Source organism: Callospermophilus lateralis, chromosome 4, assembly GCF_048772815.1.
Source record: "Callospermophilus lateralis isolate mCalLat2 chromosome 4, mCalLat2.hap1, whole genome shotgun sequence".
NCBI lineage: Eukaryota > Metazoa > Chordata > Mammalia > Rodentia > Sciuridae > Callospermophilus > Callospermophilus lateralis.
In genome coordinates, this window is record NC_135308.1 from 44,574,528 (window position 1) to 44,646,616 (window position 72,089).

Consider the following 72,089-nt stretch of genomic DNA (forward strand, 5'->3'; position numbering starts at 1 on the left):
CCAAATGAGCCTTTTTTCTTCATAAGTTGATTATCACAAGTATTTGTTATAGTGATGGAAATCTGACTAACACATGTTCTCCTCTATCATCTGAAGTCATCTTATAGCAGTGAACTGGTGGACCCAGATCATTTGGGATAACCCAGTCACAGGTATCTTCCTACTTGACATGTTTGACCTTCTCATTCCCTAAACTCTCTCCCCACCCAACTAACCTACTCTAGTCTTTCAGACAAAACTACAGAAATAGTCACCTTTTCCATGTCACTCATTTTATGAATTGCAATCCCAAATCCTTTATGATTTACCTAATAACTCAGATTTTTAAAATATCATACAGGAACTGAAAATATGGCAGGTAAAATTGCTCTGTGTGCCTTTATCCTCTACACTAGGAGACAGCTTAACTAAGTTCCATAACCTTGGGGATGTATACACAAAACAAAGTCACATGGGAGGAAGACAGTGGTAGGGGATTCTCTATATTGAGAGGCATGAGAGAATTTACCAGATTTCTAGAACATTCAGGAAATTTTTGAAGGTTTACTTGGTGTTGGTCATTAGTACTAGGGATTCCTTTTCAAAAAGGCTGATATTACAACTTTATTTCTACTTATTTGTCTTAGATATAATTTTATCATGTAAGTTTCTGTCCTAGCAAACTGTGTTATATTTTCCATTTCACATATTTAATTCTATAGGCTTTACTTTGCCCTCTCATGGCACAAGTGACCATAGGAGCAGTCGAGCATCCAGGCAAATGTGTTTCTGTGTGTAGCACCAGAGTCCTTTCTTGATCTTTTATTCAACAGTTTTTTATTGACAACTTGTTATGTGTTCTAGGCACCAAATATATAGAAGTGAGTAAAGTAAATACAATCCCTTGTGGCATTTATATTCTTTGGAGGAGACAAAAAGTAAATAAGATAGATAAAACAGAGAGAATTACTTCAGAGAGAATTACTAAAGGTTGAAGAAGTAGGACTGAAGGTGATAAACAGACATGGCAAGTCACCACAAAAGAGGTCATATTTGCACAAAAGCCTATGAAAAGAGAGAAGGGTAGCCCTGAGAATGTCTATAGGAAGAGCACCCCAGGGAAGAGAAATGGAAAGGACAAAGGCCCTGACTGCTCAGGGCCAGTGTGACTGGAGAGGAGACACACACACAAAGAACAGGGAGACCAGCAGGAGATGAGGTCAGAGATTGGGGAACAGATCAAGCCCTGACGTGAGTCAGGATCAGGATTTAGGATTGTCTTCAGAGTGGGTAGGAAGCAAATGCTGGGCTTGGAGGAGCTTGAAGTTTATGTTTTCAGATGGTGCCCTTGATTGCTGTGTTGATAACAGAAGGAAGGGGTCTGATGACAGAGGCTGGGTAAAAGGCTGTGGTAGTCATTCAAGTGAGAGATGCTGGTGACTGGAGCCAGGTAGTGGGAGGCAGTGGATGAGAAGGGATCCAGTTCCAGATGTATTTTGAAGGTAGAACCAAAAGGATTTTAGGAAGAACAGATGGGAGATGAAGGGAAGAGAGGAGTTGAGGATGACTCCAAGATTTTTTGACTTACATGAGCACCCCATCAAATCTTGATATTTCCAATCGTTTAGGAAATATTTTAAAACAATCATGTTGATAACAATACCCAAGTCTCTGCTCAAATTGTTATGCTTTGTTTTCTTAATTCATATGTATATATATGCATATATATTTTTTTCACTGAATATGACTTTATATCTGTTTCTACTTGCAAAATTCTTTAACTAAATAATACCAAACTGATTGTCTTAATTTCAAGACATCAGATGTTATGGCTTAGGCTAAGGTGGCAGTGGGGGCTGTTGGGTAGGAGGACAGTGAAAAGAATCAATTCAGGATCTAAGCTGAAGGTAGATACAAAAGGATTGTCTGACAGACCAGATTGAAAGCATTAGAGAGAAAGAAATGTCTTAGTCACTTGGGCTCCTATAACCATGGATTAGGTAGCTTATCATCAACAAGAATTTATTCCTCACATTTCTGGATGCTGGATGTCTGAGATCAGGGTACTTACATGGTCAGGTTCTAGTGAAGGCTCCCTACTCACTTGCATACTGACAACTTCTAGTATACTCACCTGATGATAAGAAACTGGGCTAGCTTTCTGGCTTCCTCTTATAAAAGTACTAATCCTTTTCATGAGGGCTCCTCCCTCATGGCCTAATTACCTCCTACAAACTCCACCTCCTACTAACATCACATGGAGATTAGATTTCTACATATGAATCTGGGGACAACACATTGAGTCCATAACAGAAAAGAAAGGAAGGAAATAAATTGTTCTAGTGTATTAATGGTGAGTGAGTTTGGTCACTTGTTGAGAGCCACAGCCGAAGGGGCTCCAGCAAACTTTCAGACTGCCAGCTGATGATTGGCTCACAGCGGCCCCAGCAACACCTAGCTGATTGGCTCCTCTGTGGAGATGCTCATTGAGCTGTTTCCCTGCCCTTTCAGACTACCAGCTGATGATTGGCTCACAGCAGCCCCAGCAACATCTAGCAACATCTAGCTGATTGGCTCCTCTGCGGTGATGCTCATTGGGCTGTTTCCCTGCCCTTTCAGACCACGAAGCTGCTCATTGGGGGACTTTTTTGGCTCCGCCCATGCGACCCAGCCAATCGGCCTCAAGAGCAGGAGGATTGTGGGAGGAAGAGGTTGTTGGGTGTGTGGCTTGTGGGAAGCCGGTGGTGGCAGTTGGGCTCTGAGGGTTTTTTCCTGAGGAGCTGTTTTGTTTATCTTGTGTGGTTCTAAAAATAAAGTTAGTTTCTTTTGACAAGTGGCTCCTGAATTGTGCCCAGCCAGACTGCGGCAGTCACTAAAGAACCAAAGAATAGCCAATGATATCTTTGATTACTGGGTGGGCTCATTCAACAAAGATTATCTAGTGTCTTCTCAATGCCTTGGAGCGAGAGACACATCAATGAACAAGATGAATGAGAGCCCAGCTCCCAAGGAGCTTACATTCTAGAGGGTGGAGTAAATTTGATATCTATATCGATAAAGATAACAGTAAATGCTAAAGGGGAGCAAGGAAGGAGGATGGAGATTATAAGGGGAATACATGTGGGTTAATTCTTAGAATATGTTAACTAATGTATGAGGTCTATTTCTTTTTAATAGCTTGGTACTGGAAAATGCATTGATTTTTATTAATTTGTCTACTAAGAAAACAGAACATGGTGTACACACTTAAGATTTCTAGATTCTTCAGGGTATTATAAAAGAGGCTCTTGAGCACTTGGACAATGTTCCTCATAGGGATAACAGGATATTTTAGTGACAATCGTAAACTGTACTTGGTTAGACAGTAGTCATTGCAGACAATTGGGTTTAGACATCTACTTAGGATCACCTCTATTTAACCTACTCAGGTTGTCCTCATTAGGGCTTTTTACTTAGAACACTATTATAGCAATCATATACTGTATTTTTAGCATCTTATATAAACTTCCCCACAAATGCCCAAGTTATATAACCAGTCCCCCTCCCCCCACAGGCTTTTCTCCAGTTTCTCAGATTTATGGTAGGGGCAAAGGATGTGTGTGGGGTAGGGGATCCCTATCCATGAAAAATGTTCATGTCACAGGGTTGGTTCCCCCTCCTCTGAACAGGGCTAAGTGTGCACCATCAAATGTGTTTTTTGATACCCTCTTCTTCTATTCTCAGCCTTCACCTTCTGCTGTTACATTTTCATCAGGTGTCACATTGCTGTGTTCCTGAGCCTGGGAGACTCCTTGCCTCCTATTATTGTGTTCAAATAAACCCCTAGGGCTTGGCTATAAGAGGCAGAAGGCACTTTAGAGCTAATTCCAGTTCCCTTTTTACAGAGGCCCAGGGAAGCCAGAAGACTTCTTTCCAGGCACAGAGGCATGGATACTGTCAGTATCAGTCTCTGGATTCCCTTCTCCAGTATGACTTCTATTAAACCAGCAGCTTCTGGGATCTTTATTAAAAAAAAGATTAATAAAGTTAGAAATATGAGAAGTAGTCTCTAAATCCTCTTCCATCTGTTTACCATGTATAGAAACATTATGGAGTATGTGCTGCTTATGTGGAATTTTATGTTTGACTATTTTCAATACAGTGACTAGAAGAACATTATCAACTAAAATCAGGAAGAGGTTATAATTTTGCTGGGTTTTTATTTTGCTACTTGGATTGAACCTATGGCTTTCTTAAGCATAAACTCCATCAGTGAGCTTCACTCGCATCCCCTGCTTAGTTCTTCAAAGTTTATATTCAGTCTCTGTCTCTTTTAGTATTAAGAATGTGAAGAAACAAATGGCAAACTCACTCAGAGGAAAAAAAAGAAAAAAAGAAAAAAAGGTTCAAATACACATCTTCAGCTGACTTGTATACAATAAAAGCACAGTGTTATGTGATTCTTAAACAGGAGTTTACCTAACTATATCAGGAAAAGTCTTCTGGTGTGGCAGTGGGTGGGAGGGATAAGCAGGGAATGATGGTGATAAGCATTTTCCAAATTAGGAAACAGATACGCTTTTCTTCTTACTCTCTTACATAACAGATCTATTTTAGAAGACAACTAAAAAACTGAAATGAAATACAAATCTCATGATTTTACTACTTTGCTAGCAAAGAATGACACAAGCAAGTAATGCTTGAAGGAAAAAAGAAAAGGAATCATCATATTCCTCCTGGTTGCAGGGGCTGTCTGCAGGATTCCCTCTTTTTTCCTCACAGCCTACTGGGTGAGTCAGAGACCAAAGTCTGAATTTTAGAAAATGAATGAAGATACTAATTTCTCTCTCTTTTGAATTTAAAAAGTAGTTGCATCAAAGTGTATGTCCCTTTTTGGTGGCATGGAATGATAGAAGAGTGACCTGTTACAGTACTGGTGATTGCTATGCCTAGACTTCCTGATTCACAGGGAAGTTGTGCAGCATACAAAGGCCACAGTGGCAGTACAGCCTCTTACATAAATAAGTTACATAAATGAGAACAAGTTATGTAAATGTATAAACCAGCAAACATGAATTATAACCATTCACAAATGCCAAGGAGAACAGGGCAAGATTCCTCCTACAGTTTCATTTTCCCCCTCACATTATCATAATTGTGTCATTTTATTTCACATCATAAGCAGATTTTTTTTACTTATTAGGGATAGGAACTTCATAGTATTTTCTGAACCATATACTTTTTTTGGGGGAAATTCCATAATAAAAATCTGATTTGAACTATATTTGAAAAGAAATCTATGAATGCTTGTGGACTTCTTCTACTCCCTGGATAATCATGAACAGATTTATGAAATATTTACTGTAGCTGCTAAGGACAAGACTGCATCTCAAAAGTTAATGTGCATGTGCATATGGATATTTGTTATACTAGTTGTCAGGTCTCAAGTACATGGGCATCTAACTGAAGTCATGGTTCTGTTTGAGGGAGAGTGTAATTTAGGTAGTTAGGATTCGACTTAAGGTTATGTCCCTGAATTAATCCCAATGTTCCCCAGCCCAAATGATTAGGAAGTGCTCCTCCTCAGATCGCCCTGCAATTTGCTTCAGGTGCAAAGCGAATAATAATGAACTTGTCTCTGCATCCTATTAGAACACATGAGCCTGGGATTTTCTCAGTCAACTCTTTTTTCCCCCAATTCCTTAGGGGTAATATGTATCTTTTCTGAAGTTACACAATTTGTTCATTGTGTGGTAAAACCACATGTAACTCAAAATATTTTTGAGCCTTAATTGCCTGTTCTGTATAAACAGGGATATTAATGAAATGTTAGCCAATTTCACACAGAACATGATGGTTAATATTCCATTTAACAACTTCCTTTACTTCGAAAATCTTTTAAAGAATAATATTGAAATAAATATTATGTTATTAAACCTTACATATCATTACAATCACAGTAACATTATAGTAGAAGGTAAGATGAGATTAAAATCTCTTACATAATATTGGCTGGGTGATTTTGGACAAATAGCTTTCTCTCGCTGTTTCCAAACATTTGAAAAAGAACCAAAAGTTCTCTTCCTACATCGACAATCTAATACCCTATAATCAAATCTATAAATATTTTCAACGGAGAGCTTTAAACTCGCTGCTGACAAGTTTAAAGGAAATGTAACCCCGTTGTATGTAAGTCAGATATATGTTTTTTTTCCTCCCGTAGGCAAAACTGAAGACCCGCTTGAGTTGTGGTGATCTGGTGACAGCCATTGAAAAAACCTTGATCCTCGTGTTCTTTTAAAATATCAAATGCAGCACCCTGTGTTGTGCCTGCAGTTTGGAGAGTATCTGAGGAACTCGGGGGCTTCCTCACTCGAAAGCGGGGCGGGGGGTGAGTTTCTGAGTTTCAAACAGGAAAGACGGCACTAACTTGGCACCAAAAAACCCCTCTTGCCCTCTAGAGGAAATAGGCACAGAAACACGGGTTTTTTGGTTTGTGCCTGAAGTTGCCCGATTACAGACTTGAGGCGTCTCAAAGTCATCGGTTTGCGCATTCTTAGTCCCGGTGCCTCTACGTGTCCAACTGTAACCTGGTGCACCCAGAACCCACTTCACACCCAAGACTACGCCCGGAGGATCCCGCTCGCCGAGAGGAGGGTGGAGGTAGGGGCCGTTCCCACCCTGGTGGGCGGGTACGTCAGGAGTGGGTTGACTATAAGAGTCTCGCTTCCGCCGGGCGGGCCTCGGGGCAGAAGAACGCCCACCTTGCAGGGGCTGGGGAAAAGGCATAGCGTGGTGGGCGGGGCCCGGCGGCAGGCGACCCGCTGATGGAGGTTCAGGGTTCCTCCGGGCTTTGTTCAGTTGCAAGCCATGCCCTCCTTTCTCGAGAAGCCAATTAGATCCCTGCTGGGGGATCATCTGACCTTGCGTCCCCGGCCAGGAGGGGCTCGAAAAGGGCGGGGCCGGGCGGTCGGCTCTTCGGGAACTAGGCCGCGGGTGGTGTAGGGGAGTCCGGGGCGCGGTAGGCAAGCCGGGCCCCGCCCCGGGCCCGCCAGGCTCCGCCCCCGACCCCGCCCCGGGGGCTTCCCGGGCGCGCGCCGCCCCGCCATGTCCGCGCGCCACGCCCCCCTCCTCGCGGGCCGCGTGCGGAGCCGCGCGCCCGGGAGGCTCCGGGACTGTGGCGGCGGGCGGCGGCGACGGCGGCGGAGCAGCCCTCCGCCGGCCATGTCTTCTCCCGTCGTGGCGAGGGGATCCCCGGGAGGGAGTCAGGAGATGGCCCCCAGGCCGCGGAGTCCAGGCCGATTTTGGGAAGTGGGCGGCGGCAGTGGCGACCGGTTGGAGCGCGTGGCCGCGGAGTCTGAGCCCTGGGAGTTGCTGCTCCGCCGCGGAGAGCTGCTGGCTCTGGGCGGCCACCTGAAGGGAGCGCTGGAGGCGTACGCGGCGGCGTTGCGCCGCGGGGCCCCGGTCAGGCCCGAGTGCCTCGGCACCCTGGTGGACTGCCTGGTGTTCAACTACCGGCTCCGCCACGGGCTGGGCTGGAGTGCGACTCCGGCTGCAGGGGCCGGCGGGCTCCTCAGCTGCCTGGGCTGCCGGGGCTTCCTGAGCGAGCCGGTGACGGTGCCCTGTGGCCACAGCTACTGCCGTCGCTGCCTGCGGAGAGAGCTCCGCGCCCGCTGCCGCCTCTGCAGGGACCGGCTTCCGCCCGCCGCCGCTAGTGCCACTGATGCTGAGGGGACCAGCCCGCGGCCGCCGCCTCTGACCGCCGCCATCGCCGTCTCGGACTTCCGAACCAGCGTCGTCCTCAATCACCTGGCTGAGAAGTGGTTCCCCGGCCAGCGTGAGCGGGCCCGAGCGGCCGGCCGTCTTGGGGAGCTGCTGCACCAGGGGCGCTACCGGGAGGCCCTGGCCGCCGCCTGCGAGGCGCTGCGAGCAGGTGACCGCGCGGGGATGCGACGCGGGCCGGGCGACTCCACCCTCATCTCCCGGACGGGCCGGGTACCCAGAGCTCCTCTGCGCCCCGAGAGGCACTTCTCCTTCCCGGGGAGCCAGTTGGCCCCCGATGTGTAGGATCTCGGGGTGCTCGAGGGTGTGGGAGGGGGCGGCGCCCCGGGGTGCTTCGGTCACAATGGGGATCGCCCTGGGAGCTGACTGTGACGCGGCGCGGGGAGGGGCGCACGGAAGCGGGGTTCCCTCGGCCACGGCTAGCGGGGGGTGCGTGCGTCCGGCGCGGAGCGGGTGACCCCCACCGAGGCCGCCTGGGCGCCGGACGAGTGGGAGAGGGGCTAGCCCGAGTGACTGCTGGCTTCCTGCCTCGATCTTTCCGGTAATTGGCCTGGTCGCCGCGGGGAACCACAGTCAGGTCGGGGAGAGGATCCCCAGTCGAAGCTAGGTGGGCAACATTTACCTTCCTCTCGCATAAAAGTCACCGGGGCAATTGGAAGCCGCGGGAGGGCAGAATTGCATAAGCTGGGGTGGGGGGAGCGTTGTGTAACGGGTGACGTCCGGTGGGCGTGTCAGGAGCTCGGCGCGGGCACCCAGCACCGGGAGGCCCAGCCGGCCGCCGCGCTTCCAGCGGGTGTCAGGGCGCCCACGGGTGGTCACCTCTTACCAGACACTGCCTGTAGAATTGGTTCTTGTCAGTGTCAGCCTATTTCAAGTCATACTTCACATATACCTATGTGCTTAGTTTCAGATGCACCTAGGTTTTGTAAAGGTACAGAGAGTCTCTTTTTTGCGCTTCTTTTTTGTTTCAACATTTCTGATCTAGCTATAAGGGAAAGGCTTTGTAGGCTTTATAAGTCTTTTGTCTGTTTCTTCGTGTCGAAGAAGCAGCAGCTTTGGCTTCCTAACCTTGGTTAGAACTTTTCTTAGTTTAACTATGAAAGAGGGTAATGTCAAACTTAAGTAAAATGAAGACTTGTTCTTTAAATCCCCACCAATGGGGGAGTGGATTTTACCTTCCCGTTCTCAGGGACGTTATATAGAGACATTTTGCGTTGCCACCTCTTGTGGGAGTGTTGCTGATACCAACATTTAGTGACTGGTCCAGGGGTCCTGCTAAACTTCTCACAACGCTTAGGAAAGCCTCCTACGTAAATAAATATCAGGCCACAAATGTCAATAATGTCACTATTGGTAAACCTTATATTAAGCATATTTCAAGATTTTATTATCTGTATTGTCAGTAATCTTCAAGAAAATAGACATCTAAAATATAAACTGACTATAAGTATTAAGTATGTTTTTGAACTGTATAACTTAAAATATCATCCTGTGGGTCTTTTATTCTGAGTGCTTAGTCATATTGAAGTAGTCACAATATCTTAGAAAAATACCTTTAGGGTTCAAAGCACAAACCCTGGCATATTTTCATATTCTTTATGAGGAGGAGTAGGCAGTTTAGAATAAAATGATAGACCCAGAGCAAAAGAAAACTGGAGTCCAGAATTCTGGTACAGATGACTCTAGCTCTCTGGGTGAGTTAAGTGGTGTGAAGAAGCTGGACTTGGTGATAAACCACCCAGTAACTGACCAGAGTCTCATCTTAATGAGGAAGCAGAGCCAGGATAGCAAAATGACTTGTTCCCAGTCATCCAGCTGGCTGTTTATACAGACAACTCTACATCCTCCACTTCTATATGTTGATCTAGAGTCATTCTACCTTTATAGCTTATCTAAGAGGATTGTTTAGGGAAGTTTGTTCTTGTTTATTATTATTATTTTTTGGTCTAAAGTATAGAATTATGACAGCACTATCAGTGTTAGCTTTACCAATATAATTATTTGACCTTCTCTTAAATTAGGTGATTCATAAAATTTAGGTCCTAATTCATGGAAGAACATTGAGCACATTAACTAATTAAGATCTAACATAACATTCTATGATCACAATTTTAATTGAGGAAATTCTAGGTCTTGGATTGGAGATGATTATTTTTAACAGAAAAAAGGCTCTGAAAGATTGACTCTTCTTTTTATAAGTTGCATAGACTGCACATGGGGATTTTATACCCCAGTAAGCCACTTAACTCTACTTTTGCAGGACTAGAACTCAAGTCTTTTTGACTTTTACCTCATTAGCTTATGTTTTCCTCTTTGTCTTTTAAGAAACATAAATTCTGTGCTTGAAAATAAATGTGTCTCAATGGCACTAAGATATGGTGTTTTGTTAAGGTGTTTTGTTTTAATGTGAAGTAGAGAAGAAATTTTAAACCAAATTTTAGTGGATAAAGGATGAATTTGTTTCATAATTTTTAGTGGATAAAGGATGGATTTATGTTTCATAATTTATGAGCATAAATAAGAGGTTAGTGGTATAGTTTAGTTGTAGAGCACTTTCTGAGCAAGGACCTGGGTTGGATCCCCAGCACTGCAAACAAAACCCCAAATAAACAAATATTAGTTAAATAACACAAAAATATTAACTAATAGAGCCATAAATCTCTTTGTACTGTTGTCAGGTTTTAACTTGGGAGCTGGCAAGTTAGCTATGGAGCAATCTGAAATGTATTTAAATAATTATACAGTTGTAATTTTTTAAAATATTTTTTAATTGTAGTTGGATACAATATCTTCATTTTGTTTATTTTTATGTGGTGCTGAGGTTCGAACCCAGCACCTCACCCACATTAGGCTAGCGCTCTACCACTGAGCCACAACCCTAGCCCCAGTTTTAATTATTAATGATACTGTCATGTTGATAATGAAAGCAATCTTCACTATGATTTCTTCATGTATTTCTCATAATGAAACAAATACTATTAAATAGAAAAAAATAATCTAGTCTACAGTTAGCCCACACACATCTAAACTTATCCTTGTCAACAGAAAAGGAAAGCTTGAAAACCTTTGCCAAAATCAGAAGTTTCCCATTGAGATTACATAAGTTTCTGTTGCATTGAATATATTTAGATAACATTTAATCCATTGATCTTTTGGTATTAACTCTCAGATGTTTCATAACTTTCCTTTTAGTATTCAAGGATATTATGTAAAAGTCTTTTCTGCTGGAGTCTTTATACTCAAGTCTGTTGAAATGATCTCACTATATAACGCTGTCTTTTGTTCTTAACAGAGTTTTACACTGACTTGCCTATTTCCTGTGTTCATCCGTCTCCCTCAAAGGAGACAACAGAACAGAATAATTTACAGTTTGAACTGGTTTTAAAATATAAAGGTCACAGGGGGCATTAAAGTATTTGGGGAAGGAAAATTTTGTCTTTAATATTAATTCTGTAGCCCTTGACTGTTACCAAGTACTTTTTTATCCTATATATCATTTGATCCTGACAGAATCCTTGGAGTACTATTATCCTCAGAAGAAAATTGAGGCAGCTAGAGAGAGATGCAGTATAACCCTAGGATGAAAGCTATGTGTGCTGGAAGCAGATTACCTGAGTGCAGCGCTCCCCTTACTTTTTGACCTTGGGCATGTTGCCTGACCACTCTGTTTGGTTCTCATATCTGAGAAGTGAGCATAATCTCTGCCTCATAGGGTTATTTTGAGAATTAAATGAGAGAAAATGTAGGGTTTCAAAAAGTGCTTCACACAGAGTGAGTTCCCAGAAAACAATAAAGTATTTTAAAATTTAAAAGTTGTATTATGGTTAGGTGATACAGTGGAAATTGAAATCAAAACCTTGTGATTTTTGGTCTTATTCTGTTCTGTCTACTAAATTAATTTTACCAGAATCAAGGTTAAATTCTCATTCCAGTTTGCACATGTTAATCAGTGCTAACACTTTAAATATATGTTGATCAAGTCATAGATAAATACTGAATTTTTAACAATTCAACTAGGTTAAAATGAAGATATTTGAATTTAATTAATGACTTATTTATATCCTTACTATACAAAGGACTTGGAACATTGATATTTGTTTGGTGCTTTATACTTTACAAAATATTATTGCTTCCATTATCTTAGTTAATCCTTACAAAAGACTGAGATAAAAGGGCAGATAACTAGTATTGGTAATTCACAGATTAAGGGAAAAAAGCCCCAGGAATTTCAGATGACTTTCTTATGTAAGTAACCAAATTAGAGCTAAAAGTGATATATGACTATTACTCTGAGCATAAACTGGATATAAAAATTAGCATACATGAAACAAATCTTTAAGTACTCTTACTATTCATTCAGCAAATACTGAGTACCTACTATATGCCAGATATTGATTCATGTTCTAGAAATATAGACATGAACAAAATAAAGTCCTTCTCCCTATACAGTTCGTATTTTTTTTATGATCATAGCAAATTGATACTTAATGAAAATCTCCAGAAAATGAGATTTATTGACTTCTATTTAACTGAGCCTATATACAGAATATTTTTGGTTTGTTTCATTTGTTCTTTGCCGTACCTCAGAGTTACTAAAAAGATCAGTTATAATGGTATATTCCTTTTTTTTCCTCTTTTTTAATTTTTTTTTTAGTTGTTGATAGAACTTTATTTGTATTTATTTTATATGTGGTACTGAAAATCGAACTCAGTGCCTCACACATGATAAGCAAGTGCACTACCACTGAGCTACAACCCCAGCTCAGTGGCTTATTCTTATTGATGTAAAAGATGAAAAAACTAGTTACATAAATGACTGTGAAGTGACCTGTTTTAAATGAATAATTTCCATGTTTTACCTATTTTTTAATCAATTTATCAAAATATACCCAAACTTATTTTAGATTTCTAGTTACTTGTCTGTTGACTTTTGTTTATTCAGAATCTTTATTCTTTTTAAATTATTTTATTCTTTTTAATTCTATCTAACATTAGGATTCATTTTGACATAATTATAAAAGCATGGAATACAATTTGCTCTAATTTCAGTCCCCAGTACTTCCTATATATTTCCTTGTAAATATACATAGTGGTGAAATGTGGAATATTCAAATAGGTACACAGAAAAGTTAGGTCAGATTCATTTTACTGTTTTTTCCCTTATCCCATTCTTTCTTCCTTTCAGTCCCCCTTATTCTACTCCACTGATTTTTCTTCTATTTTGATGGAATTCAGAATCATTTTTCTAAGTGTCTTAGAAATAATTCAAGTAAAATTTGAGATTAATTTGTATAGTAATTTACTTCTTTCATTGCAAAGGTATTTTTAAAAATTGGAATTGTTTATTATAGAAGATGAATGATTTCAGAGTATTCTTAAATGTAAGGAAAAAGCTTCTGTTCAGTTTTTTTTTTTCTTTAGTAAGATAGCATTGTCTCTTGCTTCCCCTCTATGGCCTACTCTAGTCCTACAGATCCCTAAGGATGGTTCTCCTCTAGTCTAAGGTTTATGTGGTTAAATGACAAGGTAAAACATACTCTTGTATACCTTGTCTCAAGAGGTAATTATTTTTTTTAATTGATGTGTTCTAAAATATTTTGTAATGTTTTTAGCTACAGTTACTATTACAAATTGAGCCCTGTGTGTCAGGCAGTGTATTAACTGTTTATGTGCATTATTTATTCGGTCTTTACAGAAGTCTTAAGATGTATTTTTTTAGGTGAGGAGACTGATATTCTAAGAGTTATATAAACTACTCAAAGGGAATCTGAACCCAGATTTTTAATCTAGTGCTTATGATCTTAGTTTTATATTAAACTGCTGTTCTTGTACATGATTTATAAATCATTAATAACATCAGTTGGCATCTTTCAATTTAATTATGATAACCAAGTTTTACCCTACTGAACTTTTTTGGAGGGGGGTACTGGATATTGAACCCAGGGATATTTTACCACTGAGCTGCATCTCCGTCCCTTTTTTTATTTTGAGACAGGCTTTCACTAAGTTGCCAAGATGAGCTTTGAACTTGAGATCCTGCTGCCTCAGCATCTTGAGTAGCTGATTGATTACAGGGGTGTACCACCACACTTGGATCTCAGCTCTTTTCTATTAAGCCAAATTCTGCCCACCCCATCAGAACACTCATTCTAAATTAGGTACTACCTGATTCTAGAATTATAAATAAAAGCCAATTAGCTCTTTAAACTAATTGTGATAATCTTGCCTTTCGATAATACCAGTGCTGGGAAAAAAAATACTTTTTAATTCTTAATTTCTTATATCTTTAAATTTTGTGAATAAATATTTTAGAACTTTTGCAATATGAAAAACATTCTTAAAAGATAGGCCAAAGAGAGAACTTTAAGGCTCCTATTACTTTGGTCATGGATTCCTAAGGATGTCACAAAGATGGGTGTCTCTAGAAACTTTCTTCAGCCCATGAAGAACTCTGGACAACTCAAGACTAATTTTCTTCAGATGTGTGACATAGGTTTTTTTGCCTAATGACTTACAACTAATAAAACTGGTTCTAAGAGAAGAGAAAATGAGAGTATGACTTGAGGAGCTTAACTGAGTCAGATTTTAATATGTTTCCCCTACTTTACGATACATTATCAGAGCCATGGCCTGAGGATACAAAGGTGGGAAATAATGGAGGGAGCTCAAAACTAGATATTCAAATTAAACTACTCAAAAATGCTGTGCATATGCAGTGAAGAAGCATAATCATAATAGCAAACAAATAGTACTTTCCACATACAAAGCCCTGTATTAAGTACCTTACACATATGGATTTGCTCTTGAGAGTAACTTCATGAGGTAAATATTATAATTAACATAGCATAGAAATAAACAGAGAACTGTGGAGTTTGAATCCATTACCAGCTGATCCCAGGCAAGCTACTTGAACTCAGTGCTCAATTTTCTTACCCTTTAAAAATGTCTACAATGCTGGATCCACATAGGATTGTTTTGAAGATTATAAGTCATTTAGAACAGTGCTTGGTTAGTGGTATTTTTTAAAAATAAGTTTTTCCTTTTTTGGTACCTGGGATTGAACTCAGGGTCACTCAATCACTGAGCCACATCCCTAGCCCATTTTTGTATTTTATTTAGACACAGGCTGTCACCAAGTTGCTTAGCGCCTTGCCATTGCTGAGGCTGGCTTTGAATTCACAATCCTCCTAAATCAGCCTCCTGAGCTTTGGGATTATAGGCATGAGCTACTATGCTCAGTTAAAAAAAAAAAAAAAAAAATGTTTTCCTTACACAGTTTCCTTAGCTATAAAATTGAATGTATAAGTTGATTTGTAATTTGCCTCTGCTCATGATCAGTGGCAGGGAGGAGCAGAAATTGAAGCCACGAAGTGTGATTTCAGGGCTCAGACTCTTGATATTTAGGATCAAGATGCTTTCCTTTAACACAGATATCCTAAAGATCAAGAGTCTTGTTGGATAGAAAAGTTATCCAAAGAGGAAAGGAGGTCTGGGTTAGGAATGATATGACTAACTACAGAGATCTATGAGCAAAGGAAGGAGGCATGAAATAGGGCATACCTGGAGCGGGATGAGTGGTAAAGTATTATTGAGACTTGAAGTGGGAGGTTGATAATGATAGAAAGTAAGGCTGGAGAAAGAGGCAGGAAGCAGACGTGAAACAACTTGTATGTTGAACTAAATAAGACCTATTTTATCTTGTGGGTGGTGAGGACCTAGGTAAAACTGGAGGCAGGAGATAGTTAGAAAGCTATCACTGTAGTAGTAAAGAGAGATTTGGGAGCCTAGTGTCAGGTAAGTTTCTATCAGGACGACTGAAAAGGCAAGTTTGAGAAGTATAGGAGGTGAGACAAAATTGAGGATGATTTTGGTTTAGGGAGTCAGTGATGTCATGAAAAGATTATTGTGAAAAATGTTTGAGACCATGCTGAGTTTGAGGAAAAGTATAGCAGAACAGAAATTTGAGGACACTGGAGTTAGGGTGAAAAATCAAGACTGAAAATGAAGGTCTGAGAGGCAAGTCATTACTCAGAACTAGAACATCTGTCCTTAGTCCTGGTAGACAGGAAACAAACCTAGAACTATTGAGTGATTTGGAATAAGATCACAGGGTTAAGACCTGTAATCATCATGTTCAGTACAATTAGCTCAAACCATGTCATCTTTATATTTTCACTTTTTCAGCAAATTCAAAGTATGTAATATGCCAGACATTTGTTGGTACCATAGATACTTATAATAGTGGATTGGAAGAATCTTCCCAAATGACATGGGCAAGTGAAGTAACTGGTTAACTGTCCTCAAGCTCAGGTGAAGAGCAGAGTCTAAATAATTATTGACTTCTTCAAACTTGAGATAATGACAAAGTCAGGGTTGATTGCTTTTTTTGTCTTTCTTGAGAAGTTTTTACATGGAAGACAGCATTCTGTATGCTTTGATTATTTAAAGGGGCTCAATTAGTGAATTTGGCTCTTTTTTAGAATTAAGGATTTTAAATAAGTGAGGTGAATATATCTGTCAGCTGTGACCAAAATACATAACGTAAACAATTTAAAGGAGGAAAAGTTCATTTGGGCTCATGGTTTCAGTCCATGGTTGGCTGGCTCCATTGCTCTTGGCCTGAAGTGAGGCAGAACATCATGGCTAAAGAGCATGGTGGAGGAAAGCTATTCAGCTCATAACAGCTGGAAGCAGAAAGAGAAAGAGTTGGGGACAAGAAACCTAGGGCGTGACCACAGTGACCTACTTTTTCCAATTGGGCCCCTCCTCCTGACAGCTTCTTCCACCTCCTAGTAGTTCATTCAGCTGCCAATGAATTAATCCACTAATGAGGTCAAAGGCTTCATGATCCAGTCACTTCCGAAAAGCCCCACCTCTAAACGCCACTTCAGTGGCAAGCCTTCAACACAGTTGTTAGGGGTCACTTATGAAACATAAGCACCATAACAGTGGTTCTGATCTCCTAAAAAAGTACTGGAGCCAGGTGTGGTGGCACATGTGTGTAATCCCAGCTACTCAGGAGGTGGAGGAGGCAGGAGGATAGGAAGTTAAGGCAAGCCTGGGCAACAGCAAGACACTGTCTCAAAATGAAAAAAAGGACTGAGAATGTAGCTCAGTGGTAGAGTACTCCAGGGTTCCATTCTCAGTAATGCAAAAATAAAACATTAAAAACTTTGGGAAATTTGAACTCATTTAATGGACTTTCCTCTTTTTTTTTTTTTTCTAATAGAGTTATCTAGGATAATTATTCAATTAACATTTGAAATTATCAATGAAAACATTCCCTACAAGGAGTTTTAAAGTATGGGTCTTTTCAGAGTACATCTTTTCATCCTAATATACACTAATTTCTTAGGACTCTTTTTAGAGGGGGCGTTTCATCCTGAATGTTTGGGTAGAGTGTAGATTTGTTTTGCCTTGTATTTTTTTTTTTTTTTTGAAGGGGGATACTGGGGATTGAATTCAGGGGCACTTGACCATTGAGCCAGTTTTGTATTTTATTTAGAGACAGGGTCTTACTGAGTTGCTTAGCACCTCAACTTTGCTGAGGCTGGCTTTGAACTCATGGTCCTCCTGCCTGAGCCTCCTGAGCTGCTGGGATTACAGGCGTGTAACACTGTACCTGGCTTGCCATGTATTTTTTAATTAACACAATAATTGTACTTGTTTATAGAGCATTGTGAATTTTTTGATACATATATACGTTGTATAATGATCGGAGTAATTAACATATCCATCAGCTTTATAGATGGATTTAACTGGGTTTTTTCAAAGATGGGTCTTCTCAGTCACTTCTTTCAGTACTGCCCTAGAGAAGTTATATAAAGGTGAGGGGCAGATGTTCCACAGTTCTGATTGTGCATTGCCCTAAGTACCAGCGAGAACTTGCTGTACAAGGAAAAAATTGCAATGAAAAGCCCACAAGGGGTATAAGCATGGAATGAGCTGCTTGTTTCTGTGGTGAACTCCCTCTTGGTGAAGTCTGTCTCAAGGGTATCATTGGAAGCCCTGGAGCTGTGGGTGGAAAACTGCACTTCTTGCACTGAGTTTTTTTTTTTTTTTTTTTATTTCTTTAGTTGTTGATAGACCTTTATTTTATTTATTTATATGCAGTGCTGAGAATTGAATCCAGTGCCTCACACATGCCAGGCAAGTGTGCTACTGCTGAACCCCAGCCCCAGCCTTTTGCATTGAGTTTTTGATGAAGTTTTACTATTCATTCTTAGACAGTATTGGCATACACCTCTCTGTTTTCTCATCTCCAGTTGTGCTCGTCACATCTTTTAAATGATGCCCTTTCAAAATTCTCTAACTAGATTGTAAGCTCTGTAAAAACAGGAATAATAAAAATAGTTTTGAGCCACCTACAAGGTCTTGCTTTGTGCTGGAAACTCTTAATTCTTGGATTGATTAAAAATGAGGAGCTTTTGATTTCTGTGCATTTTTGTTCACAGAGGATGATTTTCTAAATATTGCTTTAAGGAGCAAAAACCAAACATTTCTTCCTAAATAAAGAAAATATGCCTCAAAAAACTTTAAAAATTTTTATTGATATTAAATTGAGGGAAGATTATAATTCCAGTTTTCAAGCACCAACAACTGAAAACTGCCTGTCTAAATTAATTGGGTAAAGCGAGACTTATCTGTAGAAAAGCAATTGTTTAAAAACTAGAGTGCACCAAGGAGCTGTTAGAATAGTCTCTATTAATTTTATTTTTTAGAGGCTTAAGGGTCTATGTCCTCTCATGATGAATCCTTTATTTTTTAAGCATATGTTTTTGAAGACTTCAAAGATGAAAAGCCTTAAAAAAAGATTGAAGTTAAAATTTATAGATATGACAAACATAATTGTTTGCTTAGCCTTTAGTTTCATGATCTATGTACTGTAGTAAATGATTGCAATAACATAGATGAACCAGCTCAATATCTGAAATTCCTTATGCTGTTGGACAATAGATGGTCTCAAGTAGAGATTAGAGAATAGTGAAATTAACAACAGTTTGGTTTCCTAAGAACATATGAAATTAAATGTTTTCAGATGGTCTAAGATCATTGTTGCTAATGGCAAGTGTTAAAATCTTGACCTTCTAAAAGCTTACTCTTAACCTATTTCCTTTAGAAAACAGTTATATTTTTATATCTTGACTCATTTCCTCCAGAACCTACTATGTATTTCCTCTAAAACTACTATAATAACCTCAAAAGATAGAACCCTGTTTAGTTCCTTGTCATAAGATAATGTCCATTCTAAATCTAATAGATGAAGATTTAGAAGTTAAGATGTAAAATTTAAGATTTACATTTTAGAAAAGGCAAGTCTCAATATGTAACGTGGGCTTTAAAATCTATAGGTTATTCTTTTTAAAAATACCATTTTCTTAGGGGTAATTAGTCGTGTTATAAAAATATTTCTATATTCTCAAGAACAATAATTTTTTCTACTAAAATTATCTGTTTGTAATGATTTGATAAAACTTCTAGGTAAGATTCAGCATGTAAAGTGGGTTACCCTGTGTTGTACTTCCGCTTTAGCTTGATGGATTTAGACCCTGAAATTGTAAGTCATTTCTTAGGCAAGCATGATAATATTCTGTGGATTATGAAGTAATCTTTGTAAAATAATATATCCTTATAAAATATTTATTTCAGAGCCCCGCGACCTGACTCTCAAAATTTACAGAGCAGAATCCTATGCTGGTCTCCAGGAGTTTAAAGCAGCCATAGAAGATTTAAATGCAGTTCTCTTTCAACTTCCAAATTGGCCTGAGGTAAAATTGCTTTTTTATATTTACATTTAATTTAATTGGTTACAAGATTTAACAAAATGGATGGTCAACTGAAATATATAGTTTGCTAGAAATTTAGAGCCAATATTTTGAGTAGATGTCATCTGGAAGTTTTTTACATCATCAGTCCTTTGTTTTATAATCAAAGAATAAACTGAATTCCTGACACAGGGAAAAAACCCAAAGATGTTATTATACTGAATTTTTGCAAAGAAATACACTTTGCCATATTGTGAAGATTCATTCAAACTGAACTTCACTAAAGGAGATTTATTAATGGAAAGAGGATTAAGTCCTTGAGGCTGGAAAATTGTTCAAGGCATTATAATGGCAATGTGGTGTTTAGGCAGTGAATTTAGAAAGTAGATATGGGCAGAGGAGAGGTTGGCTTGTGCATGTGGTTTCAGAGTAACATATGGTTTGCCTCATAAGTTATTGAGGAATAACATATAATTACATATAATCAGTTTACGATTTCTTTTCATCAAATTCTGAAGTCAAATCAATCTGTCTCCCATAAGTATTCTTTAGGTTAGAAATTAAAAATGCTACATTTGCTCTCCAAAACTGTGTCTTTGAGGATACTATGGTGAGTATGCTCTAAAAATTATATATATCAGTAAGGAAAATTATAAAAACTCCCATGATGGCATGACTGGTTGGTACAAAACAAAAGATTAAGAAGAAAGTAGTTGGTATGGAGAGCTTTAAAACTGTTAAGAAGGAAAGAACCCTCTGGACTTAACACTGAAGTAACGAGTGGTTACTAATCAGAAAGGTGGGTTTTTTCAGCCATTTAAATGATAGCTAAAAAACTTGAGTAGAATATTCTTTAGGTTCCTCTGAAGTTATTAAATACATTTTTCTGTGGCTTATAAAACCTCTTTTCATGCTAGTTACAGACCTATTTAAAACTTGCAGTTGACACTTGTTGGTAGATCAACCCACATATTAAATTTTGGCTTATCAGTAGCAATTAGTAGGATTCAGCTTTTTTCATAGAACTTTATGAATTCATATCCTGAAGGACAAAAGACAAAATAAGGATTTATGAAAAGTATCATATCTATAAGTACTTTCTTAAGAAATGGTATAGGCAAAGATAGTAATCTAGAAGACATTTCCCATATTGCCCTGATTGTAAAGTGAACTTTTTTTTCACATTTTAGTAGTTCTTTCATGTTGATGCATCTTAAAGTTTGTATAAATTTACTATTTCCTCTTTCCTTCAAACAACTGATACCAGTAATCTTTAAATTAGTACTTTCTTGAGAGTGCGATAACATTGTATTTCTGGTCTTGCCAAACTCTAACTGGCTGTGAAGTCTGGTGAAGGAATCGTCTGGGTCTCAGTTCCCCAGTAGTGCTTTTTCAGGGTGGGTAGATGAGCCTTTAAAATACTTTGGCCTCCCTGGGGTCATTCAGTTTCATATTCACATTTCTGAGCCAACTGTTTTTTTTTTTTTTTTTCCTTTACTTGATTTTGTTAAAAGCTTTATAAAGGTTTCATACATGTGCTTTTGTTGAAGGTCTACTTCAGGAAAGGAAAAGTACTTCAGGATGCTGGCTTTTTAGGAGATGCCTTACAACTCTTTCTTCAGTGCTTGGCCCTTGATGAAGATTTTGCACCTGCAAAGTTACAAGTAGAAAAGGTAATCAGTTTACCAACTTAAATAGTTCAAGACAAGTCTGACACAGGTCTTTTTAGAAATGATTATTAGAAAATTAAATAAAAAGTACATAAGTAATAGGAAACAAAACTGACAAGCAGTTTTCAGATTCATAGACCTAGTATATTTAATTCTTAGAGAAATCAAAATATTTCATTCACAGATATTTTAATGCAATATTTTTATTCAACTAATTTAAATATTCCTTATTATGGGCAAAATAACGTTAATTTGAAAATCTAAAATCTGAAATGCTTCAAAATCTAAACTTTTGATCATGATGTGATGCCACTTGGAAAATTCCATACCTGATGTCATGTGACAGGTCACGCTCAAAATCCAAAAGCACTAAAAATACTGTAGAAGATTGCTTTTGGGCTACATGTGTAAGCTGTATGTGAAACATAAATGAATTTCATGTATAGACTTAGGTCCGATCACCAAGAATAGTGCATTATGAATTTGCAAATATTTAAACAACCCCCCATCCCCCCAAAAACTTCTAGTTCCAAGCATTTTGGAAAGGGATTCTACCTGTAGTTTGTTCAGTCAAAACCAAATTGACATTCCTTAATTAAACATTGCTTTCATGATGTTGCTGCAATACTGCCCTAGTCAGCATATTTGCCTTAGTTTTCTCAATATTTCATATATATATGAAATATTGAGAATATATATACACACACACACAACACACACACATACACAACACACACACAATATTGAGAATATATACACACACACACACACAACACACACATACATACATATATATACATATATATTGTAGATCTACTAACACATCATAGAACAAAACTATGGAAAATGACTTTATATAATTATATATGGGAAAGTGATTTTATTTATATATGGAAAGTGGTTACATATATATGTTAATAGCTACTTAAACATTATAGAACAAAATTGTGGAAAACATGAATTGCCATCATATAGAATATACTCTGGCTTTTTGGTGGTGATGTTGTTCAACATACCATTTTTGAGATAACAACCAGGAATTTTTTTCTTTTTCATTATTGAACATGTATTTCATTTTATGAACATACTACAGTTTGTGGTATTCAGTTAGTATTGATTTTTCATTTGTTTCCAGTTTTGGTGGGGTATTTTTTTGTTTTTGTTTTGTTTTTTTACTGTTGTGAATAAAGCTACTAGGAACATTTTTTGTATAAGTCATTTCATAGACATTCATTTTTATATCTATTTGATAAATACCTAGGAGTGGAGTTACTGGGTACCTGTGATTTTTTTTTTTTTTTAATATGAGGGAAGATGTTAAAATCTATACACCTTTTTAAATGTTTTTTTTTTTCTTTATTTTTTGTGGTGCTATGTATCCAACCGAGTGGCCCACATGTGCTAGGCTATCACTGAATTACATCTCCAGCCCCTCAATGTTTCATCATTAAGTGGGGTGTTAGTTGAGCATCTACTAACACTTTTATTTGTATTGTACATATTTTTATATATTTATTTGTGGATAATTCTAATTTGATAGAGAGGGCCACTGAAAAACAGAATCTCCAAATTTAGGTTTTAAGAAATGTTCTACTATACATGTAAATACAGTTTATTGGACAACCGAAAAAAACCCACCAGAATCCCTATAATATTTTTGCAGCTGAGTTGTTCTCCTATCTTAACACCTTCCCTGTTATAAGCATCTCCAAGTTTAATTCCCAGTTGGTGTAGGGCAGCTGCCATCTGGTGCTCCCATCTAAATGCTGAGCATTAGTGACTAACCACACAAGTTAGTTGTTCAGCGATAAATTCAGTGTAAATACAAGGAATTTAAAAATTTTATTGTTAGAGGGTCAAATTCTTTCATTCTTATAAATATTCAACAGTATACTGTGTCTAACTTGAAAATGCACATAGGTGTGAACCATGAGCTGTTTTGACAGGATAGGTTCACTAATATTCAGAGGTAAATATTTTCTGCCTTGAGATCTCTTTATAATCCTTACGTTAAAAAGTAACCCTTGGGCTGGGGGTATAGCTCAGTTGGTAAAGTGCGCAAGTTGCCTCACATGAACAAGGCCCTGGGTTCAATCCTCAGCACCATGGAAGGGAAAAAATTTATCCTTCACTTTGGGTACCTTCTCAGGTCATTCTGTGTCTTCCTTTCAAAGTTTTGAATTATTTTGTTGTTTTGAGGTGATTTGACCCATTGAGGCATACATCAGTTTTGTATGACTTTTTATTGTATTAACAGATCTGTTTTCCTCATTTTTAATAATGTCTGATATAAACTTTCTAAACATTCTTCAATATTAATTTAGTGTTATTCTTAAAAAGACATTATATATTCTTCATTATTTTTATAATATTTCTCCTACAGATTTTATGTGATTTATTATCACCTGAAAACTTAAAAGAAGGCTTGAAGGAATCTTCCTGGAATTCGTTACCATGTATTAAAAACAAACCTTTAGGTTTTCCTTCAGTAATAGAAGAATCTCACACTCCCAGTGAGCTTAACCTGAAGCAGGTAAGGGGTAAGAAGAAAATATCATGGGTGTAGTGCATCTGTTTTTTTGTTTTTAATATTTATTCTTTAGTTTTAGGTGGACACAATATCTTTATTTTACATTTATGTGGTGCTGAGGATTGAACCCAGCACCTCAAGCATGCTAGGCAAGCTCTCTACCACTGAGCCACAACCCCAGTCCCTCTTTTTTTTTTTTTTTTTTTTTTTTTTTACATGTTAAGATCTTTGCTTTCCTGGTTTCAAGCACTTGAAACTTGTCTAGTTATCTTAATAGAAGTTTGTCTGTAGTCGTTAATCACCCATTCAAGCACTTATAACTTGTCTAGTTATCTTAATAGAATTTTGTCTGTAGTCGTTAATTTATAGTAAAAGTTTTTATGTGAAATATTTACCAATCACAATTTTAGGTCACTTAAGTGTCAGAAAACTTAGTTTCTTGGAATATGTATAACATTATTTTAGTACTTTATAGAACATTGTATTTATTTTAGTACTTTATGAACAACTATATTAGCATGACTACGTTAAACTAGTAGTCTAGTTTAACTACGTTAAACTCATTATAACATAAGTCAGCTTATATTAATACTGTCAAACAGCATTTACTTGAGAGGGCTTTGGAATTAAAAGTGGGTGCTATTAGTGAGCATCAAAATGAACATTATAAGGCACCAAAATTTCATTTAGTTTGATTTTTGGCTAGGATAATAACGGATAATAAAGAAATGGGGTTATCTTTGTTGATTATATTTCTGTAGACTGAAGAACTACCAGAGGATACTTCAGAACCTGTCAGAGGAAGTTTAAACCGTGCTCAGTCAGCACAGGCTATCAATTCAAAAGATATGCCTGCCAGAGATGATTGTTTAAAAAGGGTATCCTCAGAACCTTTACTCTCTGTTCAAGAAAAGGGTGTTCTGCTAAAAAGAAAGCTGTCTCTCTTAGAACAGGATGTGGTTGTAAGTGAAGATGGAAGAAATAAGCTTAAAAAACAAGGAGGTAAAATTTCACTGTACTCATATGAAATAAATTTATTTATTCAGTATGTCCTTTAAACTTTTTCTAAAGAAGAAAACCCTGTTGTTTGTTTGAATAGAAACGCCTAGTGAAGTCTGTATGTTTTCATTAGATTATGGCGACATCCCAGAAGAATTAATAGATGTCTCAGATTTTGAGTGTTCTCTCTGCATGAGGTCAGTATGTAAAATTTTCTAGATAAATATTTTGTATTAATATAAATATAAATAATGGTAATAATAGGCAATATAAAGTAATAGAATTCTGGACTAAATATCAGAAGATACAAATTTTTAGTCCTGGATTTACCTTTTATACTTTGGGCAATTAACCAAATCTCTGAATTTCAGTTTTCCTTGTTTAAGAAGTAGGGTCAATATTGGCATTGATTATGTGTCCAGCATTGTGAGAATCCAGTAGTTTTAAGTATAAAAGAAGAATCTGGGAATTTGTAAGTACTATGAAAGTTATAGATATTATATTTAAACCTAGATATAGCCATGGTTTTAGATTTGGATAAGAATTCTAATTGTACATTTTATGTTTATAATTCTAAATTGTTTTTATTAATCATAAAATCCTTTTTAAGTAACGTTGGATAAGGATATCCATTGTGCAGACTACTTTTAATTCTTTAAGACTGAATGTTTTGAAAGAATATTTCTTATTTATATAAATTGTAGTAAAATCAAGGATTAATGAAGAGTCAAGAGCTCTGAAACAGGTTATACTAAGCTGGGAGTAATTAGTTGTCTTCCTGAGCAAGTCTATTAATTCTTAGCCTCTGAGGTGAGGAGATTATACCAGGTGATTTCAAAAGTACCTATAAATCTGACAATATTTCTAGGGAATGCAGAATGCAAAATATCATGTTTTAGGAAATAATTATAAAGTTAGTAAAATCAGTTTTTCTGCATTGAGTATTGCATCTAGTATTAAGCCTAATAGTTATTTAGGATTCAATAGTAATATGTAGTAGATTATTCTTTTAATGAATTTTATATAGTAAAGCTACTAAGAGAACCATTTTTAAGTTGACGATAAATTGGGAAACTAAAACCATACAAAATTATTTATTTTCACTAAGTCTTTGAAATCTGGTGTGCATTTTATATTTGCTGTATGTCTCAATTTAAACTAGTAGCATTTCAAGTGCTTAGTTAGCCTCATGTGTTCTATAGCTGTCATATTAGTCAGCACAGGTTTTGGCTCCAAGTGGCCTTTGTTGATTGAGAACTTTGGTTCAGGAAGGTATAATTGTGCTTATCACTGCCCTTCCCCTCCTTTTCCTGCTCATCAGGCCCTCCTCCTTCTTCTTCTTCTTAAGTAGAGGTTAGCATTGGTCTATAATTTAGTGTAAGCTTTTCAAATGGATAGTTTAATTTGAAAACTAATATGTATTTTGGTTGATTTCAGGTTGTTTTTTGAGCCAGTAACAACCCCTTGTGGACATTCATTCTGTAAGAATTGTCTTGAGCGCTGTTTAGATCATGCACCATATTGTCCCCTTTGCAAAGAAAGCTTAAAAGAGGTAAATATAATATCTGTTTATTGGTCTTAATTTGGTTACACGATCTGATTTCTGTTCAGCCGTAAAAATAGTGGCTATAGTGTCCAGAATGAGGTATGTTACCTATGCTGAGTGACTAAAAAGGAAAATATTTTATTATCCATATGCTAATGTAGGAGAAAAATGAAATTGAGAGAGTAGAGGAAAGAAGATAGGTACAAAATACGAAGCCCCTTGTAGTTAAATTTGTTTTTAATAAAAAGAATTATGATCAGTTACTTGGTCATAGATAAGTTCAGTTTTATTTTAATATTTTAAAAAATTTTATTTATTTGTTTGTGGTGCTGAGAATTGAACCCAGAGCCTCACACATGCTAAGCAAGCGCTCTTCCATTGAGCTATAACCCCATCCCAATAAGTTCAGTTTTAATGATGACAATATTAGAGAAATCATACTGCATTGCCTTTTGCCCTTGATAGTAAGCCAGATTTTAAGCCTCTCCCAGCTACTTAACATGTAGAACAGTAGAGCCTTTTGCACTGATAAAAATGCTGTATATCTTTGCTATCCAGGATGGTAGCCACTAGCCACTTATGACTGGTTAAGTACTTGAATTGTGGCTTATGTGACTTAGGAACTCTGGTTTTAGTTTTGTTTAATTAGCTTAAATTTAAGTAGGCACATGGCTACCACAGTACATAGTGCTGCTCTGGAAAATGCTAGACTAGAAGGAAATAGGTGGGTGTAGCTTTCCACAGTCCTCTCTGAGTCTTGATCATTGTCAATGACCTGTGAAATCAGTAGATCTCAGTGTAGTCTCCTGCCCCAAGGGGAGGACAGTACCCTCTCAATCATGTTTGAATGATCATCTAAGGTACAGTGCAAGCCTTGTGATGCTGAGCAATGATGGGGAAAGTGATTCTGTCTGCTGTGACTGACGGGATTGTTTACAGGAAAAGAAGGTCTTCCAAATATGAATAAAAAATTTATAAAAGCATTTTGATTATAGTTATTTCCTATATTAGAAAACAGGACTCTTTACAGATGGCATAATAGCCTACGCATATTGTTAACATTTGATATATGCTTTACACACAATGCAAGCTGATATGTAAAGGAATACCGTATACAGAATGTTTGCAAAGTCAGGATACATAAGATAAAGTTATTCTTAAGAAGTTTGCTCATTACTTTTTCAACTAATATGATCAGTGTTTTCAGATAAAGTATTCTAAACCTGTTTTTCTAGACATTTTAGATACTCTGTAGTATAATTATGCTTCTTTTCAGATTAGCTGTTAGATCCACTGATTTCATTTAGAGACAGTTTTTTCTTAAAAACCATTGGAATTCAAAGAAAAACATAGAGCATGTTATTTGAAAACACAGCTAACATACTGTTTTAAAATGTGTATCCTCTCCAACTTTGAAGATACTTTGCATGATATAGTTTGTATAATCTAAATATATGGAATTTTAAAGAGGTGGGTGTAGTTTTCCATAATCCTCTCTCAGAGTCTGTGATCATTGCCAATGACCTGTAAAACCAGTAGATCTCAATGGAGATATTAATAATATCAATATTAATTGATATTATTGAATAATAATTAATGACATCAATATTACATTATTCTCCACAGTTTTACATTTTTTCTACTTGTCATTTTAATTTGTTCATTTTTACATATAAATATATTTTAATGACCTAATTTTTAGAGCAGTATAACAGTAAAATAATTTAGCATTTCTCTATTGTTCAGTTTAGAAGTTGTTTTCTTCTTCTTTTTTTAATGTACCATGCTTTTGTGAAAAGAATTTTAAAGTAATGATTGTATGAATTGTTGATTGTTCATTAGGTTAAATTCCTGGGAGGTGAATTTACTGGATCAAAAGCTTTATAAAACTCTTAAAACCAATTGCCAGATTATCTAGCCCACAGAAATGTTACACATATTTCGAATTCCTATCAGTAATGTAAAAGAGGCCATTTCCCCACAACTTTAATTAGATGGGCATTCAGTTTTCAAGCATATTTATCAATTTAATCGATAATAGAGAACTGCTTTTATAGTGTCTGTATTCTGATTAATCTTATCATAAACTCTTAAATTATATTTTCTGCTTAGGGGTACTTCTCTAAATCTATAGCCCAATGGTTCTTGAAATATGTTCCCCTGACCAGTAGCATCTGTATCACCTGAAAACTTGTTGGAAATACACATTCTCAGACCGTACTCCATATCCACTAATCAGAAATCTCAGGTAGAGCTCAGCAATTCATATTTTAACAAGCCCTGATTGATACTTAAATTTGAAAACCATTTCTACAACCATTTTACCGAAGTCTCACATTTCCTAATGTATTTGTCATTGGATATTGACACATACCTACCCCCCACCCTTTTTATGGCTCTACAGATTAAATGATAGGTTCTCTTTGTCTTGTGATTGTCTCCCAAGAGTTTTTCTTCACTATGTGTATTTCATAAAATTTATATTGGCATTTTCTGTGTATTCAGTCTTGCCTGGTCCTTGGCCCTAAGCAATTTTTAGTTTAATTACAGAGGTACAGTTATCCATATTTATATAATACAATGCAGGGAATGGTAAGTTCTTGTATATGGTAAAATATGGGGATTTAGGGTGACAGAAAAATAAGGGAAGCTTTATAATAAAAAGGTAAATTTGGAGCCAGTCTTAAAGGATAGTTTCTTTTTATAAGTAGGAGTGAAATAGATGGTTTTTATCAGTTGAAATAGAAAATGACACAAAAATGCACAAGGACTGCAGTTCAGTGTTTAAGAAGTAGCATAAATGTACCATTTTGTATAGGGGGGTGGTGGATCACACAGTAATAGTGTATCCTGATATAAGGTCTGAGTGACCATGACAATAGTAGGAAAACCTGAAAGAAAAATTATCCAGACTCTTTACCTCTGAAAGCGGTAACCAAAGAGAGGAATTGTTTTGTTTTTCTTCAATAAGGGAAATGCATTATATTCTTCAGCCTTATCTTCATTTTGTTTCTGAGTCAAAATGATAGTTTCAGTAAGTACCATGAGCTGTCAGGTGGAAACTGGTCTGTGTTGTGGGAGATGGAAGGGGCAAGGCTGACCACTGCTAATGAAGGATTTTTGATTATAGCAAGAAACATTCTTAAATGCAGTGTTTGGTTCAGGTAGCAACCTTGTACCTTGAATGCTTTTGAGGAAAGCCTCAGATAGGTTTACTCGTGCAGCGTTATCCACTGCTATGTCCCCTCCCTAATTAAACTTACTCAGAATTGACTGTATGTGGAATAAAAGCTTTAATATATCAGTTAAACTGTTTCACATGTTTTATACTATAGGAAAACAACTGGAATGTAAAATAATATTGTCTTTTAGTATCTAGCAGATAGGAGGTACTGTGTCACACAGCTGTTGGAAGAATTAATAGTGAAGTATCTGCCTGATGAACTGTCTGAGAGAAAAAAAATATATGATGAAGAAACTGCTGAACTCTCACAGTAAGTTTCTTCTCATAAAAATTAACTTGATCAAATCATAAACCATTACCCTTGAAAATAGTAATGAAAAATCTTCTCACAGTAAACTGGATCCTGTCCTTTAGTCACTCTAGCCAAGGCATATTTTTAAAAAATAGTGATTAACTTCCCCATATCCTCAGCAGACAAAGTTTATTTTAAAAGTTCATTTGGTAGTATCTAGGTGTTCTAATAGGGAGTTTTTGACTCATTTCTTTGGACTGAAGTATTATTGAGGTGGGAGAGGAATTTCCTGAGTGACAGTCAATCAGTGGAACGGGGGTTAGAGAGATGGAACCTGTAACAGTAACATGGATGGTAACAGTAGCTCTCTTGTCTCATGACCCTGTAGGAGGTAAACAGTAAATGACTTAAGTTAGCAGGGGATTTTTAGCCAATTAGAGGTTTGGAAGGGGGACCAAAGACTGAAATTTGAAGGAATGACTTAGAGGCCAAATTATCAGAAAAAAATACCGAATGGGGGCAGAACTAAGATAGGATCAGACAGGTGAAACTCCCAAGGTGCCTTTGGTATATAGTAACACACCACTGTTAGGGCACAAACAACTGATTGGAGCTGGGTAGGTTGGGCCTGACTTTGATTGCCCTGTACTACTTTTTTATACTTTTCTCCCCTTCTTTTCCTTTAATGTCTTTCCCTCTTTTACTAGTCACTGGGGTCTCTCTGAATTTCTTTCACAGGTTTTTAATTTGTTAACTCTGCTTCTTTCACTTGGCTTTAACTGAACACCCTGAAGAACAATATTGTAATCTTATATGCTGTTTTTATTTAACAGCTTTTTTGCTTCTATCATATTTCAAAACATAAATGGAACATTTTCTATTTCTGTTTCTAAAGCAAAATCAATTGTACTTGTAGACGTTTCTTTTTTTTGCCCATCAAGTGTCAATAGGCTATTGACCTTCAATAAAAGAAAGATTTCTATTGTTTTCTTTATAGAAATTGATAGTAACTTGTCTTTCCACAGAATTGACATTTTGTGTGGTTTTATGATAGAAAATATTATGATGTGAGGGCTGTGAACCTTTTTGATCAGCACTAAAAAGGCTAGATTTAAGAAAACTGCAGTTTGACCTTTTAAATCTTTTTTTTTTTTAAAGAAAGAGTGAGAGAGAGTGAGGAAGAGGGAGAGAGAGAGAATTTTAATATTTATTTTTTTAGTATTTGGCGGACACAACATCTTTGTTTGTACGTGGTGCTGAGGATCGAACCCAGGCCGCATGCATGCCAGGCGAGCGCGCCACCGCTTGAGCCACATCCCCAGCCCCTGACCTTTTAAATCTCAAACATAGTGATGCAGCCTGACTGCTGTCAGAGAAGTGGTAAAAGCAAGGGAAGGAGAAGCCCTATCAGGCGGAGATCTGAGGGTGGTGGGAAGAAACTGAAGGAAATCTTGCTTGTTACTCGTGGGGCTATTTAAAAAAAAAAATTAAACATGTTTTTATTAAGTATTATATTTACATAAGTAATTTATGGTCATTTTGAAGAAGACTACAAAATGAGCAGAAACACTATATCTGGTAACCCAAAAAAGAATCACAGGTGACATTTTGGCAGGTCTTCCCAGACTTTACTGTATAGATAAGTTATTTTAAAAGAAAGATGGGATCATATTATTTATAGTGTTCTCTAACCTCCTCCTCACATCAACATAGTTTTTCTAAGTCAGTGTTGGACACGCTGTCTTTCAGTGGAAAGCATAGTATTTCATTTTAGTGATAAACCATACTTCACTAGTCTCTTGTTTTTGCTTCCAAGTTTTGGCTACTATACAATGCTAAAGTGAGCATTCGTATAGTAATTACAGGATTATTTCTCAAAGAAAGCCTGTTAGCTCCAAGCATATGGACATTTCCTATCAAAAATAAAATTTCTGATCTACCGAGCCAAGTACTTTTTTGGCATGCTTATACTTAAAACTGTCCCATGGTGCTAGTCCCCCCACCCCCAGTATAGTCTTTATTCTTCTTTTCTATCAATCTGGTAGTGAAAAATATTATACCATTTTAGGGTTATCTGGAAAAAATGTTATCTAGTTGATTTTTATTTTATTTTTTATTTTTTGGTACTGGGAATTGAAGCTAGAGGCGCTTAACCATTGAGCCATATCCTCAGCTTTTTTTATATGTGTTATTTTGAGACAGGGTTTTACTAAAGTGCTTAGGGCCTTGCTAAGTTGCTGAGGCTGGCTTTGAACTCAGGATCCTCCTCCTGCCTCTGCCTCCTAAGCCACTGGGATTACAGGCAGACAATGCCACTGTGCCTAGTTGAATTATGTTTTTTGATCATTTGAAAATATTTTAATGCCTAAGAAGTTTTAATTACTTGCTTTTTTCTCTTGTGGGAGCTCATCTTATTATTATCTAGTAATTACAGTATATTTTATGGATAAATGAAATTAATACTGTCCTTTGTTACAAATATTTTAAACATATTTTAATATAAAATATTAGTTATAATAAATTCCCATTTGATTTATAAAGGTACTTATCTCTGTGTGATAACCTAGTATTTTGAAATTCAAACTTATAAATAAGAGGATCACAAACAGGTTTTTAGAGTTAATATGGCATCAGTGTGAGTTTAATGAAGGTGTTGCTGGTTCTTATTCTTGCCAGGAATTAAAATCGTATTATTTAGAACTGATTTGGTTTTGTTTTTCATTTATTTAAAGCTATTATAAACATCACTTGTTTTATTGTATGTTTTGATCTGTAATAATGAAACATCTTTTCCTTCAGCTTGACCAAGAATGTTCCAATATTTGTTTGCACTATGGCCTACCCCACTGTGCCTTGTCCTCTTCATGTGTTTGAGCCAAGATACAGACTGATGATTCGAAGAAGTATACAGACTGGAACCAAGCAGTTTGGGATGTGTGTCAGTGATACACAAAATAGGTATGCTTTTTGTGAACTTAAATGTTTTTATTTATGCTGGAACTTTCTTTGAACAAGAATGAGAACTTGTACACTTACTTTGACACTGACCTGATTTTTCTTTCAGTTTTGCAGATTATGGTTGTATGTTACAAATTAGAAATGTACATTTCTTACCTGATGGAAGGTCTGTGGTTGATACAGTTGGAGGAAAGCGGTTTAGGGTTCTAAAAAGAGGAATGAAAGATGGATATTGCACTGCAGATATTGAATACCTGGAAGATGTTAAGGTATTTAAAATGTTATTTTTCTAGCACACCCTGGTCTACCCAGTGATTGTGATGCAGGCATACAGGCTGATATTTTCTAGGCACATGAATCAGTTCTTACTGTCAGAGACCCTCATTACTGTTCCTTATGAGAATTAGCTCCAGGTGCCTTTTTCTTATCTTGAGTTTGAATTGTTATACATTCAGGAGAATTTGAGAGCCTAGAACCTCCATCCTCTTCATTTTTGCATGCTTGCCCAACAGCACAGTGTCTAGATTGTATGTGTTGATACGTACACACATGCATGTGTGTATATGCTTGATAGTTATTAAACAGTAGCAGTTGACTAAGTTGAACTGCCAACACTTCTAAGTTTTCAAAAGTTGCTAATCTGTCTTGTTTTATGGAATTTGTTAGTAATCAAAGGTTGATACAATTAGTAGACTGAAAGATAATCATTAAAATCTTCACATATTAAAATTGTTCCTGTGCCTAAGATCATCTTAATGATAAAATAAATACAGTTGAATGCTGTGTTAAAACTGTCAGGCATCACAGATAAAGTACTGTCAAGTATATGTATTGGTGATACCTCATCTGGGAAGGGCATGATGGAGGTACCTTCTTGGATAGGATTAATATGGCCCTTTTGATGTTTCCAGAACCTAATTCACTAACTTCAGTTAATTGAGGTACTGGAAAAATGACTTGTGATGTTATAAGTATCAAATTGAAGCTACTTTCTTTGGCAAAGGAATTATAAAAGCAAATCTTACATTAACCACTTATTTATTGATCTATTTATGTCTTTCATTTCAGTCAACATTTATTGAATGTTGATTTTAGACATTTTCCTAATCATTAGTTCATTGAATTTTCACAACTATAAAATAACAGATGAGGAAAGTACAATTCAGAGGTATTAATTAATTTACCCAAGCTTCTGTATGTCATGTAACAAAATGATTCAAAGCCAACTATTTGCTCCCAAGCTATGTGCTTTATGTTTGTACCATATTGCCTCTCTGGTGATAAACTTAATTAGTTTGCTATCACCTGTCTTATCTTATTATATACATGCCATTGGGACACTTTGCTCTGTGCAGCAGACCAAAAATATTGGGTAGTTGAAATTTTGAGTTGAAGGTATACTTTGTACTTTGGGCATTGGTTAATGGAAACTTTGCCGAAGGTAATGCTCTATGTAAGACTAATAACCCTATTTTAATTTTATGTAAATTTACATCTTCATATATTGCATTTGATGTGAAAATCTCTTGAGTGTATAGCTAAACATATATGTATGTATATACACACACAATAGGGTGATATACTGAAAACATGTTTAGAAAGTTGAATCCTTTGTGTGGTCTTAGGAATTTATTTTTTCTCACCTTAGTAGCATCTAAATAGTGATTTTCTTGTCCATTCTGGAAACTCTTCTCAAATTTGTTTCTATTTCAAAGTATTTTTTTCTTATTATAGTAATTATTTTTGTGACTTTTAATGAAAGTTTAAGTTCTATTATATTATTACATAGAGTTCTAAATCTAGCTTTTAAAATTCCTGTATGCTTCCAGGTTGGCTCCTTCTTCTAAGACTCACGGGGTTATTCCACAGCCCATGGTTCATTTCTTCAGTTTTGTAAGGGTGTTAAAGGAGATAATTTTTTATTTTAATAATTTGATAGGTCACAAGTTTGTTTTTTACTCATATCAATTCCTGTGTATGTTAGCAGGTGACTAAATCTTGTATAGTCATTGCAAGACCACAATTGTTCAATCATAAGGTCTTTGCTCCCATTTTAAAAAATGTTTAATAAAATGCACGCAAAATTTACCATTTTAGCCATTTTTAAGTGTACAATTCAGTGACATTAATACATTTGTGCTGCTGGGCTGGGGTTGTGGCTTAGTGGTAGAGCACTTGCCTAGCACGTGTGAGGCCCTAAGTTCAATCCTCAGCACCACATAAAAAATAAATGGATAAGATAAAGGTATTCTGTCCAACTACAACTAAAATATATATATATTATAAAAAATACATTCATGCTGTTATGCAAAATATAGATACTTTTAAAAGTTTAGTTCTAATTTTCATTTCAATTTTTCAAAAGAAAAAAGTCTGTTCTTTTGTCTGTTGTATGCTATAGTCTTACCTTTTATATTTTAAAATCTTTTCAGAGTCCTTTTGTTGTTTTCATGTTAGTCATCCTTGAAGTATGAAAGGCTTAGTCAGCCTGCAATTTGTTCAGATGAGTTAATATATATGAAACAGAGGGTGAGCTGGCAATGTAGCAAGTGGGAGGTAAGTGTGTGTCAAAGGAATGGTTATAAGATAGGTGAATTAACCTAGATCTTCCACCTGTGTTCTGTTGGATTCTTCTTCAGGCTGGAAGACTGATGCACCTATTTTTATATATGCAGTTTGGTCATTCAGTAAGCTCAAGGTTACACTGAGGTATTATAGAGTTACCACAGATATGATAGCTTTGATATAGCCTTGTGATGTTAGAGCAGAAGTCAAACATTATATAAATTATCCTCAAATTTTTTATTTCCTGGCATTGTATAACATGGTTATTTATTGCTGTTTATTGTTTGGTTTTGTGTTTTGACCCAGTTTCCTGGTAAAAGATGTATTTTTGTCCTCCTCCTGTTACTACTTGTTGCTATATGTTCTGCATTCTGACCCCTATTTTTCCTTTTATTGTAGTAGCTGTCTTTTACTTTTGGGTTCTACTTGCTTCAGAAGTCAGAAGGCATTCCAAATTTCTGTAGACCTTTGAGCCAGAACTTACTCCCAACCTTACAGACAGGGGACTATCTATAGGGCTTAGCAAGGCTAGATGGAAGTCAGGATTTGCTGTCTTTCTTTAGTCTGTCCCTTTAGCACTATGTGAGGCAGAAATATATTATATTATAGCTAAAGACCAATATTCGGGTAATCTTAGCACTAAGGTAAGTACTCCTTGTTTTCTGATACTGTTTTGCATTTCTGTTTGTTTGGTGACGTGGACAGGGAGATGAGACACAGGTATCTTACTGACCATTCTTTCTAGGTTGAAAATGAAGATGAGATCAAGAGTCTCAGAGAGCTTCATGATTTGGTATACTCTCAAGCCTGCAGCTGGTTTCAGAATTTAAGAGATAGATTTCGAAGCCAGATTCTTCAGCACTTTGGATCAATGCCTGAGAGGGAGGAAAACCTTCAGGTATGATGGCTTTGATATTGCTTCCAAAAGTCTCACCTTTTTTTATAAACAAAAAATAATAGCTTTTAAATTTTTTTTCATTTTCTCTTTTTTTAAATAGCATTTTTTACCCTCCCCCACTCATCTTTAGAATTGACTACATTCTTCAAAGCAGGGGTATCTACTATGTTTTATATAGCAGAGGAGCAGAGGATTGAAAATAGTTATCAGATAAAATGCCTGTGGGAGGAAGTGGCAGAGAAGGAGAAAGTAAACATCTGACGATTTTCAAAAGGAGGGATAAGGAATTTAAAATGGGACATTATCCGCCCTTAAACTGTGACTACAAGATAGCTGTGTCTTTGAGCTCATCAGCTGTTACTCTTATTCTTTGACACTGAAGAGTTGTACAATTTTCTGTACTTGTTAAAAATCCTTTCTTACCTCTTCTTTTATTCCCAACATCTTACCCACTATTTTAATCTATTTTTGTCCATTTGTTTAATATTTCACTGTTCATGAAGCTATTATTCTTAAGGTCTTGTTCAGGTACTTGGAGTTTACATGTATGCTTAATCTAATTAATGTGTATCAGGCACTTGTGTGCAGATCTGTGTAGTAGGTACTGCAGGAGGCATAAGAAGGGTTCCTCTCTTGGGAAATCTGATTATAGACTCATCAAATGCCAACTTTTAGGTACAAACATTTTGAATTGAATGAAGTGTGATAGATTACATAAAGGAATGACTGTAATCAGGTATACAAAGATGGAGAATCTACAGTGATTCATACTGCTTCACATTCACTTTATCAAGTGTTGGTCTAAGTCTATCTGAATCCCAATTGAATCCTTCACCTGGACTTGAAATTTCAATATCAGGCCACCTCCAAATTGAGAATAGTACTCCTTTTCTATCTGGCATATTATCAGTTGCCATGTGTTTGTTTTATCCTGGCTGCTTGAATCTAATTAAATGTGACCAAAATGGGCTCTAATAAAAACAAAACTGAACAAGTAAATTTTAAATCTTAGGGGAAAAAAAACTAAAATAAAAATTCATCATTGCTTTCTTATCATCTTCACCACCCTGCTCATTTATCTTCGTCCTTTCTGTTAATAATAGTATGAACCAGGATTCAGTCAGGAAAACAGAAGCAGCCAGTTTGCATATTCCAGGAATGAAGGGTTTACTATAAAACATAAAGTATATACAATAGTTGGAGAGCTGATAGAGCAAAGGTCAGGGATGTTTCCATCAGAGGTCAGGGAATCTGTTGCCATAGATCACCTGCAACAGTGAAGCAGGGTGCTTCTGAATAAACTGTGGGAAAGCTGTTATAATTCTTAGGAATTACAGGCCCTACCAGTATTTCTATAGCAGTGGAGCCGGTAGTTTTCAAGAATTCTCTGTAAAGCTACTGCCCTCACTTTGTAGCAGTCTCTAGAGAAGAACAACCTCTTTTCCAATTTCCACATCTCCCAAGAGTGCCTCTAACCTGGAGTGAAATGGAGGAGGAAATTCTGGGGAATGTAGTTTTTGATGTTGAAAAGCAGAAGGAGCTACTGGTGAGGCTGGGTTGAGAACAGGCATTACACAAATATAGAAATCTAACTTGGTTCTAAAAGAAGCTTACTGAGATCAACACTATGGTAGTTCCTTTTGTCATTCTGAAACTTCACATTTCAGGTCCGATGTAAAGCAATTATGTGCAGTAAGAGGCTTATGAATCCTTTTATGTAAATTCCTAGTTCTTTTGGTAGCCACTGGTTAGCCCTTGAAACATAGAGGGACTTCTTTGTGGAGATATGTTTCTTTTTCAAACTAAACTGGAAGCCAAGATTTTTTTTTCTTATATCTTTTTTAGGATTCCATAATAAAAAGAAAATTTTAAATATCAATTAACTTTTTAATGCTTTAAATATGTATTTTAAGGAAACAGTTAACTAGGACTAGTTTTTCTCCCATGGGACATTTGACACTATCTGGAGGCATTTTTAGATATCATAACTGCAGATGTGCTGTTGGCATTTAGTGAATAGAGGTCATAGATGCTGCTAGTACTATAGTGCACAGCCTCACACTACAAAGGATTATCTGGTCCCAAATGTCAATAGCCTGAGGTGGAGAAACCATGCCTTAAGGCAGTATCATCCAGAGGAAAGAGGGCTGGCTATGGAGCCAGATCTGGATTGAAATATTTGCTGTGCATCATACAAGCTAAGAGATCTTGGACAATGGAATTATGTTTCCATGCTTCCCCATTTATTTAGGCTTAAAATGGTATCCTGCCATTATGATTATTAATGGAATGCGAGATGGCACCTCACACATACTAAAGTGCTCAGTCAGTAGTAGGTTTTTAGTTATTATTGCATAAATACTTGTTTTATTAATACTATTAACTGTTTATTAATTTCAGGCAACTCCTAATGGACCTGCATGGTGTTGGTGGCTTCTTGCAGTTCTTCCTGTAGATCCTCGATACCAGTTGTCAGTCTTGTCAATGAAGTCTTTGGAAAAACGGCTGACAAAGATACAGCATATACTGACCTATTTTTCTAGAGACCAATCTAAATAACTAACTGCTTGGATCTTTAACATAATCCTAATCTGGCTGTGTGAACAGCTAGATTGTCCGCTGCCTTTGCACATCCAGTGCTGGTCTAAGAAATGTAATGAAACTTTTTTTTTCCTTCAACCTCCTGAATCGTGGATTTTCAAATGAATACCTTCAACTAGGATTTAGACCACTAAGAACTTGCACAGAAAAACACGCATTGAATGTGTGTTAAACCTCTACATTGTGATGAAGTTGCACTATGTACCATATTCTAAAATGAATTAAGGACTCTGTGTATGTATGTAGTATGTATGTGTGTATGTGTGAGTGGGTGCGCCTGTGTGAGCAGTATGTGTGTATTTTCTCTGGCTTTAAAATTTTAAAAGAAAAAAAAAAGCCATAGAGAGCAGAATTTGCCGAGGGTCATTTATTGCCCAAGTTTACAACAATAGCGATAGAAGTTTTTGCAAATTGAATTTGCCTCAGATTTATTTGTCCTAATGCTTATATTTGCACAAGTATGTAAAATATGGTACTGAGTATCATTCTTTGTTGGAAATACTGCTCTTACTGAACTGTCTTGACCAGTAACTATGACACAGTTTCTTTCTTATTTATGTAAATAACTTGCATCCCAGTGACCGACAGGCATTGGATGCAGAACCTAGAGCCAGTTTTCAGGAACAATTGCAAACCTGACATGGTACTGTGCATCTATTCATAAAATACTTAAAACTGTGAAAATATGGTTTACATTTAATTGTACATAAAGGTAAATGGAGAACTCAATTCAGTACCAGTTAGTTTGTACATTTTAGGGGGCTTTTCACATTAACTGCCCATCTATGTAATTTATAGTTTGACATGATGTGTTTGTTTAAAAAGTTACATAGTATAAACCCATTAAGGATCTGAGGAGAGAGAAGAAGCTTAATGTAGAACTAAGCTTTTAAAAGTTTGTTTTGTTTTTAATTCTGGTCTTGGTGCGAATGTTAGTTATGCCTTATTCATACCACAGTTAGGTCACCATGCTGTGACATGGTTTCTATTCATGCTGCCCTAGATACTTTTGTAATTATTTGTTGCAAACTTGTGACTGTCCCTATTAACTTTCTTTTATGTAAGTAATTTGTAAAAGTTTCTTAAAATTTTTGCTTTTGCTTATTTAATTTTGAATAAAAGCTTAATTCATAATAGTTTTTCTCTTAAATATTAGATCAGTGTCAAAAAAAAAAGATCAGTAGAGGAACCAAACTATATATAGTAAAGAACAAATGGGTTTTGCTTACTGTTTTATGTTTATGAGCTGTGATTTTCAAAATGTTTTGTTTACTTTTTTAAGCAAAGAACGAAGTATCTTGAGGCTTCTGAGATCCTAGAGCCATCATTTAAAACAGTTTTAATCTTTTAAGAAATCCATGTCCCTTTAGATAAAATTCTTTCTTAATGCTACCCCACTTGAGACTCCTGTGTATTAAACTTGACTATTTCTGCCCTCAGTTCCCCAGCCAAGATTTTCCAAGTATAAGTAAGTCATCTTTTAATATTCAGTATTTTTATAAAAAATAGTGAAGACATGACTCTCTAGAAGACCACCTTCACACTCACAATTATGCCAATTAAGACATTTTCAATAATTCTGCAGAAAACATCTAAGGAATGAGCTATTCCCTGTAGCATCAGTAGTTTCTGAAATATTCAACTTTCTTATATTTAAAAAAAATGTGTGATAAGGGATTTGTTAGTATAAATGAAGATTTTATCTATATATTTCTCAAAATATATCAAATGGCAAAAGGAATTATCTGGGTGTTGAATCCACATTTTTAGTATTTAATGGACATGTATGTGCACACACTCAAAGGGGGCATTTAATGATTTCCATATATGTACACGTTTTACACATACCAATAGAAATTTGTGGGCCTTATTTATTATTTGATCCTAATTTTGTGACAAATGATCTCTGACAATTACTCTAGATTTTTTTTAGACCATGATAATTTTTTCCCCCACTGCATCTTTCATGGGGAAAAGAGCAAAAGAATCAAATATTTTTTCCCTTATCACTTTAGGTGCCTAAGTTATGTCATGAATTCAACATTTCAAGCCAAAGTAGCTAGCTGTCGCTCTTTATACACCTGTCTGCATGTCCAGTTCTTCCTGTTCTTCAAGGTCCAACTCAGGTAGGAGAACTCTGAACTCCATAGCATCTTCACATACTTTACTATGTACTGATGCGGGTAATTTAAATAAATACACCAACCAAGCTCTTTGGAGTATTATGACAGTTTAGTAGTTCAGACAGATTTAGGATTTAAGTAGTCATTGGTTAACTGGTAAACATAATTGGGATAAGTGCCAATTAAGAAAAGAGATTAAGATGGTAAGACTGCACAAATACTTTCATCTCCTCCTCTTTCCTAAATTAAAGAAAATGAAACATAGTGACATTATGAAACCAAAATCTCATCAACTCACCAGTGAATTTAAGGACCATCTGAGATATATACTTACAATCTGATACATAAGACAAGAGGAAAGCATAACTTTGCAGTAATGGAGGACTACTGGTCAAATAGGAGTAACTAGAGGAAAGCCCCAAGCTAGGAAAGGGTCTTGGCAAATTCCCCTGGGAAGGCTATGCTTGAAACAGCTGGATCATTTGGCTGTTTGCCCCACTTGAACCGGGCAATAGACAACAACAGCAATTGTTCTCAGGCCAAAGTATTGAATGTAGGCCTTGGGCCAGAGAAGGTCCATAATACTTTCCATAGCTTCAGATTCTAGTAGAATGGGGGGCCCTCAGGCACAGAAAAGCCACTGGCCTACTTCTAAACTGGCAATGTGTTCTAGTGGTTTCCAATGATCAACATAGGTAGGCTACCTTTCACTGAACCATTAATCCTAAATGCTTGATCGCTAACAACAAAGATGAGTATACAATGAAATCCTAGAAATTTGGGGAAAATGAGTAAAACAACAAACTCAATATCCTTAGATTTGAGGATGTTGCAATCCCCCAAAAGATCTTAAAAATGAAGAGTGTCCTGGTAACCATTAGAAAACTTCAATAAATGTTCGTTGAATCAATGAATTAATTATGAAGATAGACTCTATAGACAACTACATAGAAGAATGAAGACAGGTAAAGAATGAGGAAGAGGATTAAGTTGGGGGCCTTTCCAGACAAAACACAATGCAGAGTGTTCAAAAGAGTAAAAATTGAAAGAGAAATTGAGACATGAATGATAGATTCAAAGTTTTAATATTTATCTAATAGAATTTTCTTAAGGAGTGGTCATTTTCTAGAGTCAAGACTAATAAAGTATTCTGTATGCATTCCAAGGGACCAAATTTATCCATGCCTAGGAAAATAAGTCCAAAAAAACCCAATTAAACTGAGTACAAACAAAATAGTCATAATTCAGTTTTCTGGCTTTGATCAGCAATGAAATGACAGACTCGAAGAAATTAATTTAAGGACACATTTTTTTCTTCCTAAGCCAATGTTTAAATGTCAACATTTTAAAATGATTAAACATTTTTTATAGACATTTAGGATGCAGCCTAATAAATGAGCTCTCTTGTAGACCTGCCTCTAAATAGATTTTGGCTTTTCGCCAAAATTAAATCTCCTTAAAGTTCCCCCCCCACACCCCTGAGGGTTTTTTTTCTTTCACATTTTTGGATTTTGAAAAAAATATAGTCTTTAAAAGAATATATGCTTAACTTTAAAATGTGATCGAATCACATTTAACCCTCAGAAAATCCTGTGAATAAGGTATTCTCCTTATATAGATGAGGAAACAAATAGTAGTTAAGTAATTTGACAAAGGATTACATACCTGCTATGTGTTGGTATGGCTCCAAACCTAGGCAGTCTTTCTCTACCATCCTGCCATGTCAAGAAGTATAGAAGATTTGTGATGAAGTGTTCAGAAATGCTTGACAATTCCCTAGCATAGCAGGCTTTACATGTGAGGGTGCATTTAACAGGTATTGAATTAGAACATATTTTTAAATACCTTATTGAGATTGTGAGATATTCAAATCAGGTTTAAGACTATATTTTGGGGAGCAACATGCATTGAAAACAATATTTTTAGAAAGTAATATTGTATAAATGTATCAAGGTCATTAAAATGTTTATACTTTCTGACCCAATCCAATTTTGGAGAAATTAACTTGAGGAAATAATTAAAATCCATATGCATCACAATAGATTCTACATTTTTTCCCCCAATATCTCTAGAATAGCAAAAACTTAGAAACTACCAATGCTTCCCATAGGTGACAAAAACTCAAATGAGTATTATTTAGTAATTTAAAATAAACTAGAGACTAGCTGGATATGGTGGCACACTCCTGTAATCCCAGCAACTTGAGAGGCTGAGACAGGAGGATTGCAAGTTTGAGGGCATCCTAAGCAACTTAACAAGGCTCTAAACAACTTGGTGAGACCCTGGCTCAAAATAATAAATAAGAAAAAAAAGCACTGGGGATGTGGCTTAGTGGTAAAGCATCCCTGGTACAAAATAAATGAATTAATCAATAAAATAACTATAGAGACTAATATGTGAAAATATATAATTCAGAATTGTAGTTATACCATGATTACCATGTTGTATTACCATATATATAATTAAAGATTAGAAGATACTAAAAAATGAAATTGATAAGATTGATAAGAATTTGCTTTTCTTTAGAAATTCTATATGTCTTTCCTGCACGGCAAGCCAGCTATCTAAAGCTAATCTACTCAATTTATAATTATATTACACTTGGGTTTTAGCATCTGAGATTGTGACTATAACTATGCTTTTATGCATTGTGATTACATTGGTAAATGTTGTTATATTTGAGATACATAAAAACCTGATGGCTTAAAATTGGAAGCAATAAAGTGGCAAAGAATTATCGAGTAGGCATATACCTTTAAAAATACCTTCAGTGTGTTAGGTACCATCCTTTCACTGTTCAGTAATATGAAATGTAAAGAGAGGCTGATATGAAAACCTATTATAACAATTAAAAATATAATAGAATCTTCCTAAAGTGTTTTGTAATAGACAAAGTAGAAAATTAAGTGAACTGAGTCATAGGATGGCATAATTGATTACAGTATGTTTTTACTTGAAGTAGCTATATTTCTTAGGATACTACTTTATATGATGAGACATGAAACAATGAGGTTTAAGTCCTGGCTCCCTTACTAACTAGCTGTTTGGGCTTAGGTGGGCCTCTTAGTGTATATGAGCCTCAACTTTCTGTTCTTCAATATGGGAACTGAAAACATATATAAATATCCAGCAGAATAGTACATACTCAAATGAGAGATAGCCATTATTACTATAAATTATAGCAAAGAAGCTCTCAAGAAGGAGTTCTCTTGAATCATTAAACAAGTATGGTCTGGGAGGGGAAGGGATATGGAAATGCGTAAGAGGAGAAAGTTCTGTGCTATGCAATTTGGGATTTACAAAAGACTTCTACGTGAAATAAATAAATATCTGCTGACCTGATATTGCCTAATGACACTCTCCTCTCTTTTGAATTCACTGGATAAATTAAGAATTTATCCTAAAAGAACAGGAAGCAAGAAAGCCAGACAAGTTTCAATAGCTATTACGTAATACAGTCACACAACCTTGTTTACAAGATGTATGTGGGAATTGTCATTGCTTGCAGGGGTTAGCCACAAATCTTTAGCCTGTGGCAATTATTAAAGTACTTGCAGATGAAATAGCTTTGTCTATGAGTTGAATAAAGAGGAGTGGAAAATTTCAAGGCTGGAATTCAGGTTTGCTTTTTATTTATGTCTCAGAAACAGCACTTGCTGTCTTTGAAATTTATACTCAGGATGTAAAATAGCAATAATCTAACACCATTGCCTTGCTCAAAATTAGAGCATACAGCTGAATTAATTACTTGTGCCACATGAATGATTTTATGTTGGATAAACTTTGTTTATATGTAGTTATATAGCCAAATTTTTACACAATTGGATATATGGCAGAAAACATTGTAATGTTTGTATTCTCTTTATATACCCACAGCTATTCAGAGTACATCTAGTAGGTGACTCGGTTTTACATTTCTGGCTTCAAGGGAGGAGGTGGACTGGCATAAAGCAGAAGTAGCCTGAAGTTCAGTGCTAGTCTTGTCTCTGGTTAAAATCTGAACCACTGAAGGGTTTGCGTGAAATTCTAGGAAGATGAGAAGAGAAGCAATGTTACTAACAGAAAAGATGTCTGATATTGAGATTTGTGAATCTTTAGAGAAAAGTGGGTATTTTAGGCAGCTTTTTCACTACTATGACCAAAAGACCTGACAAGAACCATTGGGGGTGGGGTGCGGTGCCGGGGTTGTGGCTCAGCAGCAGAGCGCTTGCCTAGCATGTGTGAGGCCCTGGGTTCAATCCTCAACACCACATAAAAATAAATAAATAAAATAAAGATATTGTGCACAACTATAACTAAAAAATAAATATTAAAAAAAAAGAATCATTAGAGGAGGAAAGGTTTATCTTTGGGCTCTCAGTTTCAGAGGTTTTAGTTCATATATGACCAACTCCATTCCAGGCCACAAGACGATGCAGAGCATCATAACAGAAGAGCATGGCAGAGGAAATTTGACTTAGGATATCGCAACAGGGAAGCAGAGAGCAAGCTCTGTTCAACAAGGACAAAATATATACCCCAATGGCATGTCCCCAGGGACCTACCTTCTACAGCCACACTCTACCTGCCTATAATTAACACCCAGTTAATCCCTGTCAGAGGATTAGTGCACTGGTTAAGGCTCTCTTAACCCAATCATTTTACCTCTAAATCCTCTTGCATTGTCTCATGTGAGCTTTGGGGGACACCTCACATTTAAACCATAACAATGGGGGGAACCCTTATTCTTCTCAATAGCATTCCTTGATTAGTTAACAAGATCTTGGGGGAGGTGGCTTTCTGGTGCAACTAGGGAGTTAGGGACCCTCGGTTGTAGTATTCTAGATTGTCACAGATTCCCTGTGCCTAAAGAATGGTGTAGAAGCAGCGGAGTCCCCAGACCTGCAAGAGATGTATATGTTGGGATGATGACTAATCACTCATAGTCAAATACTTTGGATTTTATTTTTATTTTTAATTTATTTATTTTTCAGTTCTGGGAATCAAACCCACGCCCTGACGCATGGGAGGCAAATGTTCTACCACTGAATGCACTTGCAGCCCCCAATACTTTTGACTTTTAAAGCCTAGGATATTTGTATAACTTTGTTGTGGGCGAGAATAAGCTATTTAAAATGATAAAGGTTAAAGGGCTGGGGCTGTAGCTCAGTGGTAAAGTGCCTGCTTCGCAGGTGTGAGGCACTGGGTTTGATCCTTAGCACCACATAAAAATAAATGAAGATACAACTAAAAAAAAGGTTGAATTCTTATCAATTTTTATTCCATCTTATCAGAGTGTATGTCCATAGTTAGAATTTGCTTCATTTAAAGAAAATGAAATATGCTTTTTTTTCTGGGAGGCGGGATGGATTGAACTCAGGGGCACTGAACCACAATCCCCAGCCCTATTTTGTATTTTATTTAGAGACAGGGTCTTACTGAGTTGCTTAGTACCTCACTTTTGCTGAGGCTGGCTTTGAATTCATGATCCTCCTGCCTTAGCCTCCCAAGCCTCTGGGATTATAGGCATGTGCCATTGTGCCCAGCAGAAAAAGTACAATTCATTGTACACCTGAATTTGTAAACAGAAACTTAGTCCCTCTTAAGTTATGTTCAGGAATCTAAGAAAAACAAACACAAGTGGCAATGGTAATGAAAAATTAATCTCTAGTTCAAGAGACTGCACTAAAATAGAACCCAATGGACTTCCCAATTGACTGAGATATGTAAGAGGTACAAGGAAATAAGAATTCAAAGATGAGCCTGATATTTCAAACCATTAAACCTAATAGAAAAAAGAAGGTGGTGCTAATTTGCAAGAGAAAATGGAAAATAAAAGATGGTAGCAGTTTCCTGGGTTAAAGTGAGATTGTTTAGAGCTGCTGAGTCATAAATCCTTAGAAAGGGGTCTTGGGAAAACTTCCACTGCATATCTTCCCAGTGTAATTGGACAAGGGAGTTCTTTCACTCTGGCCATAAAAGTAAAAGCAATTAAGTAGATTAAATCAAGTTCCTCTGCCCTTTCCCTTGGTTCTAGAAGCTATCAGCTGCTATTAGCGATCAAGAATTATATCCAGGTCCTCTGATTCTTAAGGAGGGAGTCTGGATGTACGTGCTTGCATAAGGCATAGCTGTTATCCTTCACCTTCCTTTACTAGTTATGCAGGTATTCATTCACATTTCCTAAACCCTGTGGTTAGAACTCAGGGAAAATCAAAGGTATAAATTAGAAATAGATTCTCAAAGTGGTGGGGAAGAAGATGCTTAAAAAATTCTTCCCACTTTTAATATCCATGGCTTTCATTAAAATCAAATGTCAGGATTTCATATATATATATATCAATTCAGAGCTTTTTCCTAAAGATAAGAGTCACATATTCATCTTCTAAATAGGCCCAACTAAAGGCTCCAGAGATCCCTTAAACTTAACATGGGCTCAAAATGTGTTCCCTTTCCCAGATTAATGGTGTCCCCTCTACCTAGAAATTCTGAAGTTATGTTTACCATTTTCCCTCATTTTATCACCATCATGTCAATTTCTTTTTACATCTCTTGCCCTTTCCCTTATCATCATCATCTATTCCTACCCTTAATTTAGATACATGGTCTGTAAATTGGGGCAAGTGTACCCTGGAGGCATGCAAAGCTTTTCAAGAAGTAGGTGGGCATGGATAATTTTAAGGAAATCCATTTTCATTACTTCGACTTTCATGTGTAATTTTCCCTAAAATTGAACTACCCAAGAATTCACCTGTGATGAAGAAATGGGTACTTAAGCCCCCCACCCCCCCGACCCCCGGTTAAAACAGCCCTTCTCTCACTTTTCAAGGGAAGTATCCGTGTCTCACCTATTCCCCATATTGTGAAATTTGTAACCAACTCATAAAGGACTAATCTAAAATGTTGTGGTTGATGATTTTTAAAAATCTTTGCAAGTCAGGTAGTTGCCAATTCTGTGCTTTCCAAAAAATTGAAAGAGGCCTGAGTTGTTTAAAATTATATTTGATTGTTTAAAATTATATTTGATGATAAAATAGTGTGATTTGGGGCATATAACTCAGAAAAATAATTAAAAGACATTGTTGTATCAAAACTCTTTGATTTCTGCATATTCATAGTCTACTTATACTTGAACTACTTATCAGTGTTCTTAATGCTTAAGTCTTTAAAAATGAAAGAATATAATCACTAGTGAACCCTGTATTATTCCATAAATCAATAAATAATTTTTATCGTATATGTGAATTAATTGGAAAAAAATTTCCACTGATTTCATAGTAGGCTTGTTCTCAATAAATTTTTACTTTTTATATCTAAATTGTGAAAATTTATAATATATTTATGGAATTTTGATCAATTGTATGTTACCAATATTTTCAATGAGAACTCAGTCCAGAAGAAAAAAATTAATGCTTTAAGATACTGTCCAGTAAATGGAAAAAAGTTATAAAATACAAATAATATATATATATATATATATATATATATATATATATACACATACATACACTTCTGTCACAAAGAAATACATCATTAACATTAATAGACTTTAAAATGTAAAATATATGACCATGACATTCTTGGAGGAGGAGTGGAATAGGAATGTAAGTTCAAAGATAAAAAGAAAGGATTAAAAAAGACATGTAAATTTTATAAAACATGGATATTGGTAAGAAACAAATTACTATTACATTTATTCCATCAGATATGCTTTAACAATAGCTTTATAGTATTTTGTTTTAAAATATCAATTGTTAAAATAAGCTGAAAATGACATGTTTTGCCATTATATACTTCAACGTAAAAATATGCAAGGAAGAACACAGTTTCAAAAACTTGTTTTAGGGAACCCATGAGGAGAATTCTTAGAAGACTACTTATTTACTACTTTTTAGACCATCTCCTCTTCCCTGAATCATTCTGGCATCCTCTTCCCCCATCATTTACCCCTTTTGTCTCTGCAAGAATAATCTCTCTGTAACACTATTCCGATCATCCATTGTCTGCTTAGAAATCTTTGATGTTCCCTGACTATGTTAGTCAGCTTTTTGTGGCTGTGACCAAAATACCTGACAAGCACAATTTAGTGGAAGAAGTTTATTTTGGGCTCACAGTTCAAGAGGTTCGGTCAATGGTCAGCTGTCTCTATTGCTGTAGGCCCAAGGTGAGGCAGAACATCACGGCAGAAGGTCATGTAGAATGAAGCTATCAGCTCTGGCAGCCAGGAAGCAGAGAGAAAGAGAAAGGTTCATGTTAGAAATTCGCCCCTAGTGATCCACTTTCTGCAGCTATGCCACATCTGCCTACAGTTACCATCCAGTAACCCCTTCAAATTACTAATCCATCAAATGGATCAATGTGCTGATTAGGTTACAGTTTCATGATCTAAAGGTTTCATCTCTGAACATTTCCTGCATTTACAGCTTTTGTGGGACACCTCATAACCAAATTATAACACTGTCAAAGACAGGAACAAGTCAAAACTCTTCAGCTCTGGCTTCAGCCTACAGTGATCCTTCCTGCATTTTTGTCTCATAAAACCATAAACAGTCTCAAGGAACTTTTCACTGTGTCCTTTTGCACTGGTTCCTTGCCTTTGAAGCTGTGTTCATTTTCTCTAAAAGGTGAAATTCTACTTATCCTTGAAGGCTGCTCTAAAACATCACTTCTGTTCAACTAAATGCCAGACCTCTCAAGCAGCATGAAATCTCCTCTGTGCCTTGTAGCACTTGCTGTCTGTCCTAATGATAACATCCATTAGTGGAATGGTTTGGATCTTAAATGCTCCTCCAAAGACCCATATGCTAAAGGCTTGATCATCAGCCTGTGACACTACTGGAACCTTTTGGAGGTGGACCCTAGTGGAAGGAAGTTAGGTCACTGGGGGCATGGCCTTTAAGGGGATTTTGGAATCCCATACCTTCCTCTCTCTCCTTTTGCTTCCTGGATGCCATGAGGTAAGCAGCTTTCCTGTGCCACATCCATGATATCCTGCCTTGCCATAGGCCCAAACCAACAGGACCACTGGCCACAGAGTAAAACCACAAGCCAAATAAACTTTTCATCCTTATAAATTGATCTCTCAGGTATTTTGCCCAATCAGCAAAAAGTTAACTAACATAATTAGGCATTATAATATTTTTTCCATGTTTTCTATCACTCCTTTCAAGTTTTATAGAGTGTTTTATCCCTCCATGTAGTTTCAACGGTCGGAAATCAAATTTTAGAAGACACACACACACAAAAAAAAAAACCCTTCCTTGCCTCACTCAAAGAATGAATCTGGCAGCTGAGAGAAATGAGAAGTCAGAGCTTTTAAGCAGGGCATGTGTGGTTTGGTTTGGATGCCGGGTGTCCCCCAAAGATTCTTGTTAATATAGGAATATTCAGAGATGAATTGATTAGGTAATAAGAGCTGTAACTGAATCAATCTATCCTAGTTTTAATGGACTGACTGGATGATTGGTAACTGTAGGCAGGTGAGGCAAAGTTGGAGGAGGTGGGCTGCAAATGTGCCTTGGATGGGTGCCTCTTCCCGGTGACCCCTGTCCCCTTCTTTTTCTGCGTTTTGATCCCACCATGAGCTGAGCAGCTCTCCTCTCTGGGCCCTTTCACCAGCATGTGTGCTGCCTTGTCTTGAGACCAGAGCAATGGATTGCTCATCTATGGACTGAAATCTCTGAAATGATGAGCCCCAAGTAAACTTTTCCTCTTCTAAGTTGTTCATGTTGGGTATTTTGGTCACAGCAACACAGAGTAGACTAAGACAATGGGGGAGAACATTGAAAGTAGAGAACACAGAAGGCCTGGCAGGAACCCCTGCTCTCCCATGAATCCTCAATAGGATGTCAGCTCACTGCCCCTGTTTGAACAGTGGATAATATGGTACTACCGTAACTTAAAAAGTAATTTAAAAAAAAAAGACAAAATAACGGAACCATAATATATAATATTTAAATCAGGTAAATCTCCCAACGCCATGTGCACAATATTTATAATATCTTCTGTATTCTTCAAGATGCCTTTACCACTGAGGACTCAAAATGAGTGCTTCCAAAACCTTAATTTGCCTAATTTATTTATAAGCCAATGGTATTGGAATTAGGTTGCTCCAAGAAAAAGAGAGATCATAGCCTTCCAAAGGCAAGGCAAAAGGAAGGAAGGAGAGAGGGAGGAGGAGAGGGAAACAGGGAGGGAAGGGGTTTATATGAAGAGCTCCTGAAGTGAATTTTACTATTACAAATTGAATGTGTAAATAAAGAAATAATATGTAACAACATACAGAGCAAATCACTGTTGAAAGGTAGAACTTGCTGAAATGTGGGCAAGGCCAACAAAAGAAAACAAAATGGCAAGGCAAATGTTTTAAAAATACTTATTCATGGTAGGGAGTGAGAGCAAAATAGAACTTTAGTCCTAAGAATATTTCCATATTGGTGAAGGTAGAACAGATCCCTGGATTATCTCTCATGTTCAAATGATCAATTCCCAAATAGGTAGTAAGTACAAATGAAAATAAAACAACAGCAAAACCCATGGAGAATAACAAGTGTTGAGATTTTTGGAAAAAATTAAAACTTGCATACACTGTTAATGGGATGTTAAAATTGCACATCTACTTTGGGGAATAGTCTAGAAGTTCCTCAGAAGGTTAAATGTTATTTATTATATGATCCAGAAACCCCAGTACCTAGGTAAATATATCTAGAAGAGGTTTATGTCTTTGTTTAAATATATTTTCATTTCTCTTGGATGATTTCTTAAAAGCAGGTTGTATATTAAGTATATATTTAACTTTGTAAAAACCTCTCAAGTAGGTCACCAAGTTGTTATTGCCATTTACATCCCTTTAGCAACGGATGACTGCTTCAGCTTCTCCACATACTGGCCAACAGTTGTTTTGTCAGTGCTTTTAAGATTAAATATTCTAATGAGCATCTAACATTAATTTACTGAACTGTAATTTCCAACTCCCTGATGTCTGTTTACATGGAGTATCTTTTTTATGTGCCTATTATCTACTTTTTGAAATACTTGTTCAAATCTTTAACTTATTTTAATTTTGGGTCATTTGGTTTTTTTTTATTATTGAGTTATAAGAATTCTTTTGTATCCCAGTTTTAACTCCTTTGTAAGATATATGTGCTCTGAATATTTTTTCCTAACCTGTGATTTACCTTTTATTTCTTAATAGAGAAAATAGTTAACATTTTTTTAAAGTCCATATTTTTTTCTTTCTTTTTTTATGGATTCTGCTTTTCAAGTCATAGCTAAGAAAACTGGCTTCTTCTAAGTAGTGCAGATTTTCTATGTTTTCTTCTAGAAGTTTGGTAATTTGAGCTTTTACCATTAAGTCAGTGATCAATTTGGAATTAATTTTTGTGTAAGATGGGAATATTTTTTTCCTATGTGGATGTCTCATTCCATTTTATGTTGCTAATACCATGGTCTGGGTAAGTTATAAAGAAAATGGGTTTATTTTGGTTCTAGGTTCTCTTCCAGCATCAAAGGACTGCATCTGCGATGGTGCAGTGTATCACATGCAAGAGATGGAGCATGTGAGAGACCTATCTATTTTTTTTTTAATAGCCAACCCACTCTCAAGGTAGCCCCTTAACCCATGAATTCATTCATTACATGACAGGACTAACTCTTCGTTAACAGAACCCTAATCACACCTTAAAGTTTTCACCTGGTCCTACCTCTTAGTATCTTAGTATTAAATTTCAACCTGAGTTTTGGGGAGGACAAACCATATCCAAACCATAGTGATAGGATAGCCAATATTTCTAGAATTATTGGGGGAAGATTAAGCTTTTTAAGTTATAATTTACATTTATGAAATTCAGAATCTCTGGAGTATAGTTCTATGGTGTTTCACAAACATGTAGTCACATAACTAGCTTCAAAATCAAAATTCTGAGCAAATAAATCAATCCTCTAAAGTCCTTCATGCCTCTTTGTAGTCAAACTTTCCCCCAGCTCTGGTGACCACTGATCTGTTTACTAGCTTTATATGGTGTTCCTTTCCCAGAATGTAGAACATGGATTTTGTTGAACTGTTTGGTAAGCGTAGTCCTTGAGTCTGATTTCTTTCACTTAGCATGATGCATTAAAGATTCATCCATGCTTCTGTGGGTATTAGTAATACATTTGTTTATATTTCTGGGTGATATTATATGATATAAAAATATCACCTTTTGTTTATCCATTCACCAATTGAAGGATATCTAGGTTGTTTTTAGTTTTGGATTATGAAGACTAAAGCTGCTTGTTATGGGTTGAATTTACATATTGGAGTCCTAACCTCTGGTATCTATGAATGTGAACCTATTTAATAAAAGGATCTTTGCAGATATAATTAGTTAAGTTAAAAGGAGGTCACAGTGCAGAGAGTAAATCCTTAATTCAACATAACTGATGCCAAATACGAGAAAAAGAGAGAGAGAGATAGAGGAGAAAACATGTGAAAAAAAAGAGAAACACACGGGAAACATGCCCTGTGGCTATGGAGGCAGAGACTGGAGTGCTGTGTCTACAAGCCAAGGAGCACCCTGGCTTAGAAGCCATGAAAGACAAGAAAGACCTTTCCCTAGAACCTTTAGGAAGAGCATGATCCTACAAAACTTTGGAACTTCTATCCTCCGAACAGTGAGACAATAACTTTTGTTGTTTAAGACACTCTCTGTAGTACTTGGTGATGGTAACCCTAGCAAAATAAGATCGCATTAATTTGAGACAACAGAGGTTATAATACAAGGCCTGCACGGGAGTGGAGCTGAGACAGGCTTAGAGCTCCCTGTTTTAGATTGCAGCTGAGTCTAGGAACTGGGGTTAGAGAATTTTCAAGTAGAGAGATAAGGTCGCCAAAAATGAGGACTCATAGACAAAGCAGCATATCAGACAGCTAAGATTCTAGAGGCTTTGGAAGGTTTTTTTCTGGTGACAACGAACTCAGGGAAAATCTTCCTGTGGAGTTCCAGCTTCCCTTGCAGAGACACACCAGCGTCACCCAGTGGCCAAGAGCATCAACTACAGGCTGAAGTATTAAGCCTTTGAAAAATCTTTCTAGCCTTTCAGTTTTCCTTCACAGTCCTAGGAAAAGTGTGGAGGAAATGGGAGGACTTACTTGTCAACATCTAGACTCACATTTCCTTTCTTATCTCCCACTGGTAACCATAGTGTATAAAATGCAATGAAGAACACTGCTCATGCACCAGAAAAACTAGGCCCTTGCCACTGTCCCTGCCAGGCCTCTGTGCATGCTCTTTTTAGATGGTGCTTTTATTGGCTTGCTTTTCTGTAATTACAAGTATAATGCATACCTTTAAAAAGAAAAATAATACAGGCACTTAAAAAAGCTAAAAGCAAAATATTTTTACCGTTCCTCCTCACTATTTCAATTAACCCTATAAATGTAAGCCTCTGTTCATATTTGGATATGATTTTAGACAGATGAGGCTTGCTGGAGTTTTCTTTATAATAAATTGGTAGAAAATTGGAAAAAATATTGCAGCAGGAAGTACCATCTGCCACCTTTCCTCATTCATAGCAATGTCTCAATAAATTAAAAAATATACCTACAAGCTTTCAAAGATCCAAAAATTCGTAACGAGTGATTCTAACATGTGAATAAATACCAAAACTTCAACCTCACACTGGGTATTAAAATGGCAGTGTTTAAAAATACACGACACATTTTCATTCCCACCATCATCTCTCACTAGTTTATAGCATATTTGGTGGATACTTCCATGCCACCTATGTTAAAGAGTGAAAAGTCAGAGTGAGACCATTGTCCAGATGAAATTCTCAGGTGTTCTCTGATTCAAAAGACATGCATTTCTGTCAACATGTTACACTTCTCTCCTTTTACTATATTAACACTATTGACTGCATACCAGTCTCAGTTGGAGGAAAATCACCAAATATACTCCCCCAGATATATCCACTTATGTCTCTTCACAGTTGTGAGTTTATGTAATCATCATTCCTGTGACATCTGTGACATCCTTTATACCTTAAATTCAAGCCATTCTTTTCCCCACCCCTCTTCCCTTGCTCTTGGTTTTACAAAGTGCATTGTAAATGCTCTGGCTATAAAGTTACCTATGAGTGTCTTTTCTAGGGCTACTATAAAGCCACAGTTACTTCTCTGAAATTCAGCTATACGATGGGCTTGTAGTAACCTTGATATCCACAGGCCCCATATGTACAGATTCAATCAAATGTGGATCAGTTCCCTAAACAATACAATGTAACAACTATACACATAGCATTTATATAGCATTAAATATTATAAGCAATATAGAGATGATTTAACATACATAGGAAGTTGTTTGCAATTGTAATATGCAATATGCAAATACTATGTCATTTTATAAGTCTTTCATATGTATGTGTGTGAATATATTATATATTGATATATATTAATATATATATATATATATATATATATATATATATATATATATATATATATTATTGCTCCTAGGGCCATGATGAACAAAGCTACACAAAATTAAACCTCAATAATAGTCATTATTCAATCCCAATAATAGTCAGGAATATATAAGAAGTTATTTTTTAACCTATTAGATTGGAAAACAATTTAAAGGGTCATTAACAGTAATTGCTGAGGTATGGAAAAGTGCCCTTTGAACTCTATTGATGGGAATGCAAATTCGCATCTCATAAGAAGGGGCAAACTTTGAATTTTTAATTAAAAATGTTAATATTCTGCCATCTAGAAATCTTATTTTCAGTGATATTTCTTAGAATGATTCAAACATCTGCAAGGAGAAAGATTATAGTGTATTTGTTATAGCATTGTTTATGGTGCCAGAAAATAGAGAACACCTAAGTACTGATCAGTAGAATGGATAGTTAAATATGCTATTTAGTTATAGACAATAAATTATTAGAGAGCAATTTAAAAAGTGTCCTGTGTTCCTGCTGACACGGAAGGCTCTCCAACAACATTTCCCAGAATGGAATGACTCAAATCTCCTTACTGAGAGGCCTGCCACATAGCCCTCATAATAAATGGGAAAGGCCTTGCCAAGGTAAGTCATTGTGGAATTACAGAACACCTCTGCTTTCTCTTTCTCTCCTCTTTCTGAAAATCCTATTAGACCAGAGATTTTCCCCACTTAGTTTTGTTCTTAGCTTCTAGTTTTCTTCTATCTCCTATTTTATCTATTTTCTTCTATGTGCAGAATTTATGGAATTTCTTAGTTACTACTTTTATAAATTTCAAAGGATCTCTAATTTTTTAAAAATACATTTGTTGTATATGACATTCTCTTCTGATAATACTAAGTGTAGCTCTTTCCCTCCTTCCTGGAGTCTTTTATTTCCACCGTCTGCATTTCCCTGTCGTTTGGATTTGCTGAATGTGTGCTTCGCAGAAGGCTCATCTGGCAGGGTCCTCTCCCTCAGGGCCTCTGCATGGCTAAATTTTTCTACAGTACTTTTAGTTTCTCCAAGAAAGAATGTGAGTAGATTATGGAAAGGAGGTTGGTGGTGTGTGTGGCTTTGCCTTGTTTCCCTCCATTAATCCTCCAGGTCTAGGCTCAGCCTGCTTGTCTCTGAGGTCATCTCTAAGTATTGAAGATTTTTATCCCCTTGGGGCTTATCTCCAGGCCTCTTTGTGGAGTAATAACATTTTTCTTTCATTACCTCCATTTTGTGAAATATTTTAAGGAATTAAGCATATTTGATCATTTTATTTTTAGTTAGGAGCCAAAATTAATCTGTTGCTCTTACAAATGGGATTTAGGCATTGAATGACGAAAATGACTCATTCACTAGGTCTATGTTTCTGTTGTGCCACTAGGTGGTGCTGCTGGGTCTGTAGGAAACACGGTGTTTGCCAGCTTCAGCAGGGAATGGACAATTGACTTTTTTTCTGCTCTGCACAATTGATATTTTTTCTCATTAAAACAACAACAAAAAAAATGTACTTAAGTATGGCCATTCATTTTCTTAATAACTTTCTTTTTATTATGTGGATCTCTAATTTTTAAAAAATACATTTGTCATATTCTTCATTCAACGCCTAAATCCCATTTGTAAGAGCAACAGATTAATTTTGGCTCCTAACTAAAAATAAAATGATCAAATATGCTTAATTCCTTAAAATATTTCACAAAATGGAGGTAATGAAAGAAAAATGTTACCCATGTCTTTGGAGCCTGAATCATCAATGAATATTCATGTATCTTGTTTAACAGTGGGAATTCATTCTAAAAATATGCCATTAGATTTTTGTCATTGTGTGAACAGTATAGAATATACTTACACAAACCTAGATAGAATAGGCTATATGGGGTATAGTCCATGTAGATATATAGATAACCACACACACACACACCATGCTGAAAAAAAGCCACATGAAATTAAATCAAACACAAGAGAAATTATATAATCATGAGATACAGTAAGTATTGTATGAAGCTGTTATCAGTATAACACGGATATTATTTTACAGTAAACTTTTTACAAGTAGAAGGAGCACAGTCTAATGATAAAAGTATAGTATACTAAATACATAAATCAGAACATACCCATTGGTCATTGCCAAGTATGTTCTGTACATAATTGTGTGTGCTCTACTTTTATATGATTGGCAGCACAGTATATCCGTTTACAACATTGTCACACACATGTGAATAATATATTGCATTAGGATGTCATGGCAGCTCTGATGTCACTAAGTGATAAAAAATTTTCCAGCTTCATTATAATCTTATAGGACCACCATAATATGCATTTTTGTCATTATGTGGTTCATGAATGGATTTACTAAATGTGAATCTGGATATGGTAAAATAATTTTCTCCTAGGGAATTGAACATTTGTTAGATACAGGGATATAGAGTGGTGCACAAAAAAATGCTAAGATTGGTGGCACTGTTAGAATAAATATTGTCTTTGAACATGATCATTTCAAAGTTCAGCGTGATTTATGGAACCATTAGCTTAAAAATGAATTGTTTCTTATTCCCATTTAGACATATCACACTTAAATGGCAAAAGAGATGTTTTAAAAAGAAACAATGACTATTTCTTTTTAAATTTTGAAAACATATGTAGAAGTGCTCTGGATTCTTGGAAGTATTCTATAGTCAATGGTTCAAATGAACTTGATCTCTTTGAGGAATGGAACCAGATCTTTACACTCAGAAGATCATATAAGCGACGTTTTCTGGGATCTTTGAGGACTATGCTTCTACCATCTGCCTTTTACCATGAGAGGCCTAGCTATTTGGTTCTTCCCTGAGCTGCAGTAAAAACCACAACATCTTTGTGGTGGAAAAAAAGAGAAAAAAAGAAAAGAAGCCACGTTGTCCTTACAATAAGTTCTTTAACTTGCTTACCTTAGCTTGATTTAGATTGTGCAATTTATAACAAAATGAGCTTTAGCTCATACAACAAAATAAACTAGTAAATTGCTTTAGGAGCTTCAGGATTTCTTTTAGGGATGGAACTGGTTTTTCCTGAGAAAAAATAAGTTGGAGAGTAACTCAGGATTTATTTCAAAATCCCTAAGGCATAACTTGGCAGGAGAGAGATGTGCTACTACAAAAGAAAAGAGCTGGAATTTGAAAGTGGGGAAGGACAATGTGGTTTTTGTGTTTATTGTAGCTGGGCTCCATCTCTGGATCAGAACATAAAACCAGATCAGGTTCAACATCGGAATCTGGAAGGACAGGAGAGTATATATGGTATAGATATCTACAAGCTGAACAAATCAAGAAAAATGAAAGATAGAACCAGAGGTGACCCAAAATTGCTACAAACCAGGCTTTTCTGTCTAAACCTGGAAGGAACTGGAGACACTACCGTGTGGTATTGCTAAGAGCCATAGCCAAATAGTAATGATGCATGGCAGTTTTGGTTGAAAGGTGACGCCAGCAAGCCATTGAGATGATATGATTATGTTAAGATCTGCATTCAAATGGATATTAGACCCCTGCTGTCCACCTTGGCCTGCTACTTTGGAGCTCTAGCGGGACTCCCAAAGAGTTCCCATTGGTTGGGAAAGTGCGGTAGGAGGGAATTCCAGAGGAGGGATTTCCCGTTGGTATGTGTCCAGGAGAACACCTCGTGTGTGGGTCGGCATATTTCCCGGGAGCATACAAGGCATTGGCGGGAGTTTCAAAAATAAAGTTTGTTCCTGTTTGAGTGGCTTGTGATTTTGTGCCCAGCCAGACTGTGGCGTGGTATAGACTCAATACTTTTACTTTGATTCCTAAGAATAGGGAGCTTCTGACATTGGGATTACATTTCTAGGACCACTGTAAAAAATTAATTTTCTGGTTCAAAACATCAGCTGTTTTTTCTTATCACACCTTAATTTTATCTCACTCCATTTTTTTTTTGCCAAGATATCTCACTTAAATTTAATTTTCTAACAATTATCTCAGTTATCCACCTAATTGACCAAACCACATATATTCATTCAGCATAGGTTCACTGAGCATCACATAGGTACCGAATCTTGAGTTTGAATGTTGTTGCCTTCCTGCATCTTCACATGTAGCTGGAGGGATAGAATATCTCCTGTAAAACAATGAAGTACTATAAAAGAATCAAATAGGACAGGGATGTGAAGATGAGGGCTGGATGACCTATTTTAGATAGGTGGTTAAGGAAAACATTTTTAATGAGCACAAGAAGTGCCAGCCATGGGAGGAGTGTTACAGATGAAGCGATAGAATATGTCAGCCTCTGAGGTGGAAAAGATCTTGCAATATTTGGTAGTCAAGAAGGTAGCCTTGGTTTAATGAAGAGTTGGGAGAGGAAAGACTTTGAAGAGATTGTTCTCTTCCAGGGAGCAGTTTAGTTACTCCTCAGACATGGTGATAGATGTATTTCCGATCCCTAAAAGATTTGCTTGTACCAGCCATAAACACCTGATATAGAAATGACTCATGTCCTCTCTAGGTTTTCCAGGCTTGAAAGAGTGAACTTCATGAATTCTATCCTTTGCACCAAATGGACTCTCTCATTTCTTTGATGGGGATCAAACCTAGGGCCTCCTGCTCATGGGAGTATTCTGCCACAGACCCCCAGCCCCCTGAATGGGCTTTTATCTGGCTCTGGGGAAGTGCCTAAGAAAACTGGTACCACAAAACTGTAGGCACTCACTCTACTGAGGTTCTAAGATTAATGTGTTACAACAGGCTCTTGTTATTCTTTGCTTCCAGAAGCCACGTGTGAAAATTGACATCATTGTCTTTTAGACAAGTCTCAACTCCTGAAAACTCTAAACATGAGAATATCACAACAGGGCCAGGCAGTTATCATGAGACTCTTGATATTTCCATGAGAAAGGGAGAAATTACTAGGTTACAAACCCAAATCTTTGCTAGGAAGAGAAACCAAAGGGATCCTCTGAATATGACAGTCGTTCAATGATGCAAAGCATATTATTTGCCTTTAATAGCAATTCCACAACCATTGACTTTCAGAAAAGTAATGATACTAAAATTCTTAAGTTACAAAAGGGGGACTTACTATTTGTGAAAGAGGAAGGCATTCTTCCTCAATATCTTTTTTTAAATATCTTTGTTTATTTTTTTTTAATGTGGTGCTGAGGATCGAACCCAGTATCTCACACATGTGAGGCAAGCATTCTACCACTGAGCCACAACCCCAACCCCCTCTTCCTCAATATCTTAATGGAATTTTTATCGGACATATGATAGTTTTTAAAAAAGGCATTTAGATAGTCATTGAGAATTGAATGTCATCTCCAAAATATATGATCTTTGGCAAATCATTTTTTTTCTGGATCTCATTTTTTTGCATCCATGTATTAAAAGGCTCAGGTTAAATGTTTTCAGGTATTTCCTTCAGTTCTAAATTTAATAAGAAAAAAAAGTAGAGTAGGTCATACACAGTCAAGGTTGAATTTAGCAGAGCTCCCTATGAGTGTCAGCTTCTTGATCATCGAACAGTCATTTGAAAAACATTCTTAAACTTTCTAACCTCAGTTTCCTCATCTCTCAGAATAATAAAAATAATACACAACTTTATTACATCTGGTTGAGGTCAATGAGATGGCAGATGTGAAAGCTTTGTGAACGGTATAAGGCAGCATAGTAGTGAGTTTTATTACTCTGTTTGAAATTAAAATGAACAATGATAACCAATATTTACACAAGTAATATTATATATTTATTTACCTGTTATTCTAGAAGCTGTTCCTATGTGGTCCCTTAATCTCCATGCAAGTCTATAGGTTTACACAATTACTATGACCATTTTCTGGAGGAAATTGAGGCAGAGGAGATGAAATGACACACCAATGTCAAAGAGGTCATACCACTGCGGGTGGCAGAGCAAGGCAACTTGGTTCCAAGTCACAGCTTGCCTTTTGGATTGGCTCTAATCCTAAAGCACATGATGCCAAGGGGCATTTAAGACAATTTGACCATAAATTTGACCATAAATAACAATTTGTTCTAATTCGACCATAAATAACAATTAGTTCTACTCTTATATTTTCTAAAGCCATATCTTAAATTGAAAAAAAAAAATATATATATATATATATATAAAATTATCCCACAGGACTGAAATATTCACAGCCCTGCAGCATAATATATGGTTTTAAAATTTTCCCTAAAAGTTCTATGTTAAAAGAAAGCAAGATGACCGCCAAACAGAGCTTTACACTAGAGAAATTTTGGAAGGGAAATGTAGCAAGCTTAAATATACTGTTCCAAAATCTTTTAAACCACCCCCAAGAATCAAAAGGTGGTCAACAAATGCTGAAACAAGCCCCGCCTCTTCAATTTTTGTATGCATATCCTTAATCTCTGTGAAGCCGCCTTCTCTGCTCCACCCCAGGCAAGCACTTAGGAAAAATGTCTGTGTGGCAATTCCTGACTAAAACCTCCAACACAAAGGCTGTGCTAATGACAGCCAGAATTCTATGGCAGAATTTCAAAAGCAGCAGGCAACAATTTAATTAGCACTGAGTCAATAAATCTCCATGAACCCCAGCAAGTCAGTAAACCATAAGCCTCATCAGCAATTATCTGCAAAAGATTATTCCTGTAGAATATGATGCCTGATACTTGGCAATACCCAACACAGAATATTTATAGTGTTTTAAGAATGACTAGTGATGAAGAATGACATTAAGATGCATCATAATTAATTCTGCTAGAATCCTCAATTTAGAGAGAACTCACACCAATGGATGCAGGAAAACCCCAATTCATTGATGGTCACAGCATAGATTTAACAAAATAATTTCACAGGCACTTTGTAAAATTTTTTGCAGGAAAGCAACTGCATGAATATTTTATATAAGAAATGTGTCAATTGTGGGTCATACTTGTGGAGTGGGCGTGGGTCACACTTGCGTTACTCATGTATGTATTATATATAACAACTCATAATTCCTTCACTTGAATAATTTCTTGTATTAAGCAGCCCTGGGAATATGCCCCAGATCTCATTAATGATGCTAAGCCCTGCTTTGGGTTAAGATGTGCTTTTCAGTTTTGAGTGATGGAAATGTTCTGATTTGAGTATCTGTGAGAGTTTTGATCAAATGATCTGATGAGATAAGAGTTAGGAGCATGCCTATCAGGCTCCCAGCTTCACTTCCCTCAAAACACACTCCACCCGCACATACCCCTTAGTTGCAGTACTCTTCAAATTTAGCAGAGGTATCCCAGTGTTTGGGGGCTCCTCCCTGACTACCCATAGCAAGTCACATACAGGATTTCTTCCTTACAAGGTCATAAAAATAATTCACATTTTCAAAGGAGGTAGGCTAGCAGAATGGTGTTTTATTATATTTTCATAGGATTACTCTTTTTTGCCTAATTCTTTAGAGTTTAAACTGCCTAAGCCTGCTGACTTTGCTAACCAGTATTATTAGGTTTGGCTGGGAGTGATGGAAAACTTCAACGTATTCTTAATAGGAATAACAGGAAATAGGAATCAAAGCAGATGGACCCCTGTGCTGCTTTACAATGACCCAGAGCCCTTCCATCCTCTTGATCTGGACTCAGCCCCATTATCCAGGTTGGCAGAAGCCATATTCTAGACAGCAGGTTGGAGGGAAAGATGAGGACGAGGACAAGGGCTCATGCACACAATGTCTTTAGGGAACAGGTCTAAAACATATCAACAAATCCCTGGATGCTCCCATCATGGAATGGAGCATGTGATCTCTCCTCTTGAACTCAGGAAGACCTTCAGTCTTCAGAATGTGGCAGAAGCAATGCTGTGAGATTTCCTAGGTAGGTAAGGCATAACACCTGCTAGTTTCTCTTAGGCGACTCCTCCAGGGAGCCTTTAGTCATAAAGAAAGTAATTGTGGTGTGTTCATATGCCACACAGGTAAGAAGGCTGACCACCATGGCATCTCCACAGGGAGAAAATGGGGAAAGGAAGGAGGAGGATGGAGGAAGAAGGAGTAAGGAAGGGAGAAACTGGAAGAGGTGGTTATTCTATTATTCTGGGCAGCTGAAATTCCATTGCTATACCAAAAAGGGGGAACAGAAAACAGGAACAAATAGGAGTCTCTGCACCATGGTCAGCATGCAGCAGTGTAGCAATTTTTATAAGTCTTCACATTTTCTTGTAATTTAGCAAAACACAAAGGTTGAATGACAGAAGATGCATGATCATCAGCCTTCACCGATATCTACCACTGAACAGTAATGACTGTTCCGTTTCATTCAGGCAAAACTTACTCTTGAAATGTTTCTTTTCTGCCCAGTTCTTTCTAGACCACTTTTGGTATTTATTTGTTTTTGGTGAAAAAGAATTGAATAAAGATAGCCTATAAACTATGTAAAATCTCCAAATGGTATTGAATGGTACAAAATGAAAACCAAAATCTTTTTCCTTTGTATCCTCCCCAAATCATAGTTTACTCAGTGGGAACTTTTATTGGCAGTTTATTGTGAATCCTCTTAGAAATTTCCTTCAGTAACTAGACTACATATGTTCATTCTTTCTTCCTTCCTTCCTTCCTTTTATTTTTTGGTTCCAGTGATTGAACCCAGGGGCACTTAGCCACTGAGCCACATCCCCAGCACTATGTATTTATTTATTTATATTTGATTCAGGGTCTTGCTAAGTTGCTTATGGCCTCACTAAGTTACTGAGTCTGCCTCAGTCTCTCAAGCCACTGGGATTATAGGCATGCACCACCGTGCCTGGCTCATAGGTATATGTTTTAAAAGAAGATGAAGGAGAAAGAAGAAACAATTGTGTTTCACTATAAATACTGCTATAAGCTTTCTCTTTTCCCATATAAAAACATATTTTGGAAATTTTCCCATGTGAGCAAGTTGTTATGGTTTGGATGTAAGTTATCCTCCAAAAGCTCAGATGTGAGACAATGCAAGAAAGTTTAGAGATGAAATGATTTAGTTATAAGGAATTTAACCTAATCAGTACATTAATCCCTTGATAGGTGGGTGGTAACTATAGGCTGGGTGGTAACTATAGGCAGGTAGAGTGTGGCTAAATAAGGTGCATCACTGGGGATGTGACTTGGGGGTATATATTTTGTCCTTGAAGAGTGGAGCATGCTCTCTCTCTGGAAGTTAAGTCTGTCTGTCTGTCTGTCTGTCTGTCTCTCTCTCTCTCTCTCTCTCTCTCCTGATTGTCATATCCAGAGTCACTTTTCCTCTGCCACGCATTTCTGCCATTATGTTTTGCCTCAATGCAGGCCCTGAGGAATGGAGCTGGCCATCTATGGACTGAGACTTCTGCAACCATGAGTCCTCCTTCATTTGTTCTTGTCAGGTTGTTGGTCACAGCAATGAAAAAATCTGACTACAACACAGGTATCCCTGGAGCTCTTCTCATGGATATACAACATGTACAGGCCGGGTTTTAAACTGTAGGACTTCCTAAGTTCTAACACTTGTATACACTCATGAAACCATCATCACACTCATTATGGTGAACCTCCAGGTGTTTTCTTTGCCTTTCCTCCTGCCCCACCTACAGCACCGTTAATCTGCTTTTTTTGTTGTTGTTGTTTATAGAGATTAATTTGCGATTTTTTTATGTATGGAGTCATGTGTATTGTTGGGTTTTGTTCAACTTTAGCCTGTTTGTTTCAGGATTCATCTATATTGTTGCATGTACTAATAGTTTATTTCGTTCTTTTGCTGAGTGGTATTCTATACTACTTGTATATACCTCGATTTGTTTATCCACCCACCTTGTAATAAACATATTTGGCTTTTTTCAGTTTTTGCTTACTATGTAGAGAGCTGCAAGGTGCATTTGTTTACAAGTCTTCATATGGACATGTGCTTTCGGTTCTCCTAATTAAATCACAAGATTTAGAGTGGTTGGGTCATAATGTAGATGTGCATTCAACTTTTTTAGAAACAATCAAACTTTCCAAAGTGGTTGTACTGCTTTACTTTCCTGCCAGCAGTGAGTGAGAGCTAAAATTTCTTTATAACTTCACTAACTCTTGATATGTTCAGATTTTTAAATTTCAGACTTTCTAATTAGTATGTGGTGCTAATTCATTGTAACTTTAATCTGCCCTTCTCCGATGACTAATTATGCTAAGCATCATTTCTCATCAATTATTCGTGTATCTTCTTTGCTGATATCTTTCTTCAGATCTAAAGACCATTTTTAAAAGTGAGTTCTTTTCTTATTATGTTTTTGTATTTATTTATATTCTCTAAATGCTGTGTTTTTGAGGTGTTTGGTAAAATTTTTATGATTTTAGCATTCATCAAGGAGTAAAATTTACATTTGATGATAGCAATTTACCAATTTTTCATTTATAGGTTTTTTTTTTAAGAGAGAGAGAGAGAGAATTTTTTAATATTTATTTTTTAGTTTTCGGTGGACACAACATTTTTATTTTTATGTGGTGCTGAGGTTCGAACCAAGCGCCCCGCGCATGCCAGGCTAGCATGCTATTGCTTGAGCCACATCCCTAGCCCTATAGGTTTTTAATCTAAGAAATCTTTGCCTAACCCAAAGTCACCAAGATTTTCTCCCATGTTTTCTTCTAGGAGTTTTATAATTTTTGATTTATATTACACTTAGGCCTATGATACATTTTAAATTACAATTTATGTGTATAAAACTGGGTATGAATTAAAGTTAATTTTAGTTAATTAAAATTAATATAGACACATAATTTTTCCAATAACAGTTATTGAAAAGATTATCTTTTCTCTACTAAATTGCCTTTGCATCTTTGTGAAAAAAAGAAATGAACATATGTCTGCAGGTTTATCTATGGATTCTATTCTTTTCCACTGATTTGTCTAATTTTATGTCAGAACTACACTATTTCAGTTGATCTACTTTAAACATATGCCTTGAATTCAGGTAGTATAAGTCCTCCAACTTTGTTCTTTTTCAGTATTTTTTGTCTGTTCAAGGTATTTTGCAAGTCTTTATAAATTGTATAATAAGCTTATAAATTTCTGCAAAATTTCTGAGACCGTATTGAATCTATCAGTTTTGTGAGAATCAATATCATAACACTATTAAGTCTTCTGATTCATGAACATAGTATATATCTCTATTTATTTAGATCTTTAATTTATCTCTGCAATATTTTGAAATTTTCATCTTCTGACAGATGAATCCTCAAGTAGTCTGTATTTGTATCACTATTGCAAATTATCTATTAAATTACAGTCTTAATTTTTCTTGCTAATATATAGACATGTAACTGATTTTTGTATAGAGACCTTATATCCTGCCACCCTGCTAAATGCACATATCAGTTCTAATAGTTGCATAGAATTTTCAACAAAATGTCATTAGTGAATTGACGTTTCACTTCTTCCTTTTAAATCTGAGCACCTTAAGGCTGGTGATATGGTTCAGTGACAGAGCACTTGCTTAACATGGGCAAGACTCTGGGTTTAATCCCAGCCTTGAAAACAAACAAAAATCTAAATGCCTTTAATTAACTATTTAATTTTTCCTTATTGCTTCAGTTAGAACTTCTAGTAAAATGCTTAATAGAAGTGATAAGAACATGCATCTTTGTTTTATTTCTGCTGTTAGGAAAAAACATTTAAGTTTTTATTATTAAGTATGACATTAGATGTAGGCTTTTTATGGCTACCCATTATCTGGTGAATAAAATGCTCTCTTATTCCAATTTTGTGAGAGTTTTTATCTGGAGTGGATGATGGATTAATTAAATGCTTTTTCTGTATCTATTGATGGTTTTTAGTTTTCAGATTATTGATATATGTACTTAGATTGAGCAATTTAAAAATGTTAAAAAAAAAAACTTTTCATTCCAGGGGGACACACTAAATCATGATACATTATTCTTTTTAATGTATCATTGAATTAGATTTAATAAATTTTTTTTTAAAGAGAGAGTGAGTGAGAGAGAGAGAGAGAGAATTTTAATATTTATTTTTTAGTTATTGACGGACACAACATCTTTGTTTGTATGTGGTGCTGAGGATCGAACCCGGGCCGCACGCATGCCAGGTGAGCGCGCTACCGCTTGAGCCACATCCCAAGCCCCGATTTAATAAAATTTTGATAAGAATTTTTACATCTACAATGTTGTTCCTTTTCCTAAAAAGGAAGGAAAGGAGGAGAATTTTTACATCTATGTATATGAGAGATACTGATCTGTAATTTCCCTTTTTTGTAACATCATCTGATTTGAGTATCAGGGTAATGCTGGCCTCAGGAGATGAGTTAATTAATACCGTTTTCATTCATTTACTTCTCTAGGAGAGTTTGCACAAAACTGGTGTTATTTCTTCTTAAGCATTGAGTAAAATTCATCCGTGAAGCTATCTGAGCCTGGAGTTTCCTTTCTTTGGAAAAGGTTTTTATTAACAAATTCAATGTCTTTATATGTGTAGGACTACTCATATTATCTATTACTTCTTTCTTTCTTTCTTTTTTTTTTTTGTACCAGGGATTGAACTCAGGGATACTTGACCACTGAGCCACATCCCCAGCCCCATTTTATTTTATTTAGAGATTGGGTCTCTGAGTTGCACCTCACTCTTTGCTGAAGTTGCCTCAGCCTCCTGAGTCACAGGGATTACAGGCTACGCTACCACGATCGGCATTATCTATTACTTCTTGAGTGAGCTTTGAGAAAATATATAGATTTCATCTAAGTTGTCAAATCTAATGGTATAAATTTTTAATATTATCCATTTGAGAGTGATCAGATCTATAGTTATGTCACCTCTCATTCCTGATACAGATACTTTGTGTCTTTGTTCTTATTTTCTTGATAAGATTGGCTATATTTACCAGTTTTATTTTCTCCTTAATGAGGCAGTGTTTGGTTTCACTGATTTTTTCCCATTGCTTTTCTGTTTTCTACTTCACTGATTCATGCTCTTTATTTTCTTCTGCTTACTTTATGTTGCCCTTCTATTTGGTTCTTAAAGTAGAAATGAAGTTGTTGAGTGAGATGTTTCTTGTTTTTTGAATGTATGTATGTTATGCTTACCTATAAACTGTTTTAACTGCATTTCATAAATTTTAATCAGTTGTTGCTTTCTAATTACCCTTTTCAAATATGTAGAATATCCTTTGGAGATATTTTAATTGTGTTATTTAGTTTCCAATACATGCGGGGTATTTCTAAGTATCTTTCTCTTGTTAATATCCAATTTATTTCCATTGTGGTCAGAGAGCATTCTTTTGTATGATTTGAATTCTTTTCTTTTTTTAACAAATTTTCCCCATAATTTTTGGTGCACTAGTTGTATGTAATAAGTGGGAACTGTTGTTATACATATCCATTCATGCATACAGCATAACAACATAATTTGGCCAATGTTGGCCAAATGTTTTCCTTTCCTTCTCCCTCTCCCCCCACCTTTCCTCTATTCTACTGATCTCTCTTTAATTTGATTTGAATATTTTTATATTTGTTTGATGTCCCAGCATATGACCTACCTTGGTTAAAAGTTCCACATATACTTGAAAAGAGTGTGACCTGCTGTTGTTATGTGAATATTCTATATGTCTTTGGTCAAGTAGGTTAACAGTATTTTCCAAATCTTATGTATTCATTTTTTCTTTCTTTCTTTCTTTCATCTATTTGGTCCATTAATTATTGAGAAAGAAGTATTGAAATCTTCAGCTAAACTTGTGGATTTATCTGTTTCTTTTTGCTTTGCTGCTAGGTGCTGCTCCAGCTATTTCAAAGTTCTATTATGCTAAGGGTTGTTACATCCTATTGATAAATTGTCATCACATCATTACAAGTGGGCATTTTTTATCCTTGTTAATATTCTTTGCTTTTAAATCTTCTATATATTTGATTTCTTTTGATTTGCATTATGTATATAGTTTGAAACCCTTTTGTAACAGTGGTTCACATTATGTATTGATTATAGCCATTGCTGCTCTGCCATTGAGGTTAAAATGGACATGGGGTTTTTTTTTGTTTTATTTTGTTTGTTTGTTTGTTTTCCCTCTTCTCCCTCTCCCACAGAGAACAAGATTACCTTTTTCCCATCCCAGACCTAGTTATCTGTCCTTAAGCATATAGCCACCTCAGAAGATGTCTCTGGAAGATCTAGGAAGTGATTGTCTCCCAAATTAACAAGTGAATTTCAGTACTCCATCACAGAGTGCCTGGGACCCCATCAGGACACACCTGGACTGTAGTCTTTCAATCCTCTTTAAAAAAACAAAACAAAAAACCCTTCTGTTCTCCCTAATGAGCAGAATCACAGCCTCCTGGGAGACAGTTCCCTGTGCTTCTCTCTTGCTAGAAGAAAAATAAATCTTTTTGTTTTGTTTTGTTTTCTTCAAAATTGTGTCTTCCTTATTAAATTGGTATCAGGTACAAGTAATGCTTTTATTTTTTGTCTATTTTATGTATGCTTTTTTATTTTATTCTTAAAGTATTAATGAAGTTGGTTGAGTGAAGTGTTTCTGCTTTTTGAATGTAGGTATGTTATGCTTACCTGTAAACCGTTTTAACTGCATTTTTATTTAAACTGGGTACCTTGTAGATAGTATACTTTTGGGTCTTGATTTTTCTTTTTGACCCAGTTTAACAATCTCTGCCTCTTCGTCAAAGTGTGCTTTGCTGTGAATGTTTGTGTCCTCTCAGAATTTATAACTCATGAGGAGATGGCATGAGGATGTGGGGCCTTGGGGGAGGCGATTATGTTGTGAAGATGGATCCCCTATGAGTAGGATGAATGTCTTTATAAACCAGGCCGTGGGAACCTATTTACTCCTGCCATGATATGAGGATACAGCAAGAAGATGCCACCTATAAACCAGGAAATGGACTCTTGCCAGGCAACAAATCTGCCAGTGCCTTAATCTTGGGCTTCCCAACCTCCAGAAGTGTGTTAAAGAAATTTCTTTTGTTTATAAGGTATCCATCAATGGCATTTTGCTATGGCAGTCCAAATAGACATTGTTTTTTATATCATGTATATTTAATGTTATTGACATAGTTTGCATTAAACATATCATCTTGATATTTGAGTTCAGTTTGTTTCATCTGTTTTCTGCATGCTTTCTTGTCTTCATCTGCCTTTTTTGGATTAATTGAATATTTCAACATTTCTCTTTAGCAAATCTGTTTTCTTAGTAGGTATAGTTCTTTGTTTTGTTTTTAATGGCTGTTGTAGAGTTTATAAGACACACTTATGGTTTAGCACATTCGACTATCAGATAATAATACACATTCCTATGTACAATGTGGGAAATAGATTTTGATGACCTTGATAACCTCTAGGTCTTGGTACTCAGGTTCTTGTCTATTCCCTCTCTTTGAGCCTGGCCTGATTTTGGCGATTTACTTCTATCAAATGGAAAGGACAAAAATGATGAGATGTCATTTTCATGACTTGGTTGCTAGTTGTTAAGGTTTGTATCTGGCATGTCCTCCAAAAGCTCAAAAGGTTTGAACCCCCAATGAAGCAATGTCCAGAGGTGGGGCTTTTAAGAAATCTCTGGATCCTGAAGGCACTGACCTCACCAGTGAACTAATCCATTGGGTGGATTAATACTTTGGATGGACTCCTGGGAGGAGGTAGAAACTGTAGACAGCTGGGACATAGTTGCAAGAAGTAGGTCACTGGAGATGTACCCTTGGGGACTATATCTTATGGCTGGCCTCTTTCTTTCCCTATCTCCTTCCTGGCATCTGAAAGCTGAGAAGCTTTCCTCTGCTGAAGCTTTTCCTCTTCCTTCAACACATGAGCTCTTGGTGAACATTTCAGATTTAACCCATACAGCATCCAATAGGATTTCTTCTAAACCTTGTATCTCGTGGATTTACCCGGAAAAACAGACGAGATTCTGTTTACAAACAAATATTTAATATTTAGTTTCAATGGAATGATTCCTAAAAGGAATTGCCACTGGTAATTCTCATTTATTCTGCCATGATAAGTGACAGGGTTGATAGATACACACTAGTGTTCTCTCTCTCTCTCTCTCTCTCTCTCTCTCTCTCTCTCTCTCTCTTCTCTCTCTCCCCACCTACCCTGCTTTTTTCTTTGGTGCTTTCTCTGATGAAGCAAAATGTGGCCAGGAAGTCAGGATAGCCTCCTGTCGAACACCAATAAGGACCTGAAGTCCTCGGTCTGACAGTCCTTAAGAACTGCCTCCTGTCAACAACCACAAGTGACTTTGGAAATGGACACTCTCCTAGATATCTGACCTTTCAGATTAGCTCAATGCCTAGATGAGAGCCCCTGAGAGAATCTGAAGCAGTTAACCCAGTGAAATCATACCCAGATTCACGATCCTCAGATTCTCTGAAATAATAAATATATGTTGTTTAGAGACTTTAGATTTTGAGGTAATCTATTATGCAGCCATAAATATTAATATAGACAGTCTAATTATACAACAATATTATTCCATTTCTTGCCTTCAGGTCTTGTGCTATTGAGCTTGGTGTATTGAGTATATTTGTATGCTTTTTGCATGGCAACTGGCTTCCAAGAGAAAGAAGATAGTTGCTTCCTATCTCTTTAAACCTGGTCTCAATAGTTCCAGAATGTCACTTTTGTTTCATTCTATGAAGGACAGAAATTAAAACAAATAAAGTTAAAAGTCATGTTAGATTCAAGGGGTAGAAAAATAGACTTTATTTCTTCACTGTAAAAAAAAAAAAAAAAAAAAAGCAGGTGCAAACAGGGAGGAAAGACATTGTCAGTGGCCATATTTGTTGTACAACCAACCACATCCCAAAGGCTGCTAATGAACATTTTTCCCTCCGCCAATTCT

General features: G+C 36.4%; 1 protein-coding gene across 1 annotated transcript; it reads left to right on the forward strand.

Annotated features, from left to right (window-relative positions):
* The first annotated feature begins 7,096 nt into the window (after window positions 1-7,096).
* Lonrf1 (LON peptidase N-terminal domain and ring finger 1) lies at window positions 7,097-39,826 on the forward strand. The gene is made up of 12 exons (XM_076852450.1): window positions 7,097-7,891; window positions 19,390-19,508; window positions 21,056-21,178; window positions 23,559-23,708; window positions 24,467-24,707; window positions 24,805-24,901; window positions 26,142-26,256; window positions 29,623-29,744; window positions 32,526-32,684; window positions 32,791-32,953; window positions 35,995-36,147; window positions 38,548-39,826. Exons 1-12 carry the CDS (start codon window positions 7,183-7,185, stop codon window positions 38,704-38,706), a joined length of 2,310 nt encoding a protein of 769 aa, XP_076708565.1. The 5' UTR covers window positions 7,097-7,182; the 3' UTR covers window positions 38,707-39,826.
* The last annotated feature ends 32,263 nt before the right edge of the window (window positions 39,827-72,089 follow it).

What these genes read in the sequence shown, in the direction of transcription:
- Lonrf1 (XM_076852450.1), top strand. Translation starts at nt 7,183, where the DNA reads ATGTCTTCTCCCGTCGTGGCGAGGGGATCCCCGGGAGGGAGTCAGGAG. An exon ending in GTGAGCTTAACCTGAAGCAG is followed by an intron (nt 23,709 to 24,466) that starts GTAAGGGGTAAG and finishes ATATTTCTGTAG; the next exon opens with ACTGAAGAACTACCAGAGGA. An exon ending in AGAGGGAGGAAAACCTTCAG is followed by an intron (nt 36,148 to 38,547) that starts GTATGATGGCTT and finishes TATTAATTTCAG; the next exon opens with GCAACTCCTAATGGACCTGC.